The sequence below is a fragment of the Plecotus auritus genome, assembly GCF_963455305.1.
Source record: "Plecotus auritus genome assembly, chromosome: 10".
In the NCBI taxonomy this organism is placed as follows: Eukaryota; Metazoa; Chordata; class Mammalia; order Chiroptera; family Vespertilionidae; genus Plecotus; species Plecotus auritus.
In genome coordinates, this window is record NC_137785.1 from 28,180,322 (window position 1) to 28,241,269 (window position 60,948).

The following is a 60,948-nucleotide window of genomic DNA, read 5'->3' on the forward strand; positions in this document are numbered from 1 at the left end:
AAAATCAATAAAATATATTTAAAAAAAAAAAAAGATGAAGGTTACTATGCTTCATTACCCACTGGTTTTATGTACATGAGTCAAATCATTGAATCTTGTGGGTCATTGTCAGGGAGGGAGTTATATTGACCCCTGAGGACTATAATCTTAATTTTCTGCCTAATAAAGTCAGTAAACCAGTTCATAAGGGCCTGGAAGAGGGCCAGGAGTAATCTTTAGAGGGTCCGAAGAATTCTGGACTCTCTATTCTGCCTGGGCTGCCTTAAGCCACGTGTGATGAAGACACGTCGGGATCCCATTGACCTTGGCTGCTGTGGGGGTGGTCAAGATGACAGTGTGTGGTTCTTTCCAGGTGGGAGTCAGTCCTTGGGTGGCAAATTTCTTTATCTAAACAGAGTAACCAGGGAGAAAGGGATGAACCAGATCAGAAGTTGGTACAGGCAAAGCATCTCGGACATGCTTCTGGACTGCTTTCTGGGTGGACTGTAAAGCTTGTAAGAACTTGAGTAAAGATTGGATATGGATTTCAGCTTTTCTAGATTGGGTAGATAGTACTTATCTCATAGAAGCTCTGTAAGCTTAGTGTGGTTCCATGTAAGCTGGTGAGGTGGGTAGGTCAGGGTCTGGAAGAGTCACTAGAATCTGGAGAGGGCCCCACTGGTTATAGGGCAGCCTCCTAGACCATTTCGTCTGTGGCCTTGGCAAGTATAGTGGCGGCTTCTACTGCCTGGAGGCAGGTGGGCTACCTAGACGCAACAGGGTTGAGTCTTTTGGATAAGTAGGCTACAGGCCTTTTCTAGGGGCCGAGACTTTGGGTGAGTACCCCTTTGGCTATGCCCCTTGTCTCACATATGTAGAGGTGTAAAGACCTAGTTATATCTGGTAGTGCTAGTTGGCCCATCGTCCTTGCTCTGGAGATTACTATGCTTCACAATTAGTATAAAAAGAAGAGGAGGGAATTTGTAGGAGACAGGCCTCTGTGATCCATCTTCAGCATAGTCAACTTTTAGAAAAGAAATAACATGTGCCCAGCTGGTTACTGAATTTCCCCAGGGCAAACAGGATGTAGGGAATGTGGGGAGAGGGTATGAGAACAAAGAACTCTGCAAATGACCAGTAGCACATTTTCCAGGAAGATCCACCTAGACAAAGGGAAGTGGAGACAACTAGAAAAGGCCTCAGCCCATTTTTTAAAAAATAACCCAATAGGAGACAATAAGACCTAGGCAAGCTACTGGAGAGACTGTTAACTCCATAGTACTCAGCCACTGAGAAACTGAAGGAGGAACTCTCATGCATAGGGTTAAATTGCCTGTGATCACTGCTCTCTGTTTGCCTGCCCACAGACACCCACTCTTGAGAACGTATTAAAGGTCTTGCTTTCGCCATGCTTCATGTCTCTGAGTCCGTTATTTGAACTTAGACAGGTGATCATGTTTCACATGTATGTTTTACCACAATTTTCTAAAAATCCCTTTCCCTGTAAAGCCTGCCCTGCCCCCATCCCATCTCAGGTTTTATTTGTCTCTATAGCCACTTACCATCTTCTCACATACCATGTGCTTTGTTGACTCATTTCACTTTTGTTTCTCTCCCATCACTAGAAGGGAAGCTTCTTGAGGACAAGCATCATTTTGTTCACTGCTGTGGCTCCAGTATCTAGGATATGGCTACACAGTAAATGTGTTTTAAAGACAATTCCATTATATCCCACAAAAATCTCCTTTTCTCTCTAGTTCTTCATCCTCTGGAACTGCTCTGGGGTCCTCTCACCAATCTCACCCAAAACTTAGCCCCTGAAACTCCACCCACTTGCCCCTTTCACTCCTCCTCTCCCTCTTTCTGTCATCTTTACTTTGGGGACCATAATAGCTCTGGTGTATCTTTCCTCCATCTTTAGGCATCTCTTGTCCATTCTTTTGACCTATTTTTTGTCCTTTCTCTCTCTCTCTCTTTTTTAAAAATCCTCACCCAAGAATATATTTTTATTGATTTTTAGAGAAATAGGAAAGAAGAGGAAGAGAGAAACATCTATGTGAGACAGAAACATAATCGGTTGCCTCCTGTATGCACCCCAACTGAGGACCAAACCCACAACCTGGGTATATACCCTGACTTGGAATCAAACCTGCAACCTTTTGGTGCATGAGACATTGCTCCAACCAAGTCACACAGGCCAGAGCTGTCCTTTCTCTTTTTGGTCTGCATTACAAAACATCCAGGAGTGGACTAGCAATCTCTGAGGACAGGGAGTTGGCAGTTCTGAGTGGACAAAAGCAAAGTTTTCTTTAGCAGGCTGGCAGAAAAGTCTGTGAACACTTGTCACAGAGTCTTTTTTTCCTGCCATGCTGTGGCTGTCTAAATTCAATGTGGTTCATGGGAACTTCTACAGAGGCAGGTCCACCACTCATTTGCTAAAAGAAACCATAATGGAGATAGGCCTCTAGGATCCAGGACCAGCCAGCTGGTGAATACTCTGTGCTTTAATGGAAAGGCATAAAGGCCTAGGACTGTCCTCCTTCACGGAGATAGTACCCTCTGTTCCACCTGTCGAAATGGAGCAGTTCTGCTGACAATTGCCGGCTATGGATATAGAGTGGATATACAGCCAATCTGGTCACTGGCTACATCCCAAAGACAAGCAAATAGAAAATCCTGTTAGCTACATGACACATTCAACTGAAAACTGTTGGGAGACCATCTACAGACAGGTGAACTCTTTTTTTTTTTTTTTTTCAAATTTTTTATTAAGGTATTATATGTGTACATATCTTACCATTGCCCCCCCCAGGTGAACTCTTTCTTGCTTCAAATATCTTATCATTCCCCTAACAAGTAACCCCTGGTACCAAAGAGATATCTGGCTAGTAACTTCTAGGCATAAGCTATAAACTGTACAACCAGACATGATACTTCTTTCCTGGTAACTGAACCCAGATGAGGCTTCTGAACCCACACTGGGGAGTTGATAAGGAACCCTAGACTTGTGGCCCATGATGACTCCCCAGTGATTAATGTACCTGGACAGGCAAACCCCAACTTAAACAGATAAAAAACCAAATGTAACCCTTGCCTGGGTAGCTCAGTTTGTTAGAGAGTTGTCCTGATACACCAAGGTTTTGGGTTCAATCTCTGGTCAGAGTACATACAAGAAGCAACCAATTACTACATAAATAAGTGGAAGAACAAAAACAAATCAATGTTTCTCTCTCTCTCTCTACCCCCCTTCCAGTTTCTCTCTCAAATCAATAAAAAAAGAAACGTAAGAACAAATATTAATTGTAAAGAATAAATTAAAGAATATATTATAAACTCTAAAAAAAAAACAAAACCTGGCCCTAACTGGTTTGGCTCAGTGGACAGAGCGTCGGCCTGCAGACTCAAGGGTCCCAGGTTCGATTCCGGTCAAGGTCATGTACCTTGGTTGCGGGCACATACCCAGTAGGGAGTGTGCAGAAGGCAGCTGATAGATGTTTCTCTTTCATCGATGTTTCTATCTCTCTATCACTCTCCCTTCCTCTCTGTATAAAATCAATAAAAATATATTTTAAAATAAAAAAAAAACAACCCTGCATCTAAGAAAGGGGTAGATTCATAACAAGGAAATGTAGAGAGATCCCATTTGCAATGACTGGATCTAGGGACTCAAATGGGCTATCTCAAGTCTCACCTATAGCCTCAGCTACTTCACTCTCTTTATAGGCCTCATTCTCTCCAATCACAACTGGATTTTTCCTCAGGGTGGGAAAGGTGCCAGCAGCACTTTTGATTTATCCTTCTACTCCATGATCCCAAAGGCAGATTGCAGAGGGCGCAGGCTGGGCTGAGGGACAGCCCCCACCCCTGTGCACGAATTTTGTGCACTGGGCCTCTAATATATATATATATATATATATATATATATATATATATATATATATATATATATTTAAAAAGAACGAACTCTGTGATTATGAAATCTTATTGCATGTGTAACGAGTAAAACCCAGTTAACAAGTCATATGAGAAGAAATAGTTTCCTAAGACAGATCTTTAGTTCAGAAACAAAGTTTACCAAAATTCAGAGATAAATGTTTATTCAAACATTCCACAAGGAAGTATATTCTATAGAAGACATCCTAATATTAGCCCAATACCTATTTGTAGACCAGATCATTCAAAGCTGCATGAATGACTTAGCCTCAGTAGGATGAACTCACCTTCCTAATTACAGTGCAGCAATTATATGGTATTGAGCAACAGTCCAAGCACTTCAAAGGCCAGGGTAAGTATGGAAGCAACCAAGCTTTTAAAAAAAGTTTAGAAGTTTAGTTGCTGCCAAACTGCCTAATTTGTAAAAAGAAAGTAATTATTTGTTCTGATATTAAGGAAGCCTAGATATGAAAACCAAAAAGATCAATTTCTATCTCTAGACTGCTAAGTAATTATTCCTATTTTACAGGCAAGGCAACCAGCAGATGTTCCAAAAGCAGCTTGCCTAAAGCCCTTCAGCTAATAGTGAGCAAGGACTCCTCCTTGCTGAGGAACAGAGGGTGGAATTCTTAGGATGAGAGTGGAACAGATGCACTCTCTGCTCCTCTCCCTTTATTGCAGCCCACGCTGAAAGGGTGGCACTTCCTCACCTCCTGAGGCTCACTTTGCTCATAAATCTTGAACTGGATATAGAACAAATGGCACCCAGTATAGGGTGGCTGTGCAGAGACCTACAACATGCCCTGACTCAAATCCGGAGTTCACCATGAGATTGCCTCTCAGATGGTTAAGGTAAGCCACGCCGAAACCTCCTGATGAACATTAGAGAGCTGAGGAAGTACAAATTAGTAAACAGAAGTTGCAGATAGAATAAAGAATAAAGATAGCTGTAATAGAAATGGCTGCGAGGAAAGTGAAGCTGATACCCTGGTGGGAGATGAAGGAAGTAGGGCCTGAGAGCCAGGTTAGATCCAGTGAGCCAACTCTCTTACAGAGCCTTGTCCAGGGCATGGGGCACCCGAATCTTTAAACTAAATCCCTATTGCAAGGCCACAGGAGCCTCTTCTCTGGGACACTGCAGGAATTGGACTGAAGCAGTGAGGGGTTCAGTCACAATCCACCTTTCACCTGAGGCCTGGAAGTCACCGTCCATTCTTGGTCAGGGCACATGCTTGGATTTCAGGGTCAATGAAAACAGCCAGTTTTCAAAGCACATTTGTTAAATAAATGTGTTTGAATAAGTGAATCAATAGTCTTGTTTTCCCAGGACCTAATTTCCCACGGCATCCTAGGAATAACTCCTGGATATGAACATCTTCTGCCTTCCTGGTTCGCAAGTTGCTTTCACATACTTTAATTGCCTTTTATCTTTACAATAACCCTGTGAGAAACCCAAGGTTGATATTAGCCTCACTTGGAAAATAATTATCATCCCCATTTTACTGATGAGAAAATTGAGGCTTAGAGAAGTTAATAACATGCTCAAAGTCATACGCTGAGGACAGAAGCCAGCGTTCTTTCACCAGAGGCTGGCCCCCTGCTTACAAGTGAATCACAGGCAAAGAGGTTGGAACACAATAGCAACTTCATTTCAAACAATATTGATAGGATTACATCTTATACTCTTCCTAGACACATTCAAGTGTGTCAGTGTCTTTGAATCACAAATCCTCTGAACTGGGTGATGAGGGAACAGGCATGAGGGTGGCGGGGTTGGTTCTTTCCTGCCAGGAAGGCTTTGCACAAGCTTTAATAGGGTGCAAGAAACCACTCCTGTAAATTTGGTTAGTCATTAGACTGGTCTGGGGAGAGAGTAGGGGCAGGATGGCAAAATGTGGGCAGGACAATTTAACCAGGAAAAGAAAAAATGATGGAGGAGGAAAACTGGGGAGAATGGATTGACTGGGAAGGAAAATTGTAAGAGTACAGGAGAAACAAAAGGAAAGGCAGTTCAGTTGCATAAATCAGCTGTAGCCCTGGGCTTAGTGGCTGCTTTCTCCACCAACAAACCACATATAAGAGCCTCTGCAAAAGCAGTGGTTGCCAAAGAGCCATGTTCCAATAATCAATGCACTTAATTAAAAAAAAAAGTCCCCAAACCTTCCAAGTTTCAGGGGGGAGGAAGGGGAAGGATGTACTAGTTATATATGTTACTTTATAACACTTAAGGTGTAATGGTGTATGATCCAGAAACCAGTGAGACCAGCTCTGAAACTCTGTGCCATCACTTCTTAGATATGACTTTGGACAGGTTACTTTAATTTTGTCAGTCCTTATCTGTAAAATAGATATTAAAAGTATTTGCTGCCCAGCCTGCACCGTGGCTCAGTGGTTGAGCATCAACCTATGAACCAGGTCACCACATTTCCTGGGTTGCAGCTCCATCCCAGTGTGGGGCATGCAGGAGGCAGCCAATCAAGGATTCTCTCTCATCATTGATGTTTCTTTCTCTCCCTCTCCTTTCCTCTCTGAAATCAATAAAAATATATTTTTTCAAAAGTATTTGCTTCTCAGAATTGTATTAAATCAGAGGGTATTAAATGGTACCAGGCACTAGTTAGCACTCAGGAAAATGGTTGTTATGATTCATACTCAGGAATTCAGGGACTACAGAAAAGCACATCCTAACCCTACCACTGTAATACATTCACCTTAGTCTTTGCTTTTCCTACTCAACAAGCTTTACAGCTCTCAGCAATCATTAGTCTTAGAACTAACATTCATGCCCAGAGCTAAGGTGGGCCAGGAAAGGGGTGGGTTGGGTGAGGTCAGGAAGAAGGTGGCCAAGGGCAGGACCCCCCAGGGTGAACAGTTTGAGCCGGGGATTAAACAAGACTTCTGACTGTCCAAGAGCAGCCTGTGGACTCTATGTCCGGGCGGTGATCCTGCCCACCAAAGCTGGAAATGACTTTCTGAATTGAGTCAGCGTGCCTCCAGAATATAACTAACTAGCTGAGAAATTGTTGTCTACTCAAAATTAAGCATCTTGTAGGGCGAGTTTCCACACTTGTGTCGGCGCCGGGGTTACTGTGTGACCATCCTTCTCCACGTTCTTCATCTTAACGCAGGCCCGTCCGCGTGAAGGGCCTTCTCCGCGCTCCTCGCGCTAAGATGCGCCCGAGCAGGGATCGGACCCCGCTGACTGCTCACGTTCCCCTCGGTTCTCTCGCTCCACTCGGTGACCCGGAGCCTGCTGCAGCCAATCCCTCCCCACCAGCGGCCTGGCGCCGAGTCGCTATACTCCCCTCCAGGGCCCGCCAGGCTGCAGTTATACTAGGGGCACTCTCAGCCGCCGCACCTCAATAAACCTGTAGGAAGTCCCAGTTGGACCGGTGCCAAGACGCTGCGCGACCCGGAAGCCAGGTACGGGGGACGAAGCCTTGGAAGCCCCAACCGCGCAGGCGCCTCGAGGAGTCTCCGACCGAGCCGGCGCCGCTTCCGGGCCGACATGGCGGCCGCGTGGCTGCTGCTGCGAGCCCTCAGGCAGGGCCAGGGTCCGGGTCCCGGGCGGCTGTGGCGCCCTTGCTTGGGCTGGGGCCCAAGTCTCTACGTCGGGGTCGGGAGGAGGTGGCCGTACTTCGTCTACAGGACTCCGATGGGTGTCGCCGAGGCTGGAGGCCGAGTCCTGCAGGTAACCCGGGTCGCGTACATGCCGCTCCCGCCGGGGCTGGGAGGAGGTAGCGCATCGTACAGGCCCTGGCTTGGGTTCTTCCAGCCCGTACTTAGCGTGTTGATATTTTCTGCCTGTATTCCTTGCGTTTTAAAATCGAAGACAATAAGAGTTTCATCATTTTCTAGCAGAGAAGTATTTTACATTTGGCTCATAGCTCATAGTAGCTGGCCACAGTCCTCAGCAAAATACCAGGTAGCTGTATTTTACTTTTGTCGTGTAGCAGCCTCAAACGGTATCGATACAAATTCATAGAGCACCTTCGATTTGACTGCTGTGTTCCAGGCCCTGCTAAGGTTGACATTTCATCCTGAAAGCAAACCCTAAGTCCTGGTGCATTTTTGGCAGATTTCCCCCCCCCCCCCCACACTCATATTCAACCCTCACATTTTAGGTCGAAATGTATTATTATTTTTACATAATTTGAGGACCAATTTTCATTATAGTCCTATTCTAGATTACTGACCACGTTCCTGAACCTGAGGGCAATTATAGATAGCTACCCCCCTTTTTTTTCATTCTATTGGGAAGGAACATAACTTATTATAGTAAGTCTGACCCTTCTGTAAAATAAGGGCTGAAATAAACAATTTACACATACTTGTGAAATCTAAGAAAATTCTCTCACCAATGGCTATAATAGTAATAAACTAAGTAAGCTGGTTTAAACAGTCTTTGGGGCTGACATTGAAGAATGATGATTTTCGTGTGTTCTATATTTAACACACTGATGTTGCTTATTTATTAGGTCCAGTCCACACTCTGTGGCCCTCTTTTATATGACCTCTTCTTGTCACTGAGTCAAGAATAGTAGTATTAATTAAATGGGACAATAATTGTATAGACTAGGAATTTTCATTCTATTGCTAAAGGAAATTGCATGTAATGTGCTCCTCATCGAAGAGCATTGAGCAGGGTGTTACTTTTCTTCATAGCAGCAACAGAGCAGGAATGAGCTAAGGAAAAAAAATTAAAAATAAGTGACCCTGGCTGGGTAGCTTAGTTGGTTAGAGCATCTTCTGGATACGCCAAGGATTTGGGTTTGATCTCTGGCCTGGGCATGTACAAGAAGTAACCAATGAATTCCTCAATAAGTGAAGGCTGCCTTGTATTTGAAACATGCTTTCTATCATGCATTGACTGTATGCATTTTGTTACGCACATTTCATTTGTTTAATAAGGTGTGTAAGACACCGTTCTAGATGAAACTCTGTGTGCCACACTTTGCACTACTCATAACATAATGATAACCTCAAGACTAGGAGATAGAGTTAAATTTCCATTTTATGAAGAACCAAATTATTAGTTATGCTTTTTAAAAAAATTACCAGTTTACATAATTAATCAGGGTGCATTTTTAAGTTCTAACTTTTTTTGTTGATTGTATAATGCATCATTTGAAAATACCAAGGAAATAATCCTTTTGTTTTTAATGATGCATGAGTGGAAGTAATGCTAGTTGGCAGTATTTGATTATGAGGCATCGATAAAGAATTGTGTTTAAAAAAAATAGTAAGTGAAACAACACACAGATGTTTCGCTCTTTCTTTTTCTTTTTCTTTGTCTCATATCAATCAATCAATCAACCAATAAAATAAATAATAGAATAAATAAAGAAATTGCCAACATAGATACAGAAAAAAATAAGTTGGCCTTAAGAATATGGAACAGCCCTGCCGAAACCGGTTTGGCTCAGTGGATAGAGCGTCAGCCTGCGGACTGAAGGGTCCCAGGTTCGATTCCGGTCAAGGGCACGTGCCTTGGTTGCGGGCACATCCCCGGTGGGAGGTGTGCAGGAGGCAGCTGATCGATGTTTCTCTCTCATCGATGTTTCTGGCTCTCTATCCCTCTCCTTTCCTCTCTGTAAAATATCAATAAAAATATATTTAAAAAAAAAAAAAAAGAATATGGAACAGCCCTAACCGGTTTGGCTCAGTGGATAGAGCGTCTGCCTGCGGACTCAAGGGTCTCAGAGGGTTCGACTCCGGTCAAGGGCATGTACCTTGGTTGCAGGAACATCCCCAGTAGGGGGTGTGCAGGAGGCAGCTGATCGATGTTTCTCTCTCATCGATGTTTCTAACTCTCTATCCCTTCCTTCTTCTCTGTTAAAAAAATCAATAAAATATATTAGAAGCAAAACAAAACAAAAAAACAACATAAGAAAAAAAAAAAAAAAAAGAATATGGAACAGCCCTAGCTGGTTTGGCTCAGTGGATAGAGTGTCGGCCTGAGGATTGAAGGGTCCCTGGTTCGATTCCAGTCAAGGGCATGTGCCTTGGTTGCAGGTACATCCCCAGTAGGGGGTGTGCAGGAGGCAGCTGATCGATGTTTCTCTCTCTTCGATGTTTCTAACGCTCTATCCCTCTTCCTTCCTCTCTGAAAAATCACTAAAATATATATATATATATATATATATATATTTTTTTTTAAATATATTTTATTGATATTTTACAGAGAGGAAGGGAGAGGGATAGAGAGCTAGAAACATCAATGAGAGAGAAACATCGATCACACCCCCCACTGGGGATGTGCCCGCAACCAAGGCACATGCCCTTGACTGGAATTGAACCCGGGACCCTTCAGTCCGCAGGCCGACGCTCTATCCACTGAGCCAAACCAGTTTCGGCCAATAAAATATATTTTTTTTAAAAAAGAATATGGAACATATTCAAGTGGGAGAATGCTCATCTTGAAAACAGAACTTTGGGAATGTAGATTGGTACACTACTGTAGTACATGGAAGACTGATCCTGGTTGTCATTCTTTTTTTTTTTTTTTTTTTTCAGAGTTTCCAATTGCGACTGCTAACCCCTACCTTTGAAGGGACCCATGGATTGTTATTGAAACAGCATCTTGTACAGAATCCAGTGAGGCTCTGGAAGCTTTTAGGTGTGTATCTATTGAAAGACAAGTGACAGGCAAAACCTGTGCCATTTGTGAGTAAATTAAGGGTAATGTTGCTGGTTTGACATTGATAGAAAAACGAAATCACTAATAGGACCTTTGGCTACTATATATCATGAGTCCTTAGATGCTTTGAAATGAAGTTTACAAAAAGGCTGGTTATCTAAGATCAGAACAAGCCATTTTTGCTTATTTTGAATCATTTGTGTTTTTTTAAATTCTGGTGTAGAGCAATAATTGGGCTGCTTGAAAAGTTTTGTCATGTTCTCATGTTCTCTAGCCAGCTCCAAGAATGTTTGTAAGGATCTACAGAGTGGCTCATGTGTTTTATAACCAGAAGGTAACTAAAACTAGCCTGGAAATAATTTGCTCTCACTATAGAGTTGCACTGTTTAGTGAGACTCTGTGACATACTGCTGTCTTTCTTGACCTTAGGTCAAAGGACCTTAAGGAGTGACTTCTGTAATTTTACTCCCTCCTTTATCCAGTTGGACTAGGGAAAAATTAAAATCTTTTGACTCTAAGTGTATGTCAAATAGCCTGGTGTCGACACATGGTGAGAAAGCTGTGACTTGGGGCAGTTTGCACATCTGGTATCTGTGTTTTTTCATTTAAATCTACACATGTACTCAGTGGCACACCCTTCACCCTTCAACAGCCTGATCTGTGTCAAGTGGCCATTAAGGTAGTTTCACTTGTGATCTGTTAATGCTGTGAAGAAAAGTACAACTCGGTCATAGTTTTGAGAATCTTTCCCCCCCATTTTTCACAGATTTGTTAAGACCTTGGATAAGATAGGCCTTTTGTGTGAGGAGTGTTATATAGTTCTATTTTGGTGATGATGACAGTTGGCTCGCTGCCTTATTGCATGTGCCAAAGCCACTTGTGTCCTTTATTTGTTAATTTAAGTGACTGTATATATTAAAGGGATTATTCTTCAACAAATTCCTGACACATTCTCAAATTTACATTCATAGCTAATTTTCACTTCCTCACATTTATTTATTTATTTATTTATTTTGAATTTTTTCTTTTTTTTTTTTTTAAATATATTTTATTGATATTTTACAGAGAGGAAGGGAGAGGGACAGAGAGCTAGAAACATCGATGCGAGAGAAACATCGATCAGCTGCCTCCTGCACACCTCCCACTGGGGATTTGCCCGCAACCAATGTATATGCCCTTGACCGGAATCGAACCGGGACCCCTCAGTCCGCAGGCCGACGCTCTATCCACTGAGCCAAACCAGTTTCGGCCACTTCCTCACATTTAAATCACAAAGATATTTCATAAGTTGAAGTAGTTTATTATTCTATAACCAGAGGCCCGGTACCTGAAATTTGTGCACGGGTAGGGCCCCTAGGCCTGGCCAGAGATCAGGGCCGATCTGTGGGGTGATCGGGGGTGGGGGGACCCACTGGCACCCGCCTTGGTGGGCCTGGCACTGCCTGCTTGCCAGCCCTCTCCCCCCCCCCCCACCAGTTGCCTTCCTCTGTGGGGCAACCGGCAGGGCAATTAGGGGGCTCTCGCTGGCGCCTGCCTTGGCTGGCCTGGGGCCTGTGGGCTGGGGGCAGCTCCTGCGTTGAGCGCCTGCCCCCTGGTGGTCAGTGTGCATCATAGCGACTGGTCATTCCACTGTTCAGGCGATTGAAAATTAGGCTTTTATTATATAGGATTTGTAAGTATTATACTAAGAATGATAGAAGGAAATGCTTTATCTCAAACTTCTACATCTTATAGGTTTTGGATAGTTTCTATTTTGATTTGGTTATTTGAAAACATACTCTTCTCCTAAGTGTTCCACTATAGTTGCAGATCTTGATTGTTAAACACTTTCCCTATTCCTGTAGGTGGCACTTACTATTTTAACACCTCAAGGAAGAAGCAGAAGACTAAGGACCATGATAAATCCAAGGGGAGGACCCCTGAAGATGATGAAGGTAGCTCTATTGGATGTTCTGGAATGATGCCTGGCTTTGTTGCCTTCACAAGCACATTCTAGCCAAAGCAACAGGAAACCTATCTTAATTTTTTCCATTGATTCTTTTATTTTTATTTTTATAGAGAGTGGAAGGAAGGGAGAGAGAAAGGGCAGGGGGAGAGAGAGATCAATTGTTTGCCTCCTGCATGTGCCCCAACAAGGGCAGGGGATCAAACCTGCAACCCAGATATGTGCCCTTGAGCAGGAATCGAAACTGCAACGGTGAGGGCAGATACTCTAAACACTGAGCATACTGGTCAGGGCAGAAAACCTATCTTAAAAGTAGAGCAAGCCCAGGCACCTGTGCTCCTCTCCCCGTGAGTACACCTATCCCCAATCTCTAATTCTGTTGCTGGATCCTTCCTGTCTGTCCTTTTAGAGATGCTTTCATCAGCACCTGTCTCGTGAACTCTTCAGAATGCCTAAAGACAGGGAGCATTTTTGTTCTTTGCATGGAAAAAGTGAACCTTAGATCTCCCCCATAATCAAGAGTTCTGGGGCACAAGGAAGGCACTAGGACTCCTTGGCTAAACTCACTCCCATACACACCTGGTTAGTATTGCCACAGCCTCCAGGCTTGAGAAGTAGCCCCCAGAGGAGAGGAGGTGCAGTGTAAGGAGAACATAGGAAATCACTGTTCTGTAAGAGGACCACTGTGATCCTGCCTCAGCCTCCAGTCCCAGTTCACAGTGAACTCACTTGCAAATGTTAAGTCTCATCTCTACTCTGAAATTGGGACTGGATGATCATGTAAAGGGTGAGGGAAATAAAAATGTAAGTTTGAACTGAGTTTACCTCTAAGGAGCTGATGATAATGAGAATGATTGGGCAGCTTGTGCTAAGGGTGCAGCCGTGTGTGTGTGTGTGTGTGTGTGTGTGTGTGTGTGTGTGTGTGTGTGAGATGATAATGAGAATGATTGGGCAGCTTGTGCTAAGGGTGCAGCCGTGTGTGTGTGTGTGTGTGTGTGTGTGTGTGTGTGTGGTGTGATGGTGTGTACGTCCATACGTACACACCAGTCTGGTTTTTATTTGAAAAGAAGTGAACTTTTGTGAAGAAAACAGAACAGGTGTTTATTGGAGTCCAAATCCTAACTGTCCTTTTATTGTTTTTAGACATTCTGCAAAACTGTCTTATTTAACACCAAGCTGTATCTTTTGAAAATTGTAGATCTGTTTCACACTGTAGAACAGATGGTTGTGAGTCACAGAGTTACTTTTTTAAACCCCTTCACATGGGGTGTGGTGGGGCATTATGTGCAGAGCATTGAGGAACAACAGTTGATTTGTGCATTGCAGCCACCCAGTCAGGAACAGGGGATTTACAAGTTCAGTGTCTTAAATGTATCGAAAATAGACATTATGATCATATAAAGCCTCTAAAGGAGAGATGTTGGCATGAAACTCATTCAGGTCAGTGTGTTGTGGTTAGTTTGATGACTGTCAGCATTATTTATTAGAAAACAAGATTGAAAATAAAATATTTGAAATAGATGGTTTCTAAATAATTAGTGCTCACCTGAGAACATAAATTTGTTTTCCAGAATAATTTGTAGCCTCTATTTAGCTGCCTTTTGTGAGTATGGACTTTAAATATTAGGTTTATTACTATAATCTATTATAACAAGATATGAAATATCAGATTTACCATCATGTTTTCAAAATGATTACTAGGACAGCCTTCTTAGTAGGTTTCATTTGTGTGTGTTTTTTTCAACTTTTGAATTCTTTATTTATTCTACTGTTCTCTGTTTTGTCACTTGAGTTTTAAGCTGATTTAAAATGCTTTTGAATTCCTCTAAACTCATGTTGGAGAGGAAGATGGTGTGTTTGTGGGTGATACCTCTAGGCAGTGCAGAGAGGAGCAGGTGCACAGTGAGTTCCACCTGTGCTCTTGTCCTTGGAGAAGTGACTACATGTGTAACTTACTGTGGACCTCCCACCTCAGGCTTTGGGCTGAGCCCTGCATTTGTCCTGGGTCCTCTCTGGGCCTCCCCTGAGTGGATGAGCACCTTTGTGCATGAAGGAACACATGGATTGTGGGGAGAACAAATAAGTGTCTGAAGTTTTGGCTGCTGAGATAGATCTGCTTGGGCAAAACGTGAAAGATTGCTTGCATTTCTCAGTGGGCATCATTAGCAACAGGTCTGGTAAAATCTAGTTGGAATGTTGGGGAAGATGAGCCACACTGCACAGGTGAGCTCCACAGGATTAGTTCTAGGGCCTCTTTTTGTAAACAGAAGTGCCGGATGGTTGTAAGGACTGGGATAAGTGGGCCATGACCATGGAGAGCACCACATATTTAAAATACAGCACCTTTCCCTCCACCTCAGCAGAGGAGGGGACTTATCTGATTAGGGGACTTGGGCAGAAGACTGTGTGGTCTGGCCTTTGATGGGTCACTAAAATCCAGGCCAACTGTAGAACTTTGTTTCCCAGCTTTGCTCTGGGCCAGAGAGAAGTGACCCCTGCACGTGCTTTTCATTCCTCCCCAAAAGTTTCTCCCTCATTCCTTCCTTCCTGGAGTGTTACTCTGTCCACCATCTGCTGAGATTGACTCACCTCTCCTGAGGTTTCCTCATGACTCTAGATCTGGGGCTGAGTCTTCTGTCTTTTTCCATTCCCAAGAACTGAACTTGAAGCTGTCTATATCCTAAGTGGGGTATTAATAAGTGAGTAATGTGCCCTAGCTGGTTTGGCTCAATGGATAGAGCATCGGCCTGCGGACTGAAGGGTCCCAGTTTCTATTCCAGTCAAGGGCACATGCCCATGTTGCAGGCTCGATCACCAGTGGGGAGTGTGCAGGAGGCAGCTGATCAATGATTCTCTCATCATTGATGTTTCTGTCTCTCCCTCTCCCTTCCTCTCTGAAATCAATTAAAAAAATAATAAAAAAAATAACTGAGTAATGCAATATGGTGGTGAAGGGCGGGGAGGGCGTTATCTGATGGATCTGAGAAAGAATTGTTCTTTAAGATTAGAATTAAGTAGTTCCCAGAATTAAGTGGATCCCAGTATATGTTTAATGACTAAACAATATATCTTGCACTTTAAATATTTATTTATTTATTTATTTGTTTGTTTGTTTATTTATTTATTTATTTTTAGAGTAAAAAAGAGAGAGACAGAGAGAGAAAAAATCTATGTGAGAGAGGTACATCCATTGGCTGCCTCCAGTACATGTCCTGACTGGGGACCAAACCCACAATCTAGGCATGTGCCCTGACTGAAAATTGAGCCAGGGACCTTTCAGTGTATAGGATGATGCTCCAGTCAACTGGCCAGGGCTGTCTTGCACTTTTCAAATGTAATTATGATGAATGACATATAACTTAATTGTATGTTACTCATTATGATAAATATCAAGTGTAACATAGTGGTTGAGGGGAGGGCACATGGGGTCTTCAGAGACATCAGAAAGGTATTATTTCCTTTAATTTATTATTATTAAATATATTTTTATTGATGTCAGAGAGAAAGGAAAGGGAAAGAGAGATAGAAACATGAATGATGAGAGAGGATCATGGATCTGCTGCCTCAAGCCCGCAACCTGGGCATGTGCTATTGACTGGAATCGAACCTGGGACCCTTCAGTCCACAGGCCAACACTCTATCCACTGAGCCAAACGAGCTAGTGCTAATTTATTATTATTATTTAATATATTTTATTGATTTTTTACAGAGAGGAAGGGAGAGGGATAGAGGGTTAGAAACATCGATCAGCTGTCTCCTGCACACCCCCTACTGGGGATGGTCCCGCAACCAAGGTACATGCCCTTGACCGGAATTGAACCCGGGACCCTTCAGTCCGAAGGCCAACGCTCTATCCACTGAGCCAAACCAGCTAGGGCTAATTATTTATTATTTTTTTAAAAATAATTTTTTTATTTCAGAGAGGAAGGGAGAGGGATAGAAAGAAATGTCAGTGATGAGAGAGAATCATAGATAAGCTGTCTCCTGCTCTCTCTCTAAGCTCACAACCCAGGCATGTGCTCTGACCAGAGTCTAACCATGGCCTCCTGGTTCATAGGTTAACACTCAACCACTGAGCCACATTGGCCAGGCAGGAAAGGTATTATTTCTTAAGGTAGGTGGTGGTAAAACATATTTGTTTTATTGTTATTAATACTTACACATGTGTCATAAATACTCTGTTGATGATGTTTAGTTTCTAATCAAACCTGGTACCTGAAGTACCTGACTTCATTATGGCTTTGGTCAGATATGTTTTCAGTGAAGGAGTTTACTGTGGAGCTGCACTTTGTGGTGGTCCTGGGAGGTTTTGTTTTTTAATGTTTTTATTGATATTAGAGAGTGAGGGGGGGGAGAGAGAGACAGACAGACCGACAGACATTGTTCAGTTGTCTCCTGACCGGAGCTCAAGCCTTCAACTTGGGTATGTGCCCTAACTGGGAATCAAATTGGCTTTCCTTCGGTGTATGAGATAATGCTTAACCAACTGAGCCATATGGCCAGGGCCTGGAAAGCTTTTTTATTTTAAAAATGGTTTCATATTATCTAAGCTGGTGGGACCTCTGAATGGAATGTTGGTGACTTTGAAAGTCTTGTGATTAGCGTTTGTCTCAAATCACTTTGTTGAAAAATAGGCCAAAATGTAGGATCTTATGGGAGATGAGACACTACTGTCTTAGTGTTGAGCTTTTCTGATGAAAGGATATAAAGCATAGAGGGTGGGCTTGGCCTGTGGCCTGCGTCTAACACTTCTGATCCCTGCTCACAGAAGAGAGGAAACGCAAGGAGAGGGAGGACCAGATGTACCGTGAAAGGCTGCGCACATTGTTCATCATCGCCGTCGTCATGAGCCTGCTGAATGCATTTAGCACCAGCGGGGGCAACATTTCCTGGAATGACTTTGTCAACGAGATGCTGGCCAAAGGCGAGGTGCAGCGGGTCCAGGTGGTACCTGAGAGCGACGTGGTGGAAGTGTACCTGCACCCGGGAGCTGTGGTATTCGGGCGACCTGTGAGTGATGACAAGGGCACGAGCGTGGAAAGACCTGGAGACGAGTGTGTATCCTCCTTTTCACTCACTCCCTGCCCACCCTCATTTTTCTGGTTGTCATATTTTTATGTTTTCTTAAAAGAAGATGTGAGTATCTTTATTTAAAGGAGGATTTCTTGGAGGTTTTTGAGTGGTGGCCCACTAAGAAGGAGCTTGAAATGGGTAGAGGCTGTGTTGTCTTCAGATAGAAGCTAGTGGGGTCCACAGATGCCATGATGTCTGTACACTGAAAGGAAGAGTTAGAAGTAGTGACAGGGTGGTCATTGTGGTGACTCCCTGGTACTAGGGAATAAGGGGAGAGGAGCCAGCTGCAGTCCTGAGCTTTTTTTTTTTTTTAAATATGTTTTATTGATTTTTTACAGAGCGGAAGGGAGAGGGATAGAGAGCTAGAAACATCGATCAGCTGCCTCCTGCACACCTCCCACTGGAGATGTGCCCGCAACCAAGGTACATGCCCTTGACCGGAATCGAACCCGGGACCCTTCAGTCCGCAGGCCGACGCTCTATCCACTGAGCCAAACCGGTTTCGGCAGTCCTGAGCCTTTGTTCATTCTGTTTAGGTGCATGGTGTGGTGCTGGCCAGAGGTTAGCAGACAGGGTAGCTTGTGGCAAATGGAGGTGATATGAGGTGACTAGTGGTTGGCGAAGCAGAAATCTCTTGGGGGTTTAGGGTGGGGGCAAGAAACTTAACAGTACTGCCCTAGCCGGTTTGGCTCAGTGTATAGAGCGTCAGCCTGTGGACTAAAGGGTCCCAGGTTCGATTTCGGCCAAGGGCACATGCCCAGGTTGCAGGCTTGATCCCCCCTAGTAGGGGGCATGCAGGAGGCAGCTAATTAATGATTCTCTCTCATCATTGATGTTTCTATCTATCTATCTCTCTCCCACTCTGAAATCAATAAAATATATATATATATATATATATATATATATATGAAACTAACAGTACTGTGAGAGGGTGGCTAAAAGACTAGAGTCTGCAAGGGCTGGTCCTCCAACAGGAGCAAGAAAGAAAGGGAACAAGGAACCTTTTTCATTTCCTGACTCAGGCATCCCCCTCGCCTCAGGAAAGAACCCCAGCATAGTCAACTGGAGAGCAGTGCCCTAACCAAAGGAGAGGTGGCAGACATTGCAGAGGGGTCAGGAGTGTGGGATTTCATGCCAGGTATGAGGTTAAGACATCAAAGATTGGGGGAGACACACCCTAGTGTCAGTGGCCTAGTTGTCTGGCACTGCTGGAAAATGAGGTGAGGTGTATGGAAACGGCCCCAAAAGTTTGACTGGGTGAAAACGAATCACTCTCCAATCTCTGATTCCCTTCTTTTCATTCTCCGGTAGCCACAGCACCATAGTTTGGCCCAAGAAAGGTAACATTGACATCAGAATTTTTTTTTCTTTTGTGTTTTTTCACCCAGGACTTTATTTTTTTATTTTTTAAATATATATATATATATATTTTTTTTTTTTTTTAAATATATTTTATTGATATTTCACAGAGAGGAAGGGAGAGGGACAGAGAGCTAGAAACATCGATGAGAGAGAAACATCGACCAGCTGCCTCCTGCACACCTCCCACTGGGGATGTGCCCGCAACCAAGGTACATGCCCTTGACCGGAATCGAACCCGGGACCTTTCAGTCCGCAGGCCGACGCTCTATCCACTGAGCCAAACCGGTTTCGGCTTTAAATATATTTTTATTGATTTCAGAGAGGAAGGGAGAAGGAGTATTCTCTCCCTCACATCATGCTCCCACAGCATGCCCCAAGTGCACTACATTGTCTACTCTGGTTTTTGAATATGGTTGAGATGTCAGTGGAGTGCTTATCCTGCCCTAAAATGCTTGGCTGTGAGTACAGCACAACCCAATGACTCTTAGATCAGATATCCAGCATAGTGTTTGCAGCTGGTTGTCAACTTATAAGGGCTTGTAATTTAGTTGGGTTGATAGGATCAACATTTAGTCTGCTGAAAGTAAAAGTTAAATTCCAGCACACTTCAGAAATGAATGGTGATGACCTCATTGGGTAGCTCAGTTGGTTAAAACATTATCCCAATATGCCAAGGTTGGGGGTTCGATCCCCGGTCAGGGCACATGCAAGAATCAACCAGTGAATGCATAAATAAGTGGAACAACAAATCAATGTTTTTTTCTCTCTGTTTCTGTCTCTACAATAAAAAAATAAAAAAAAATGCGGTGATGATGGATGCTGCTTGTCTCTGAGTATGAGTGACCTGGGTGGCTCCAGAAGTGAAGAATGATTCAGGCCCAGGTGACCAGACAGTTTTAAAGAGGACATGGGAGTCGAATTGGCTTCTGGAATCATATGTTGTGCTCTTGGATCTTGGCATAGAAAGAGGGTCATTTCTACATTTTTTCCTTCAATTAAATTGTGACCCCATTTACATGGTTAAGCCCAGTTTGAGTGTTCAAAGCATTGAAGAAGTCCATATCAAACATATGGGGTCTATTACATTATTCAGCAACTGAGGCAAGTGGGTGTTCCAGCACATGTCATGGTCTCTGTATTGTGACTGGTTGGTCCTCTTGTCTGCCTCTCCATCTGGTCTATTACCCCACAAAGTGGAGCCCAGCCAACTGCCCTCATAGTGATAGTCACTCCACAAGAGATTTTTTGAGACTCTGAAGGTCCAGGGGTAAATCTAGTTGCTCAGTTTAGATTCCAGAGTGTGTTTAGAATCTGAGCTTGGAACAGTTTAACTTTGGAAAGCATGTGGAGCAGGATCTTAGGAAAATGATATGGGATCTATTCTCCCTCTAGCAGTGGTTCTCAACCTTTCTAATGCCACGACCCTTTAATACAGTTCCTCATGTTGTGGTGACCCCCAACCATAAAATTATTTTCGTTGCTACTTCATAACTGTAATTTTGCTACTGTTATGAATCGTAATGTAAATGTCTGTGTTTTCCGATGGTCTTAGGCTCTACAGCAGCGGTTCTCAACCTGTGGGTCGCGACCTGTAGAACCGCTAGCAGGGTAGCCTAAGACCATCGAAAAACATGGATATTTACATTACGATTCATAACAGTAGCAAAATTACAATTATGAAGTAGCAACGAAAATAATTTTATGGTTGGGGGTCACCACAACATGAGGAACTGTATTAAAGGGTCGCGGCATTAGAAAGGTTGAGAACCACTGCTCTAGAGGGTTGCACAGATATTTTTTCTGTGGAAGCTTCAGACTAGCTAGCCCAGGAGCGATCAATCCCTGTGAAGAGTTCAACTCGTTGAGAAGGGACTTGGGGACTCAGTATGGATTCCTAGACTGGTTTTTAGCTTCCTTTCTCAAAAGACTGTACCTGGAGGAGGCAATCTCTTCTATGTCCAGGAAAGGTTTACTGAGAACAAAGATACCCACTTAGTTGAATTTCATATTCAGTCAGTGGTTAAACACACACCTTCATATTTTGCCTTAGGTAGTGGACTGTGTCCCCAATCCACTACTGCAGAATTGTCACTGTGTCTCTGTGCTCTGCACACAGCTGTGTGGGGCAGGGTGCTGAGTTTAAAATGCAAATGCCTCTCTCCATTTTCTTAAACTGTTCCTATTTGTGAAAATACGAGAAAGCATATCTGTTAAAATTTTGATGTAATTGTGTTTGAGACAACTAAAATTTTTTAGATGTGGACGTAGTTTCTGAATGACATCTGTATGTTTGAGGAATCGGCATCACTCACAGGCCGTGTGCCTTCTGCCCCCAGAGGCTGGCTTTGATGTACCGAATGCAGGTCGCAAACATTGACAAATTTGAAGAGAAACTTCGAGCGGCTGAAGATGAGCTGAATATCGAAGGCAAGGACAGGATCCCGGTTTCTTATAAGCGTACAGGATTCTTTGGAAAGTATGTGTCAATTTTGTTGGTCCTTGAACTAAACCAGGCTTGGCTTTGTAATGCAAGAAACAAACTACAAGCAAAAATTTCAAACTGGCCTTCCTACAGTTAACTAGACCCCCGTGTGGGAGGATAAATAATGTATATAATCCTGAAAAATTTGGAAATGTGTGGAATTTGTCTTAGTCACTTGCTTTACTTGTCTGGTTGTATTTATGAATTTAGCACATTGTGGGGTTGCTGTCTTCTACAAATAGGAAAGTGGAATAGAAAGGGGAAAAACACAGATAACCAGCAGAAATTCTTGATTCAGTGTTGCAGAGAGAAATAGAGACTGTAGGCCATAGGCCAGCAGACTCTTTAGTGGGAGCAGATCAATCAGCACAGTCAGGGGGCTCTAACTATATGCTGGGACTAACAGTGGTTGAAGGCCATGTGCAGAGAGGTTTACTGTTGACTCATGGACATACTTTGTAATTATTCTAAGACTTAGTGACTGGCAAGCACATCTGTGAAATGATCTGTGCCTTTAAATTCTATAACCTACTGGCTCCTGAAGGCTCAGGGCTCTGTAGGAATAATAGGGGTACAAGGCAGATGGGTGGCTTCCCCTCTTCACGTGGAGGGTTGACATCCCAGGGTGTATTATTTATTCTAAGCTTATCCTGCCTTACCAAAATTAACAACCTACTTTTTTTTTTTAATATATTTTTATTGATTTCAGAGAGAGAAAGGGAGTGGGAGAAAGATAGAAACATCAATGATGAGAGAGAATCATCGATCGGCTGCCTCCTGCACGCCCCCTTCTGGGGATTGAGCCTACAACCTGGGCATGTGCCCCTGACTAGAATCGAACCCAGGATCCTTCAGTCGGCAGGCCGACGCCCTATCCTCTGACTTAATGTCCTGTTTTTGAAAACGAAATTTATCGAATGTGAAAACCTGCTCTTGTTGGTTTGTTAATTATCACAAGGCTCTAGATAATTGAGTGTGTGGCATCAGTTATTCTGGCTTCACACCAAGGTTATATATACTGTATCTAGAGTTTCTACAATCCATCTGACACTTTGGAAAAACTTTATGAAAGAGGGTAATTGTTGAGAACTGGACAAGGAAACTCATTTCACAACCATTTGTTCTACATGTTGCTCTCAGAGGGAGGGGTAGCTCTTTTCATCTTTGAAATGTCCGTGGTCCCTGGTCCCTGACTTTATAACGCGTGACTGTCAGCTGCCTGGCTGCCACTTCTGAGCCTGTAACTGCCTCTCTTTCTTGTACTAGTGCCCTCTACGCCTTGGGAATGACAGCGGTGGGCTTGGCCATCCTGTGGTATGTTTTTCGTTTGGCTGGAATGACAGGAAGGGAAGGAGGATTCAGTGCTTTTGTAAGTTGTACAAATCACATCTCATTGAACTTGCAGTCTTAGGATTTGTGTGTTTGTTCTGGCTGAATGCTTTTCCCATAAACAACAGAATAAGTGTACAGTGAAAATGAACCTGTTGCAGAGGCCAGCCTGGACCCATAATTTGGCAGTTCATCTTTCCTTCTGTTTGGCTGACTGGAGGGAGTACATAACCAGCTTTACCTAAGGGCCCTTTTCCTTGATTTGTTGGGTGGCTGAGACAAGGGAGTTTATAGGACAGCTTATTCTGCAGTTTTCAACATTAGCTGGGCATGACTGTTTTTGGTTTCCCTGCTAGCAACACTAAGAAATTTTAAAGGTTGTCTTTAAAAGAACATACATCATACACTTTAAAAATATTCTATTGTGGCATTCGTCATAATATGCACTTCCCACCCCCATCAGAGGGGCCAGGGAGTGGGGGCAAAGTCTGCATAAGGCATCTCCTGCTTCCTCCCTAGGATCTGTGACAAGGAGGGACCAGGAGGGGCCCTGTATCAGGGATGCAGAGTGTCATCTCCTAGTTTCCACTTAGACTCGGACCACATTCCTATGTCTGTAGCTCAAGACTTAACAGCCTTACTTTTAATGGCAGCCTTACTTTTTAATGGAGGTGTCTCATGTGGGGATATGCCATATTTTGCTCAACTAATTTGATAATTCTTGCACATTTATGGCTATTTATTTTTGTTGTTGTATTTAAAGAATACTGTGATGAATTCTATGCACATGCATCTTTTGAGTGCCTAATTATTTGCCTCGTGTGCCTAACTAAAAGTAGAATGGCTAGAGTTTACACACCTTTCTAAGATCTTTAGCTACCCTGCCAGATTGCTCTCTAGAAATTTACCTACTAACATTTATACCAAAACTCCCCAGAATTGAGCGTCATTATATTACTTTTAAAATTTTTAAATTGAATTTATTGGGGTGACATTGATTAATAAAATTATATAGGTTTCAGGTGTAAAATTCTATAATACATCATCAACATTTACATTACTTTTACAATCAGAAAAAAATTTACATGGTAGTGAGAAAGTCATATAGAATATAAAATAATGCAAAAGATTGTTAAGCCCTAGCCGGTTTGGCTCAGTGGATAGAGCATTGGCCTGCAGACCGAAGGGTCCTGGTTTGGATTCCAGTCAAGGGCATGTACCTTATGTACCTTGGTTGCAGGCCCCTCCCGGCCCTGGCCCTGGTCAGGGCGCATGCAAGAGACAACTAATCGATGTGTTTCTCTCACACCGATGTTTCTCTCTGTCTTTCCTCTCTCTTCCACTCTCTCTAAAAATCAATGGAAAAATGTCCTCAGGTGAGGATTAAAAAAAATAGACATTGTTAAATTACCTAATTTGTGTGTGTGAGTTCGGGTTTTATTTTATTTTTTAATATATTTTTATGGATTACAGAGAGGAAGGGAGAGGGAGAGAGAGATAGAAACATCAATGATGAGAGAGAATCATTGATCAGCTGCCTCCTGCATGCCCCACACTGGGGATCGAGCCCGCAACCCTTCACATGTGTCCTGACTGGGAATGGAACTGTGACCTCCTGGTTCACAGGTCGACGCTCAACTACTGAGCCATGCCTGGCTGGACTGGTTTTATTTTTTTAAGGCAAATTGCTAGATGCTAGAGGGCTTTCTTACAGTTAATGATGTAAAATAAACATTTCCCCTTGTATGTCTGAAATATGACCTTAACTGCCATCTGTCTGCATGGGTGGAGAGGGTGTGGGCTGGTCCTTCTGGGTGGTGGGAGGAGGGTTCCATGAGATCCTCCAGAAATGGGGTGGTGGGGACTAACGGGCGGGACAGGTGGAGCCAGCACTGAGGCACTCATCCTCCAGCTCTGGGAGTGCACAGCTCTCTGCCCTTTGTTCTTTCTACCCAGAATCAGCTTAGAATGGCTCGTTTCACCATTGTGGATGGCAAGATGGGGAAGGGAATCAGCTTCAAGGATGTGGCAGGGATGCATGAAGCCAAACTGGAGGTCAAAGAGTTTGTGGATTATCTGAAGGTAAGTACATGTTCTGAACAGGTGATGGTGAGAACTACATTGATCAGATGTGTGTGCTGCGTGGTGAGCTCTCTGTGCTGAGGTGGGGGACAACATGCACTACACAAGCTAAATGCACAGTTTTTTTTGTTTGTTTTTTTTTAAAATATATTTTATTGATATTTTTTACAGAGAGGAAGGGAGAGGGATAGAGAGAAACATCGATGAGAGAGAAACATCGATCAGCTGCCTCCTGCACACCTCCCACTGGGGAAGTGCCCGCAACCAAGGTACATGCCCTTGACCGGAATCGAACCCGGGACCCTTCAGTCCGCAGGCCGATGCTCTATCCACTGAGCCAAACCGGTTTCGGCTAAATGCACAGTTTTGATCAGCAGAAGGGCTGATAGCCAATCACTGATTATATCCAGAACTGGCTTTTTCCAGAACCATATGCACCATTGCTGATTCATGTCAATACATGAATTGACTTTCAAGGGGTTAATTTCTTGAAAATTATATTAGAAAAATCTGTGGTTAGTGTCACATTATCTACTGCTTTTCTAGAGTCCAGAGCGCTTCCTTCAGCTTGGTGCCAAAGTTCCAAAGGGTGCACTTTTGCTCGGACCTCCTGGCTGTGGAAAGACACTGCTGGCCAAGGCTGTGGCGACAGAGGCCCAGGTGCCCTTCTTGGCGATGGCTGGCCCGGAGTTTGTGGAGGTCATTGGAGGTAGGCATTGCTTGCAGGGCCTGCAGACAGGCTCGCCTGACCATTTGTGCATCATGGCCCGCCTTTCACACGTTCTCCCTTAGGTGACTGAATTAATGAGGAAATGGGGGGAATAGAGAAGGAAAAATGAAACCTGATTTATGGGAAACATTGTATTTATATATAGAATTGGGTGATGATGTTCTTTAAAGCTACTTCAACTTGTGGTTCAGGAGGGTGAGCATCCTCTAGGGTGACCTCCACTGGTTTTGTTTGCATGAGTGGATGCTTGCTGAGATTTCATCATCCTTACTGAGCACTTTTGGCCCCTGACCCAAGAGTAGGGTTCATCTGCCATTACCGGTCTACTTCCTGATCCTCTGTGTCCCTTCAGGCCTTGGCGCTGCCCGTGTGCGGAGCCTCTTCAAGGAGGCCCGCACCCGGGCCCCCTGCATCGTCTACATTGATGAGATTGACGCCGTGGGCAAGAAGCGCTCCACCACCATGTCTGGCTTCTCCAACACAGAGGAGGAGCAGACCCTCAACCAGCTTCTGGTGGAAATGGATGGTGAGCACTCTTCTCGGCTGCTTCTGTGAGGGGAGAAGGGTTTTCAACTCTTTCAAAATAGTTGTTTTCTAGGTGGATCATGCTGCTGATGTTTGTTATCCTAGAACCTTACACTTATGCTCATAGGCATTTTATTTTTATCCAATCATTGTTCTGTACTGTTTCTCCACCTCACCACCTGCCACAGGTGAGGGTGATCTCAGCACACAGAGAATCATTGTTTAGCAGATAAAAGCTAGAAGCAAGATCAGCTTAAAAACTGTTCATCATTGTGCTGTCCTCAAGAAACAAAGCTTTTAATTTTAAAAAGTCAAGGGAATAGTAAAGAAAAGCAACTAGGAATACAAGTGGCAGGTCAGGCCATGATGATGTTTTTCAGTCTTGAATGACCCAAGTTGATTGTGCTGTTGTGTGTGTCTATATACTATCCTGGTTGAAGGGTGACCCAGGTGGAGGATGGAGCAGGACAACTTGGAAACTGATGTGTCTGTTGCACTGCGGGAAGTTCTTTGTTTGCCACCCTTGAAAATGACCTCTGGACTGGCTTCCACACAGTTTCTTTTTCTTTCTTTTTTTTATTTTTTAATGGAAATGACCCAGTAAAGGTGGCATGGAATTATTTTCTTTTGAGCTACTTTGGTAAGATATTATTTTTGTGTTTGTGTGTGTAGATATGGTATGTTTATTTTTATTGTAGTGAAGGATATATATAACATAAAATTTACCATTTTAACCATTTTTCTATGTACAGGTCAGTGGCATTAAGTACATTCTAATTGTTGGTCAACCATCACCAGAACTTTCTCATCCTAAACTGAAACTGTCCCTGTTAAACACTAACTCACCATTCTCCTTTCCCAGTCCCTGGCGCCCATCCTTATACCTTCTGTCTGTGAATTCAACTATTCTAGGGACTTCATATAAATGGAATCATATAGTATTTATTCTGTTGTATTTGACTAATTTCACTGAGCAGAATTTCCTTCCTTTTAAAGACTGAATAATACTCCATTGTATAGATAGACTACATTTTGTTTATCCATTCATCTGTTGATGGACACGTGTGGCTGTTGTGAATAATGGGCATTCAAATATCTCTTCATGTCCTAGCTATGTAAGCTCCATTTTTAGCTTTCCTTTAATCAGAATTCTAGTTGTATTTTAGCTATTGTAGATGAGGGAGACACTTTTTTCTCAATGTAATTTTGGTTCTAAGAAAACTATTTGTGTATTTATTTTCCCTTTTAAAGTTTTCTTGCCATTTGGGATGTATATCTATTGTCTAGGATATGGATAGTTGAATTTGATTGTATGTGACTAAGGGCAAAACTTTTTTTTTTTTTTAATATATTTTATTGATATTTTACAGAGAGGAAGGGAGAGGGATAGAGAGCTAGAAACATCGATGAGAGAGAAACATCAATCAGCTGCCTCCTGCACACCCCCCACTGGGGATGTGCCCGCAACCACAGTACATGCCCTTGACCGGAATCGAACCTGGGACCCTTGAGTCCGCAGGCCAACGCTCTATCCACTGAGCCAAACCGGTTTCGGCAAAACTTTTTTTTTTTAACCTCTCGTTTTCAAGTAAAATAATCCCAGACTTATAAAAGCATTGTAAAGCAGTCAGAAGAGTTCCTTTATAACTTCCCCCAAGCTTTCGAAGGTTGACATGGCTGTGACCAGGCTGTAAGTGTCCACAAAGGTCACTTCTCAGCCCATGGATATTCCTTTTCTGGTCCAGGACAACATAGCACATTTAGTTGTCCTGTCTCTTTGGTCTCTTCCAGCGTGGGTCCAGTTCTCTGTCTTTTTTTATGTGTGACCATGACACTTTTGTAGACCAGTTTCATTTAAGGAATCTGTGCTGTGTCCTCAGATATAGGTTGAGTCATGCATTTTTGACAGGAACAACACAGCAGTCTTGGTATAATACATTGCAGGTGGCATTGCTATGCCTAATCCCTGGTGCTGAGATTCTGACTGAGATGGCCTCTGGCAGGCATGGCAAGGCCTTTCCACACACATTGTTGAGCAGGTCAGATGGACTGATGCATGTGGAAGCATTTTATAAGCTCTGCAAGCTCTCCAGTTTTAAAATTAAGGTATAGCCCTAACCGGTTTGGCTCAGTGGATAGAGCATTGGCATGCGGACTCAAGGGTCCTGGGTTTGATTCCAGTCAAGGGTATGTGCCTTGGTTGCGGGTACATCCCCAGTGGGGGGTGTGCAGGAGGCAGCTGATTGATGTTTCTCTCTCATTGATGTTTCTGGCTCTCTCTCCCTCTCCCTTCCTCTTTGTGAAAAAATCAATAGAATATATTTTAAAAATAAAAATTAAAAAAAATAAAATTAAGGTATAATTTCTAACAAAGCTTAGGAAAGGGCTGTGTTACACTGTAAGAATGGTCCCTCCTGGTGCCACCTGTAGACAGAAAACAAGATCGGAAGAGCTGCCTTCCACATAAAGAGCAAGCTTTCCTGAGAAGGAATTTTCTAAAGAACTCAGTGTCTTTTTATTTTTTTAAATATGTTTTTGTTTATTCTATTTTATTTTTGTTAATCTTTATCCTAGGATATTTTTCCCATTGTTTTTTTTTAGAGCGAGTGGAAGGGAGAGGGAGAGACAGAAAAACATTGATGTGTGAGAGACACATCAATTGGTACCTCCCACCTGTGGTCGGGGATCGAGCCTGCAACCCAGACATACGTCCTTGACCAGAATCACGACCCCTCAGTCTGTAGGCTGACGCTCCAACCAGTGAGCCAAACTTGCCAGGGCTGCTTTTGTTGCTTTTAGGGAAAGAGAGAAAAACATTGATTCAGAGAGAAACATCAATCAGCTGCCTACTGCATGCCCCCTACCAGGAATTGATCTGCAACCTGAGCATGTGCTCTGACTTGGGATTGAAGCGGCGACTGTTTCCTGCACAGGACGATGCCCAACAAACAGCAGCCAGGGCAAGACCTGGGTGTCTTTAGAGATGTTAGTAGAGTAAGTTGTTGAGAGACACACCCTCAAAGAGATAGGGGCTCTTCAAGAGTACTTTCCAGGCCAGGTTCCAGGGACCCCTACCCTGGAGTCCTGTATGCCAGACCCGCTCTGACTGTTCTTCCACCCAGTGCTTGGCTGTGGCGATTGAGATATGCTTTTCAAGTGAGGCACTATTTTATAATTTATGAATTTGTCCAGCTGGTGTTGTACAGTGGTTGAGTGTCGACCTATGAACCAGGAGGTCACGGTTCAATTCCCAGTTAGGGCATATGCCCTGGTTGCAGGCTCTATCCCAGTAGGAGCGTGCAGGAAGCAACTGATCAGTGATTCTCTCTCATCATTGATGTTTCTATCTCTTTCTCCCTCTCCCTTCCTCTCTGAAATCAATAAAAATATGTTTAAAAATATATATACTGTGCCAAAACCGGTTTGGCTCAGTGGATAGAGCGTCAGCCTGAGGACTGAAAGGTCCCGGGTTTGATTCCGGTCAAGGGCATGTACCTTGGTTGCGGGCACATCCTCAGTGGGAGGTGTGCAGGAGGCAGCTGATCGATGTTTCTCTCTCATCGATGTTTCTAACTCTAGCTCTCTACCCTCTCCCTTCCTCTCTGTGAAATATCAATAAAATATATTAAAAAAAAAAATATATATATATATATATATATACTAGTATGTATTAAAACGAATTTGCTCTCTGCCCTGGCTGGGTAACTCGGTTAGAGTGTTGTCCCGATATCCTAAGGTTGCTGGTGAGGGCACGTACAAGACTCAAACAATGAATGCATAAATAAGTGGAATGACAAATCGGTGTTCCTCTGCCTCTCTCTTTCCCTTTGTTTCCCTCTGTCCCTCCATTTCTGTCCCTCTCCCTCTGAAGGAACCTGAAAAACCCCTCCGGTTCTGTCCATTGATGGGCCAGGTGGGCAGATGGTGGAGATGGGCCAGTCCCGAGGGTACCGGAGCCTAAGGTCTGCTGTCAGCTGTGACAGACCAGGCTGGGACCCATTACTGTGCATGTGATGGCTCAACTTCTGGTTGTCTCTTTATTTTTTAAAAAACATAAATGATGAGAGAGAATCATTGATTGGCTGTTTCTTGCACACCCCCTACTGGGTATCGAGCCTGCAACCCGGGCATGTGCCCTTGACCAGCATCGAACCTGGGACTTTTCAGTCCGCAGGTTGATGCTCTATCCACTGAGCCAAACCAGCTAGGGCTGGTTGTCTCTTTAAAAGGATGAATAATCTTTGTGATACTGAGTGGACAAAGATGATTAGTTGGCTGTCCAAACCCAATTTCTCACTGCCCTGCTGGATGCAGTGATGTCCATGTTTGTCAGATGGCTGTCCAAGCCTTGGACCCCAGGCGTGCTCATGGACTGGAAGGGTGCTGTGGAGTTCACACCGGTCCTCTCCTCTGAGCCATGGTTTTCTGAGGTTACAATGATGTAATAGTTCATGATCTCACTTGTGGTTCTGAACCCTTCTGAGTGTGACAGAGCTTCATTCCTGGTGATTATGCAGGGACTCCCACTGACTCTCACTGTGACTGAGCACTCTGGGTCATGGGAATCACTACACATCTGTGTCTTTCTGTTTATATTGCTTTTTGCAATGAAGACAGAGACCACCTTTTTGGGCAGGCTTGAGCCCACCAGGAAGCATTTACCAGATGGCATCTTCCTTTGAGCTGAACCTCTCTGTGCTGCCATGAAAAGAGCTGCTTCCGCCCTAGGATTTACTCATGCCCAGAATCCCTGACTGAAGTCCTCTTGTTGGGCTAGGCCTGTAGCAAACAAGTCCCTGTGTGCATAGACACAACTGAGCATTCTCAGCCCTTCAGCTGTTTCTGAAGAGTCTTTGTTACTCCTTTCTATTCATTGAAGTACAGAGTGTGGAGCAGATGCTATGCCGGTAGTGGGAAAAGCTCACTGAGGAAGAGAAATCTTCATCTCATAGGTCAGGCACAGTACACCCTGCAGGACTGCAAGACTTATGTGGGAATGGCAACTGCATCTAAGAGCAATGGGCCCAACAGAGCGAACTGTAGGCTGTCACTGCTTTATAGTTGTTTATTTTTTAATATATTTTTATTGATTTCAGAGAGGAAGGGAGAGGGAGAGAGAAACATCAATGATGAGAGAGAATCATTGATCGGCTGCCTCCTACATGCCCCCTTCTGGGGATCAAGCCTACAACCCAGGCATGTGCCCTTGACTGGAATCGAACCTGGGACCCTTCAGTCCGCAATCTGATGCTCTATCCACTGAGCCGAACCAGCTAGGGCTCACCACTTTATAGTTTGATTGGTAGAAAGAAGGTTTTGCACTGAGTGCCCACTGCGTTTGTCCGAACTCTATTAGAAAGTATGGGAGAACATAAACTCTGATTCTGCTTGGAGTCATTGGAAAACCCCAGTTACTGTTCATGCGCCCTTTTTCATTTTGTTTTTCTTAATCCTCACCCGAGGATGTTTTTTCCATTGATTTTTAAAGAGAGTTGGAGGGATTGGGGGCCGGGGGGGGGAGAGAAACATCTATGTGAGAGAGACATAATGATTGGTTGAGTCCTGCAAGAGCCCCAACCAGGGCCCGGAATCAAACCTACAACCCAGGTATGTGTCCCCCCTTCCCCCCTTATTTTATGTTTTTATTGATTTTAGAGGGGGCGGAGAGAGAGGGGAGAGAGATATAGAAACATCAATGAGAGAGAAACATCATCGATCGACTGCCTCCTGTACAACTCCCACTGGGGATTGAGCCCACAACCTGGGCATGTGCCCTGACCAGGAATCGAACTGGTAACCTCTTGGTTCATAAGTCGATGCTCAACCACTTAGCCACACCCACCAGGGCTCGCCTTCTCCATGTTAACCTAGGGTTCCTTTTGCATTAATACTTGTATACGTTGTAAAGTTTTGGTCCTGGTTTATTTTCTGCTCATGGGTGTCTGGTTGCTCCAGCACTCTTTAAAACACTGCTTCCTCCACTGAATTGCTTTTGCACCTTCATCAGAGTTTAGCTGGCGTATTTAGGAATGTCTGTTCCTGGGCATTCTTGTCTGCATTGATCGCTAAGTCTACGTCTGTGCTATACCACAACATACAGCCTTCTTCACTGAGCTGCCCAGATGGAGGAGTCCTCCCACTTTGCTCTTGGCCAACAGTGTTGAAGTGTTTCTCCTTCCTTTGCCTTTTCCTATAACTTTTAGAATAAGCTTGTTCTTACCTACCAACTAGTCCTGCTGAGATTTTGATAGGAACACTCACCTAATTGGATAGTTAGAGTAAAAAATTGTGGCAACACCAGATGCTCGTGAAGATGTGAAGGAATTGCATCTTCTACACTGCCCGTGGGAATGTGAAATGTGTAGCCTCTCTGGGAAATAGTTTCTAAAAAAATTAAACATAGACTTACCATACAACACACCCCTGGTTGCTCTTCCTAGAGAAATGTTTACACAAAACACCTGTGCAGCAATGTTCATTTTTTTGTAATAGCTGAAAACTGAAAACAACCCAGATGTCCCTCAGTGGGTGTATAGTTAAACTCTGCTATGTCCTTATCATGGTTTCCATGCAGCAATCAAAAGAAACAAACTGGCCCTGTCCGGGTGGCTCAGTTGGTTGGAGCATCATCCTGTTCACCAAAAGGTTTCAGGTGGTGGATTTTTAAAATATATTTTTATTGCCCTAAGTGTATAGAGCATCGGCCTGTGGACTGATGGGTCCCGGGTTCGTTTCCGGTCAAGGGCATGTACCTCGGTTGCAGGCTTCTCCCTGGCCCCGGCCCTGGTCAGGGCTCATGCAGGAGGCAACCAATCGATGTGTTTCTCTCACAGCGATGTTTCTGTCTCTCTTCCAATCTCCCTAAAAATCAATGGAAAAATATCCTCAGGTGAGGGTTAACCAAAAAATATCCTATCTAATAAAAGAGTAAAATGCAAAGTGACCATTACTCCAACACACAAGATGGCCACCACCATGTGGTCAAAGATGGATGCCCCCATGTGGACACAAGATGGCTACCACAAGATGGCTGGCAGGGAAGGGCAGTTGTGGGTGATCAGGCCAGCAGTGGATCAGTTTTCAGCTATTACAAAATATGTAAATATCTGTGTTTTCCGATGGTCTTAGGCTCTACAGCAGCGGTTCTCAACCTGTGGGTCACGACCCACAGGTTGAAAACTGCTAGCAGGGTCGCATAAGACCATCGGAAAACACAGATATTTACATTACGATTCATAATAGTAGCAAAATTACAGTTATGAAGTAGCAACGAAAATAATTTTATGGTTGGGGGTCACCACAACATGAGGAACTGTATTAAAGGGTCGCGGCATTAGAAAGGTTGAGAACCACTGGGTTAGGGGGTGATCAGGCTGGCAGGCAGAAGCGGTTAGGGGAAATCAGGCAGGCAGGCAGGTGAGCAGTTGGAAGCCGGCAGTCCTGGATTGTGAGAGGGGTCCCAGATTGGAGGGGGTGCAGGCTGGGCTGAGGGACACGCACACCCCGCCCCCCATGCACGAATTTCATGCACTGGGCCTCTAGTATATATATATATATTTTTTTATTGGTTTCAGAAAGGAAGGGAGAGAGAGTTAGAAACATCAATGATGAGAGAGAATCATTGATCAGCTATCTCCTGCTGCTCCACACTGGGGATTGAGCCCGCAACCTGGGCATGTGCCCTGACCGGGATTCAAACCGTGACCTCCTGGTTCATAGGTCGATGCTCAACCACTGAGCCAAGCTGGATGGGCAGGGTTTCAGGTTTGATTCCCAGCCAGGGCACATACGTAGGCTGTGGTTCGATCTCTGGTTGGGGCATGTATGGGAAGCAACCAATCAATGTATCTCTAGCATATCAATGTTTTGATGTTTTTTCCTCTCTCTCTTTCTCTTTCTCTCTCTTCTTTCTTCTCTTTAAAAAAATAAATTACAAAAGAAACCTAACTGTCCTTATACAAAACTGCTTGGATGGATCTCAAGGAAAGTTTGCTGAATGAAAAAGCCAGCTTCTAAATGATACATATTGTAGGATTCAATTTATATGAGAATGTCAAAATGACAAAATTCTAGAGGTGGAGAACAGATTAGTGGTTACTAGGGGTCAGAAAGGTGGGAGATGAGGGGGTGTGACTGTAAAGGGAGGTCTTCATGATGGTGGAATCTACCTGAGTTAAAGTGGAGATTATAGGAATCTCATATAAAATTGCAGAGAATGAGGCGCACACAGAGAAACAAATGCATATAAGACAGTTGATGTTGAATAAGGCCTGTGGACTGTGCAATGTGGGTTTCCTGTTTTTGACATTGCTCTGTAGTTACTCAACATGCCACTGGGAAACTGGTGGAGGACTTCTCTACACTATTTTTGCAATTTGCTGTGTATCTGTGTATCTACAACTATGTCAAAATATAAAGTTTCTTTTAAAAAAATATTTTGGGGAGAGAAAGAGAGAGAGACATTGATTTGTTGTTTCACTTATTTATGCATTCATTGGTTGGTTCTTGTATGTGCCTAGACCGGGGACCGAACCTGCAATGTTCGCATATCAGGATGGTGCTCTAACCTACTGAGATACCCAGCCAGGGTCATCAAAATATAAAGTTTCAAAAACGGGACCCTAGGAGATCTACACCCTGAGGTCCATATGACCAGGCCCTGGAGTGAGGGGTCCGCTATGCAGGGAGGTCAAGGTAACTTGTGATGACAGAGCTTTATTTATTTATATATTTATTTAATTATGTTTTTATTGATTTTCAGAGAGAGAAAGGGAGAGGGAGAGCAAGATAGAAACATCAATGATGAGAGAATCATCAGTCGGCTGCCTCCTGCACGCCCCCTACTTGGGATTGAGCCCATAACCCATACATGTGCCCTGACTGGGAATTGAACTGTAACCTCCTGCTCAACCACGGAGCTACACCAGCTGGGTGATGGCAGAGCTTTGAGTGTCACTACTCCCATTTTTGCTTGGAGCTCACTGACATGGCATCCACCCTTGCCTTGCTGTTGTTTTTCTTCTACAGCCACTCTTCCTGCTATTTTTCAACATTTTGTTCCTGTGTGTATAACTTCAGAGTTCTGTATTTACAACCTTGACCTGTGGAAGGAACACATTTCAGAAATATGAGTGGTGAGCCCTGGCAGGTCTTCCCAACTAGCACTCTGGATTGAGTTGCATAGGGTCCCCCTGACCCTGAGGAGTCTCTCGGGGAGTGAAGCTGCATCTGGCCAGATTGCCTCCCTCCTGCCGCTTCTCATTTTCCATGTCAGCGTTTCACTTTTCCTTAAATGGGAGTGTGAGCAAATGGAGCAGAGAGGTTGGCTTGTCACATGTGTTGGGTTGTGCTTTTTTAAAATAGATTTTTATTGATTTTAGAGAGGAAGGAAGAGGGAGAGAGAGATAGAAACATCAGTGATGAGAGAGAACCAATTATTGGCTGCTTCCTGCTCACCCCCTGCTGGGGAGGTAGCCCACAACCTGGACATGTGCCCATGACCGGAATCAAACCCAGGACCCTTCAGTCCCCGGGCAGATGCTCTATCCACTGAGCCAAACCAGGTAGGACTTGCTCTTGTTTCTGAATTTGTTTCACAAGTTAGAGTGATTTTAAGACATCACCTTTGCCTCAGCGAAGTGTATACCTTTCTGCATTCTCCACTCTTGGCACATGAACAGGACTGGACTCATCGTGGCATCCTGGCTTGCCGCACTCCACAGCGCAGATGAGAGTGATGTCGCATATCTGGGAGATGTTTCTTTGAAGTTGTGGAGTGATTTTCTTGGGATGGCATGTGGTTTGGGCTGTCCTGGTAGCTGCTTTTCAGTGACATGGGTGTCAGCTCCTCAATTAGGTGGCTGCCTTCCCTGAGCTGCTACTTTTGGCTGGGTCCCTCACATTGTCATGGGATCCTGGAGCGGAGTGAACGACAATCTGCTGTGAGGTGGCAGTGCCTGCCATGCTCTCAGGGTTTAATTCTGCAATATTTCTTCTGAATTTTACTTTTGTTAAAAGACTTTATGGGTGGTTTAAAATTGTATCTGTCTATGTCAATTTATTAGAGTTTTTTCAAGTTGGGAAAAGTTAGGTCATGGCATCTTTATTTTTTAAACTTTGTATTATGGAACTTTTCAAACATCCACAAAAGCAAAAGTGTGCAGTGAGTCCCCATGTCTCAGGTCAGCTTCAGTCTTGCCTGTGCTTGTCCAGCCCTAGTCCATGCACACCTCCTTCTCTTTTCCTTCTTCCCAGAATATTTTTTTTAAAAAATATATTTGTATTGGTTTCAGAGAGGAAGGGGGAGAGAAATAGGAACATCATTGATGAGAGAGAATCATTGATCAGCTGCCTCCTGCACACATTACACTGGGGATTGAGCCTGAAACCCAGGCATGTGTCCTGACCACAATCGAACCGTGACCTCCTGGTTCATAGGTCGACACTCAACCACTGAGCCGTGCCAGGTGGGCCCCAGTGTGTTATTTTAAAGCCAACCCAAAGTTCTGAACCTTAAATGTTCTGAATGTATTTCTCTACTCTGAATGTATTTCTCTACATTCAGAGAAATATCATATAACTTAAATTAAAAATAAGTTATTCATACCATCCAATGAGGTTCAGAGTCCTCAGTTGCTTCATAAATGTGTTTTTGCAGTTGTAGATCTGGGCGATTCATTGGGACCGTTTCTGGACTTGCTTTTAAATTCTCATGTGAGAAACCTGGGGCAAAAAACCCAGACCAACTGTTAGAGGTAGAATATTCCAGAATTCCCTGTGGTGGTCACTTTGGCTCAAGGAAATGCAATGATGAAGCATTAGAGGAGGGCCCTTGCTCCTGGGGTCCACCCTGTTAGAAGTTCCCTCCGTGGATGCTTTCTGGACCTAGAGGATGGCTATGGACAGCAGAGCCCAGGTTCCCATCTGCGGTTCTGCCTCCGGGGAAGTAAATCTGGCAAGTTCTTGCTCTTGTGATGATTTTGGTAGAAAGCTCGCAGGGCAGGATCAATCCTGCTTATAGACCTCTCTCGTGGACCCTGGTAGGAAATCTGTCCAGTAGGACCTCAGGGGGAAGGCCACAGTGTTGGGAACCCCTACCATAAAGGCCACTGTCTGTCTCTCAGGAATGGGCACCACTGACCATGTTATCGTCCTGGCATCCACCAACCGAGCTGACATTTTGGACAATGCTCTGCTGAGGCCAGGCCGACTGGACCGACACGTCTTCATCGACCTCCCCACACTGCAGGTCAGTATGGCCTGAGGCTGCCCTCCTTGGTCAGATGCAGCTGCTGATTCCCTCTGGTGCTTGTCTCCAGATTTTTTTTGGCTCACCGCTCTTCTCATGGTTTTGCAGCTTGTTTTTTTTTTTGTTTTTTTTTACCCACATTGTTTTTCCCTTTATCCTTAAGTATCTGGGGTTGAATCGACATGTCTCAGTTGAGTTTTGTAGTATATTTTTTGGAGAACCTCAGAATTCTCATCCTGACCAGCTCATGTCCTTGGTGCCACCTGGTTGTGGAACATGAGCTCTGCAGCTGCCCTGAAAGCAGGTTGGGAAGGGGTGGGAGATCTGAACCTCTTGGCCCCACCAGCCTCCATATTAGGCCTCTGGTTGGATGTCCACCTCTGTGTAGCCAGGCCTTTGTGGTGGCCCCTGAGGGAGCAGGAATCCAGCATGCAGTGATAAAAGGATCACATGTGTGGTGGAGACCACCATGGGTAGGGACAAGGTTTGGAGGGTGAACCTAACTATTGGTTAGTTGGTTACTGTTTCTGTAGGTACACACAAGGGGGCACAGGGGTGTGGCTTATGGCACACCCAATGCTCATTGTGAATTTGTCTCTCAAACTACTACTCAGTCTAAGAAGTGGATTGAGTCTACCCTCTGACAGCTTCTAGAGGAGTGGCTGTCCATCTTCCTGACCGTAGGAAACGTTTACATCGTTTACATATGCATGAATCGAAGGCTCCACAAAATAACTGTGTTATTTTGATGTGCTTTATTTTCTATTCTGTTTCCTTTTTTCCCCTTTTCATTTTGTAAGGCTGCTTGCAGCGCTAAATTGGTTTCACAAACTATGGTTGTAATTAATGATGAAGAAATCCGGAGAGTGCCTCCCTGGTGGCTCCTCTCTGCGTGGCAGACGTGCTGACCCACACTTGTGTCCTTCTCCCCTGTCTTTGGTAGGAAAGGCGGGAAATTTTTGAGCAGCATCTGAAGAGCCTGAAGCTAACCCAGGCCAGCAGCTTTTACTCCCAGCGTCTGGCAGAGCTCACGCCAGGGTTCAGCGGTATGGGTGCCGGTTCTTATTGATCCTGAGGGAAGAGGGCAGGTGGTCTTTCCTGCATGTGTGAATGCAGGCTTCCCCCGGGTGCCCTCCATTCCCTCCTCTGGGCAGCACAGCCTGGTTGAGAGTGAGGTTGTGCACACAGAGCAGGCAGGAGATAGAAGAATTGCACAACACTTTACTTCTCCCCGAGTGGTGGAAAACCCAATAGTGGTTCTGTGTTTAGACTGCCCCATGTGTGTGTCCCCACTATGGGCAGTCCTAGAAGTTCCGCCTTTAGGGATCCCCACACAGGCTTTTCAGTTCCTGTCCAGCTCAGATCATGAGATTCCGCTGCTCCCACCAGCTGCTGCCATGGCTAGGCCTTGTCACTGCTCTCATCTCCCTCACCATCTCAGTTTTAATTTGTAGACACAGATATCACAAATCAAGAATTTTGGGGGAACATTTTGCTTCCCAGCATTTGTCATCAGTTTGGCTCAAATAAACTCATAAAATTTAAACTTAAAAGTTTTTTTTTCTATAAGGCTCTCATTTTAAAGGTCAATGTACTTTTTTCTTTTGAGTTTCTTAACTAGAATCTTTTGGATACTAGAGAGCCTTTAATTTCTTTTCTTTTTTTTTTTTTTTTTTAAGGCAGGAAGCCCTGTTAGTTATTTTGTTTGTTTGTTTTTTAATTGATTTTGGAGAGAGAGGAAGGGAGCAGGAGAGATAGAAACATCCATCAGCTGTCTCCTGCACTTCCCCTATTGGGGATTAAGCCCACAACCCAGGCATATACCCTGACTGGGATCGAACCAGTGACCTTTTGGTGCATAGGATGATGAGCCACACCAGCAGGACTGTTTGTTTTTAATCATCATCCAAAGATATGTTTTTATGAATTTTTAGAGAGAGAGGAAGGGGGAGAGACAGAGAAACATCGATGTAAGAGAGAAATAGCCATCAGTTGCCTCCAATATGCTCCCTGGACCAGGGATTGAATCCACAACCTTGGTATGTGTCCTGACCGGGAAACAAACCTGCAGCCTTTTGGTGTACAGGATGATGCTCCAACCCACTGAACAACCTGGCCAGGGCTAATTTTTTACCCATCAGTGCACATATGAATTACAGGGTGGAATAAAACACCAGATGGAACATGGAAGTGTGCTGATAACAGCTGTGTAATAAAGCAGTGGAGAAGGCAGAAAGACTGAAAGAGGTTGGAGTGGATGTGAAGAGGTGGTTCTTTGGGTCCAATAGAGCTGGAGCACTGGCTCACAGCCCTTATCATACCTTAACCTTTGACCCCTTTTCATTTATTTGTGCAATTCTCCTTTCCTTTCCTCCTCTCCATCCCTGAGGGAGCAGAACCAACACCCCTGCCATTCCCTGTTTTGCTGACAGGTGCTGACATCGCCAACATCTGTAATGAAGCTGCTCTGCATGCTGCACGAGAAGGGCACACATCTGTTCACACGTTTAACTTTGAGTACGCTGTGGAGCGCGTCATTGCAGGTATGAGGCACAAATGCCAAAAGCGAACTCAGGGTGGGTGGGGTGGAGGGAGTAGGTCAAGCTTAGATGTCACATGGTGGACCTTATCAGCAAGGAATTATTGGACAAGAGGAAAATACGTAAAGTATTTGTATTTTTTATAATTCAGGGCTTGACACTAGGACTTAAAATACTGCAAATTTGCATAACAGCAGACACTCTTTAAATCTATATATATAAAAGCCTAAGTGACTGTCCGACCGTTGGACCATTTGCCCAGTAGCTATGACACGCAATGACCATCAGGGGGCAGACGCTCCAACTAGTAGAGGAGGAAGCCCGATTCCTTGCAGAATCTGCCGTGGGTTAGGTTGCTGCTAGGGCACTGTCAGCCCTGAAGCTGCTTCACTCGCACCCCAGACCCAGAGAGGAGGGAGGAGGGAGCCTGATTCCTCACGGAATCGTATGTGGGTAGGTTGCTGCTGGGGGGAGGGCGGGAAGAGATTAACCAAAGATCGTATATGCATATAGAGGCCTGGTGCATGGATTTGTGCACCAGTGGGGTCCCTTGGCCTGGCCTGCGGGAATCACGCCCAAACTGGCTCTCCGAGGGACCCCACCGGTGCACGAATCCATGCACTGGGCCTCTAGTAGAAGTATAAAAGGATCTTGCAAACCCAAATGTGAGTGGGGCTCAGCCCATTAGCCATCATGTGGTGCCTGAGAGCCAACTGCAAATGGACAGGCCATTGTGCATGGTGTCAGGGGTCTGCACTGCTGCTGCCAAGGACAGAGGGAATGAATGTCTGCTGAGGGCTGTGCTCTACTAGTTAACTCTGTCTCCTATTCCTGTGCTGTGCTTGGGACATGAATGGGAGAGGTGTTTGGGTAGTGAGGGGCTGGGGTGCTTCTGTCAGTGCTTAACCATTGTTGCTCAAAGTGGGATTTATGGCCTTCTATGAGAAGAGTAGGACTGAAAATGAGAGAAAGCATCTAGAAGCTTTCATAACTCCATGTGGCAACATCCAGACATGAGTAGTACATCTTGTCCTTGAACAGGGTTGAGAACAAAAGCACTAGTCCAAGACACTGAAAGTTTGAAAAAGGGAAACTGGTCCTTCCTACAGATGTTTGAGAAGCACAGGCTCTGCATGTAGGTAGTGAGCCCTCTGTCGTAAGCTGTCCCTACAAGAAGCGTGTTCCCATCACCCTCAGTATGAGTTAAAATCTAGGACAAATGCCACCAGGTTCTCAGGCTGCAGCTTGGGAAAGAAGCAAACTTGTGTGAATAGAAGGAACTATAGTTGCTGTTTCTTAGTATAAATTTTGGTTTTGTATAAGCCATTTGTTTTTACGTGGAAATTGATAAACTTACAGTAATATTATCAAAGCAGGAAAGACCAAAGAAAATACTAATAGAATACTGTCCCCCATATCCTCCCTCCCCTGTATGCAGTACTTAGAACAAGAAGAGCTCTCTTGTCCTTACTTTGGTGTGGACTGCCTGAGCTGGAACACATTTGTGTTCAGGTAAAGCCCATCTTGTGGGGCTGTGATACCATATTTAGAGGCTCATATGATCAGCTCTGGTTGAAATGATTCGTCTGCCACAGCCAGTGCATCTTAGAAAGAATTTACAGCCTTATGGTAAATGTGGTGGATGATCCTAGTAGCATGATAAAATAAATATCCTGAACCTAGAGCTTGCATAAAATGGAAACTTAAGGATGTTTGGAAAACTTGGGACAGTGAATGAAATCTTAGCAACAATTTGAACAGGTGAATTGTAAGGTAAAGTTACCAAGACAAGAGATAGTCAACTACTAAGAGCAAAAGAACTGTAGAATCACAGGGACTGCAGTTATCCCTGCTAACTCTGGGAGAAAAGCCAACAAGAAACCTAGAATTTGGAGTGGAGCCCATACTAATCCTGTCAGCCCTGCAGCCCCACCCAGGAAGCCTGCAGGAGCTGTTTGTATTATTCCAACATTTATGGAAGTGGGAACAAACATACCCCCCTCCAACACCTCTCATACCTAATGAGTTTCCCTTTGAATTGGAGCAATAGTTATGGATGGGGTCAGTTTGGGGCAGAAATACAGAAGGTGACCATCCCATGAGGATCTTGCAACAACATGGTAAACAACTTAAGGCCAAGCAAGGAAGGTTCCTGCATGCTTACACAGGATTATTCGTGGGCCTAAACTCCTGGGCATTCTTTCAGGGACGGCCAAAAAGAGCAAGATCCTCTCAAAGGAAGAGCAGAAGGTGGTTGCATTTCATGAGTCAGGCCATGCTTTGGTTGGCTGGCTGCTGGAGCACACTGAGGCTGTGATGAAGGTAGGGTATCGGAGAGTGGGAGCCAGGAAGGGTCTGGGGTCTTGGAGACTGGGGACCCAACTGGCCCTTGAACAATGCTGACTGGGAGCCCCACTTGTTTGTGCTTGATGAAGAGAAAGCACAGCCTGAGGTTGACCTGGGTGGGAACAGGTGGAAGGTGATTGTGCAGGATCCCTCACCTTGGAATCATAGGGCAGGAAGAGGTCTGACCTCTAAACCAGTTGGGTCCAGTTGTGGGCATGACCATTTGAAATCCACATGACTATTTGGGGACTTCCCATCTACAGTTAGTTTTGGAATTAAGAACCATCAGGTTTACTATCAGCTCTAACATGTGGATCTAATGATTCCTAATCGTAAAAAGAAGTGAGTTGAGTACACTTTTTTAAAAACACTCCTAGACATTTGTGAGTTTGATGAAAATGTGATAGTTCCCCCAAAATGTGTGGATTTGTGACCATGAGATCCTTGAATGACCATTAAGGAAAATGTAAATGTTTGGGATTCAGGTGCCCAGTCTGTAAAGATGAGGGCATGGATTGTAATTGTACCCTTCACCAAAGCAAGTGGAGTCACTGGGAGTCTGTACAGGTGGTTTGGTTCCACCAGCAAGGAAAGAGCTGCATTGCAGTTCCCTAAGACCCAAACACGGTAACAATGTAGCAATTGCCAGCCTGGTATGTGAGTGATTAATGTTGGACAATCAGTGATATTAATTGTAGCAGTGTAGATTTTTTATTATTATTCTTTTTTATTGATTTGAGAGAGAGACATTGATTTGTTCCACTTATTTATGCGTTCATTGGTTGCTTTTTTTAAAATTGATTTCAGAGAGGAAGAGAGAGATAAATAGAAGCATCAATGATAGGAGAGAATCATTGATTAGCTACCTCCTGCACATCCCACACTGGGGATCGAGCCCACAACCGTGACCTCCTGGTTCATAGGTTGACAGTCAATCCCTGAGCCATGCCTGGCAGGTTCGTTGGTTGCTTCTTGTAAGTGCCCTGACCGGGGATCGAACCTGCAATCTTGACGTATTGGGATGATGCTCTAAGCAACTGAGGTACCCAGCCAGGGCCACAAAGTAGATTGTTAGTCTGGGAATCTGTGATTATGTCCTGCTGACCAGGCCAGTTCCTTTTATATGCTCATTAGAGGGCTGAATCTACTGTTTTGTGACAGAGATAAGTGGATGCAGCAGTCACTGAAGTAGGTGATCGGGGCTGGGTCCAGGGTGAGGCAGGGGGGACAGTTACCTATAGTGTGATATTTATGGGACACTAAAATATTCAGTAATCATGTTAAATATTTTAAGCCCGGCCGGCTTGGCTCAGTGGTTGACCATTGACATGAACCAGGAGGTCATGGTTTGATTTCCAGTCAGGGCACATGCCGGGGTTGCAGGCTCAATTCCTGGTATGGGGCATGCAGGAGGGAGCCCATCAGTGATTCTCTCTCACCATTGATGTTTCTACCTCTCTCCTCCCTTCCTATCTGAAATCAATAAAAATACATTTTTAAAAAAAGATAAATATTTTAATGCATTATCAACAAAATAAATATTAATGCAGAAAAATCCACAATGATGCAAATATCACTAAAATGAACTCTTCTCAGAATTTTTGCTTTATTAGATGGCTGAAAGTCATAAACTAGTCATAATGAGAAAAACTCCCTCGAGAGGCTCATACTTTGCTAGGGAAAGATAGGTTCTCATTGCTGTTTGGTTATTTCCAGCTTTTTAATTGTAGTTTACGTTAGAGTTGGATTTTAAGTTTCCCCTTTCAATTTTCCGGCTACTGCGAGGTGGTTCTCTTGCTGCTGTAACCCTCAGAAATGGCACCTGCAACCCAAGTCACTCCTTGCTGCTCAGGAACAGGCCTTGTCCTGTTGGATCTGTACACACACCTGGTGTTGGGCAGTGAGGAGGCTAAGGCAAGGTTACTTTCCATTTCTCTCATATAACCTCTTTGTCAGAGGGCCATGGTGCAGGGGCAGGGGTGTTCCTTGGTGGCCTTGGTCCCTTCACTTCCTGGTTGCTTCACCTAAGAGCTCCTGTCGTGGCGGTTCTTTACTTCATATATACCTAGTAATGTACAAGAAAGACACACCCACAGTGTGTGAGCCATTCTCTTTAATGATGGTAGCTTCTTTTTATAAAAATGGGGATAGTGCAGATTTGCTTAACAGCTTTGAAACCCTCTGATTACAGATCTCATATTTCTCACCTTCATCTTTAAAGCCCACATCTTGCCTGCTAACTCAGGCCACCTGACGTTCTGCAGGTCTCCATCGCACCTCGGACAAACGCTGCACTGGGCTTTGCTCAGATGCTCCCAAGAGACCAGTACCTCTTCACCAAGGAGCAGCTGTTTGAGAGGATGTGCATGGCCCTGGGTGGCCGTGTGTCGGAGGCCATCTCCTTCAATAAGGTCACTTCTGGTAAGGAGCTGACCCTGCAGGGCCTGGACTTCTTATAATGTTTTAACATCCATTATCCCTCTGCATGGGGGAGGGTAGGAGGGAGATTATATCTGATGAAAGGATTTGAATAGTAGGATGCAAATATCCTTTAAATTTCATTAAGTGTGTTTTTGTTTAAAACAATTTTTAAAAAATATGTTTTTATTGATTTCAGAGAAGAAGGGGGAGAGAGAGAGAGAAATATCAGTGATGAGAGAGAACTATTGATCTGCTGCGTCCTGCATACCCCACACTGGGGATCGAGCCCACAACCTAGGCATGTGCCCTGACTAGGAATCGAACCATGACTCCTCGGTTCATAGGTTGACACTCAACCAATGAGCCACACCGGCTGGGTTCATTAAGTGTTTTTTAAAGATGAGATATGGTGAAAGGAGATTTGAAACTAAGCAAGACATTTAAAATAATTCATTTGTTACAAAAACGTTTACATACATGTAGACTATAAATGCATTTACTTGGATAATTATTGGTAATCCAAGCAACTTCACTGTTCTCAAGCTATTATTTCACTGGGATGGCTAGAGAGCAGGCAGAAAACTTGCCCTGCTTGATCCCTGGCATTGGGGTTCAGTGTTGACAAGTGTGCCCCGTGTATACCTGGACTTGTGCTGGAGAATTGCTGATGAAGCAAATGCAAATATGCAACCCATGTAGTTTTTTACTTTATTTTATTTATTTATTTGAGGGGGATGGCAGAGAGAGAGATAGAGAGCGTGAGACATTAATTTGTTGTTCTACTTATTTATACATTGCATTTTATTCATTGGTTGATTTTTTTATGTGCCCCACCTGAGGATTAATCCCACAACCTTGGCATATCAAGATGATGCTCTAACCCAGTGGTCGGCAAACTCATTAGTCAACAGAGCCAGATATCAACAGTACGACAATTGAAATTTCTTTTGAGAGCCAAATTTTTTAAACTTAAACTTCTTCTAACGCCACTTCTTCAAAATAGACTCGCCCAGGCCGTGGGTATTTTGTGGAAGAGCCACACTCAAGGGGCCAAAGAGCTGCATGTGGCTCGCAAGCCGCAGTTTGCCGACTACTACTCTAACCAACTGAGCCACCTGGCCAGGATCTGAATAATTTTTTGGACAAAAGAGCATTTTAAAAAGTTTCCAGTCTCTCTCCTAAGGAACAGTAACAGGATACAGTTGTCCCTTGGAGACTCCACATCTGCTGTCTGGCCTAGGTGTTTGCCAGTGGGGTCCCCAGGATGCCCTGACTCTGCACTCCCAGGAAAGAAACCTTTTCTTGGCCCTATTCTCCAGGGGCGCAGGACGACCTGAGGAAGGTTACTCGTATTGCCTACTCCATGGTGAAGCAGTTTGGGATGGCACCGAGCATTGGGCCCATCTCCTTCCCTGAGGCTCAGGAGGGCCTTGCAGGCATTGGTCGGCGCCCCTTCAGCCAGGGCCTCCAACAGATGATGGATCACGTGAGTTCACAGCCCTTGCCGCTGCACCTTGTGCCAGCCTCTGCTCCATTCAGCCCCACTGTGTGGTAGAGGGCAAGTCATTGTATTCAGAGGAGGCCTCCCACCGTGCCCTGTCCCTGAGCCTTCACATTGGGGCTGTTTCTCCTGACCTCTGTTGTCTCTCTGAACTGCCTAGTGTGTGTTCTTGGATGAGGACCCCTGTGTGGCTCCTGATGAAATTGTAGATGATGGGAAACTGGGAATAATATCAAATAAATGCATCAAATGACAGAGCCAGTGCCAATTATCCCTGTGGCCAGCAGGGACATGCTTCATTGTCCAAAGCAGATTGGTCCAGGACAGTGTCCAGCCTGTCCTGGGGCAGCTCTAATTGGCCTGGTGCATGAGCATCTGAGGCAGCTGCGGGCATGGAGGACAGACACAGGGTCCTTGGCCTCTAGGAGGGGCGGGGGGGGGGGGCATCTACAGGTGGGAATGGCTGCTGTGGGCAGGCATCCTGAACTAGGACATTCCCAAGGTTGGGATGGGAACTGACCTTTCCTGGTAATTGTGAGAGAGAAAAGGCTGTGTTTTTGAACCTGCAGTTCTTTGGTGTACTTTGGTGTCAGAACCAGCCTATAGATGATGCTGTGAATAATGGTCAGCTGTTCTCATTACAGATCTCCTTTCTCATTCGCAGGAAGCTCAATTACTGGTGGCTAAGGCCTACAGGCACACTGAGAAGGTGCTGCAGGACAATCTGGACAAGCTGCAGGCGGTGAGACTTGGTGCAGTCTAACCTCCAGGCACCTGTCTGTCTCTTTAGAAGTCGTATGTATAGGTGCTGTTACTACGCTGTGCTGGCATAGCTTGTCACGCTTTTATGGAATACTAGTGGCCCGGTGCACAAATTCATGCACGTTGAAATTAATGAGAAGAAATATTTTAATATCACTATTTGTCCTTTCTCTATAATAGAAGTGTCAACCAAATTCACGATCAACAATGACAGATTGAAACACACATGTGTGATTGGCGCCAGCAAGAGCTTTATATGTATGGCACATGTGCGAGTCAACTTAGCCTTTTATAGATACAGAATAAACTTGCTTCATTAGGCCTGCTTTCTGATGTAGCTAAACTTTTTCCAGCCCAGTGAAGCACACCAACTTGTCTTTCAGGTAATTGTTAGCAACACAGCAGTAAATATCAACACGAAGCACATTATTATTGTAGATCACGCAGGGAGAACAAAGGGTAAAATATTTAACTGCAGCAGTGTTTGACTATATTCTGCACAGTGAGAAAATCTGAAGTCATTTTCAAGGTCACCATTTCTTCTTTTCAGTTGGGTCAAGTTTCTAAGCTTTCTAAATCTCCATTTTCTGGCTAATGAAAAAAAAATAGGATTCCATCGAGTCTCCTGTCTACCTACTCCAGGACTTCTGTGAGGATCAAATGAGATGAGGCACGGGAAAATGCTTCACAGACATTTGGCTACAGTGTAAAATGTTTCCACCTGACTATAAAGCAAGTGGTGTTCCTGGGCTGAAGAAACTGCAAGGAGGCTAGTCACTGGGGAGAGGAAGCCGGGCAATGCTACATGACATCATTACTCAGATGGTTGGACACTTAGCATATTAGCCTTTTATATATGTAGATTTCAAATAAACACAGAATATATATATTTTTTTAGAGAGACAGGTGTGGGAGGAGAGAGAGAAAGAAACATTGATTTGTTGTTCCACTTATTTATGCACTCATTGATTGATTCTTATATGTACCTTGACCAGGTATTTAACCCACAACCTTGGCTTATCAGGATGACACTCTAACCAACTGAGCCACCTGGCCAGGGCTCAAATGAACACAGAAATTTAGAAATCAACATACCAAATATGTGTTCCACCCAACTCAGCTGAAATATAATATTTTCCACTTTTTAGCATTTTATTATGAACATGTCAAGCCAATTCTTTCAAAATAGAAGAACATCATAAACCCTTATGTGTCCATTACCCAGCACCGGCAATTATTAATGTTTGGTCAATTTTGTTTAATCTTTTTCCAACTCAAACTTTTCCTGAAATTTTTAAAATAAAATTTTAAGTTTAGAATAGTTTTATTAGATTTACAGAAAAGTCACAAATGTTGTAGAGAGTTTTTTTATACTCCACACCCAGTTTTTCCTATTATTCACATCTTCCATTAATATGTTGCATTTTTCAGAACCTAGTGAGCCAGTATTGATATATTAACTAGATTTCCTTAGCCTTTTCCTAATGTCCTTTTCCTGCAGGGGCACCTCCACATTTACATTTAATCATCATGCCTCCTTGGGCTCCTCTTGGCTGGGACAATTCCTCACTTCTCTGTTGTTGATGGCCTGCCATGGCAGTGTTAGGAGATGGGTCTGATGTTCTCACAGTAAGACTAGGTTTTGGGTTTGGGATTATCTCTTGACTTCAGAGGTGAAGTTACTGTGTCCCTATACATGTGGGCAGCTCTTGGTTGATAGGCTGTTTCGTTAATGTGAGGCACTGCCAGCTTGGCAGTTGTGCGCATTGGGTCTTCCAAGTGTTGCCACTCACTAGCAGCACCAGCTTTCCCCAGAGTTGTGGTATTGTAGAATGCCAGGCCTTCCCGACATGCTGAGCCATAAACTTTTTTTAAAAAAATATATATTTTTGCTGATTTCAGAGAGGAAGGGAGAGGGAGAGAGAGATAGAAACATCAGTGATGAGAGAGAGAATCATTGACCAGCTGCCTCCTGCAAGCTCCCTACTGGGGATTGAGCCTGCAACCTGGGTTTGTGCCCTTGGCCAGAATCGAACTTGTGACCCTTCAGTCCGCAGGCCAATGCTCTATCCACTGAGCAAAACCGACTAGGGCCGAGCCATATACTAGTACTTGTTGACAACGTCCTTGGTGTCACACATGTGCATTGTCACTGCCACTGGGCAGGACCCAAGCTCCCTGTGATGGGCCGAGGATGTCCTGCCTCGGTTTGCACTATGATCGTGATAGACTCACTTCATCAGTGGGGTACAGAGCTTAGCAATATATTAGAGCAGTCACACAGATTAAGTGATCACCCAGTTTGGGGATGGCAGAAACCAGTCCGTCCAAGTGGTTGTGGCAGCATTCCTTGTAGTGGGACTGAGCAGCAGCAATTGAGTGATGGCACAGAACACTCCCAGGATTCATTCAGCATGTTTTCCATGATCATATCTAGAGAGACAGAGGCCCCCTTTCCAAACTGTGAGGTCCCCCAACTTATACCTCAGTGCCAGCATTCCTCTCAAGTTCCAGCGAGGATGTTCTGCATTTTAGTCCCCTGCCCCCATCCAGACACCCACACCTTGTTTGGTAAAGGAAATCAAAGGTTGCCCAAAATAAGCAGAGATTTGGAAGGGAAGCAGACAATTAATGAGGCTGCAGCTGGCAAATCATCTCCAAGGTTGAGACAGGGAGTGATTCTTTGCTTAAGCTGCCTGTGTGTGCTGCTTCCCTGGGAAAGTGGCCTGTCTGGGGGCATCCTACTCACAGATACCCCTTTCTGGGAGGGTGAGAGGCCCCCCTCTCAGTGCTCTGCTCTCAAAAGGCTCTTGTCTGTGTCCTTGTCCTCCAAGGTTAACACACTGTCCTTTGTTTCTCTTAGCTGGCAAATGCCCTGCTGGAAAAGGAAGTGATAAACTACGAGGACATCGAGGCCCTCATCGGCCCCCCACCTCACGGGCCCAAGAAGATGATTGCGCCTTTGAGGTGGAGAGATGCTGAGAGGGAGAAACAAGACACTGGGGAGGAGGAGGCGCCTCAGCAGCCCCCGCTTCGAGGGGAGGAGCCGTCTTAGCCCAAATAGCTGGACCTCATTAATTAATGGTGCCCGTGACCCAGGCAGTGTTCGTTACTTAGCTGTCCCCCAAGTTCCTTTTCACCGGAGATTTGAACCTCATCGCCCACCCTGGTCCCTGCTGAAGGTCTTTTAAGAGCTTTTGGTTTCTGTACCTGTGATTAGTAAAGACTGCAGAGGTGAATGATTTAGTTTTGCTTTTGTAGATTGTTTTTCCCCTGGGGAGGAGGGTTGTCAGTGCTTGTTACCGGTGCACCTGGAGGAGCTCCCAGGTTTATGACCCAGAAGTCGGGCTCATGCGGGGCTTGTGCAGGGGCTCTTCCAGCTCCTTCGACTTTTTCAGCACGCTAATCAGGATCTTGGATGAAAGGACACTGAGCCAATGTCCTCATCCGCACTCAATGGGCGTACAGAGTAGGGGACAGGCACCAGGCCCTAAAGGATTAAAACACTGCCACCTACTGCCTTGCTGACTGATGCATACAAGAACCTCTCCTCACTGGTCTGGTGGGGGATACCTGAGGACTGTTGATACTTTATGATAGAGAATCCAACTTTGTACCATGTGGTCAGCTCTAACCCAGAGAGGCTGTTGGGTTTGTCCTGGAACATAGGATTGTGTGTTTACAAGTTATAATTTCAGCAATTGAAGAGCCCCTTTTGTAGGAATCTGGGATAAGGGGCCAAGGAGAACTCACCACGCAAGACAGACAAGTGCACTCAGCTCCCATCTCCCTGGAGGTATGCAACATGCACTCAGGTGCTCCTACTTGCTGCCCTCATCACTTCCCCAATTATGGGTACTTCCTGACAGAATGGTGGTTCTGTTGCTGTTCCCACATGGTGCCGAGGAAATGCCCGCTGAGCTGTAGGTGGGCAAATATAGTTGTGATTACACACCTGAGGCGGGGGACACAAGCTTTTTCTTTAAAAAACTTTTCTTTTTTTTAATATATATATTTTTATTGATTTCAGAGAGGAAGGGAAAGATAGAAACATCAATGACAAGAGAAAATCATTGATTGGCTACCTCTTGCACGCCTCCCACTGGGGACCGAGACCACAACCCGGGCATGTGCCCTTGACCAGAACCTAACCCAGGACCCTTCAGTCCACAGGCCAACACTCTATCCACTGAGTCAAACCGGCTAGGGTGACACTTGCCTTTGCTCCAGTTTCCCAAATTCATTTCTAAAGATCTGCATATAGTTAGTCTAGAATTTGCCTGAGGGCAGTATCCTTTGTTACCTATAAAGGTGGATATGGACAAGCTCATCCCTTGTATTTTATCCATTAAAATGGCCCATGTCTGTATATCCTTTGGAAAATCATTTGTTGAGCCCAGAAGATGCTTAGTGAGAAACAGGATGTAAATGGCATGAATGGGCTGCCTTGCTATAGAAGGGGGCAGGTGTAGCTGGCTTCCCAGCACTTGCTGATATGAGTGGGTTCATGGCCCCTCAGCCGGAGGGCAGGGGGTGCTTTGTGCTATGATTAATAGTTGTTTGAAGACTTTGGCCCTCTGGTCAAATTATGTTACCTACCTATCATGAGATATGGCATTTGAGAAGAGTGCCAAGAATTAGACCTCCTCTACTATCTCACTTGGATGATGTTCACACCTCCTTTATTTCTTTTTTGTTAATTCTCACCCCAGGATATTTTTTTCTCATTGATTTTTAGAGAGAGTGGAAGGGGAGCCAAGTGGGTTAGGGAGAGAAAAACATTGATTGGTTACCTCCCAAATGAGCCCCAACCAGGGCTGGGGATTGAACCTATAACCCAGGTACGTGCCCTTGACTGGGAATCAAATCTGAGACCCTTCATTGTGTGGGATGATACTCTAACCACTGAGAGCACCGGCCAGGGCTCACGCCTCCTTTAAAGAGGATCCTAGCCTAGCCCTTGTTGCTCAGTGGTTGAGTGATGACCTATGAACCAGGTGGTCATGGTTCAGTTCCCAATCAGGGCACATGCCCGGGTTTCTGGCTCAATCTCAGATGGGGGTATGTAGGGGCTGGTGGATCAATGATTCTCCATCATTAAAAAGAGGATCCTAAAGGTGAAGAGGCTTCAACAGTACATGGTCCCTAGAGCAGTCAGACCAAACCAGGCAACCTGTGTGCTTGATGCTGGGAACGAAACTCTGACCCTCTGCCCTCCGCCCAGCAGAGACAGTATATCCTGGCCTGATTATAACTTCTGGAAGTCTGTCTAAGTTAGGCATGTGTTTAGCTCCTCATTGAGATAAACACATGTTCCCTAAATAAACACATACACAATTAGAGCCTCGGAAAATCATTAAATAAAAATAATAACTTGTAGTTCTTAAATCAATACAAATTATTCTTCACTCTGATCTATACTCATAAATGTGTTTTCTGTTTAAATTTTTTATTTTTTTGAGGTATAATTGACATATTAGTACATCAGTTTTAAGTGTACAATGTAATGATTCAATATTTGTATATATTGCAAAATGATTGGCACAGTAACTCAACATCAACACAGTTACAGTCTTTTTTTATAAACATTTTTTTATTGAATTCAAAGAGGAAGGGAGAGGGAGAGAGAGATAGAAACATCAATGATGAGAGAATCATCGATTGGCCGCCTCCTGCACGCCCCCTACTGGGGATCAAGCCCACAACCTGCGCATGTGCCCTTGACCAGAATCGAACCCAGGACCCTTCATTCTGCAGGCCGACGCTCTTATCCACTGAGCCAAACCGGGGCCAGAGTCTTTTTTCTTGTGATGAGAACTTATTGACTCTCAGCAACTTTCAAACAAAACATTTATGATTATGATAATGTACTTCCAGTTGTCTTTCACTGAAGTTAGTGTTTTCTCATATTACAGGAACCTTTGAGTTAACCTCTCTCTGGTCATGCAGGCCATGATTTTGGAAAGTTCATAGACTGAATGGTGATGAGTTTTGTGATGAAGCAGTGTAACATTATCCTGTGTTGTTTTTTTTAAAATATATTTTTTATTGATTTCAGAGAGAAAGGGAGAGGGAGAGAGAGAGAAACATCAATGATGAGAGACTATCATTGATCAGCTGCCTCCTGCACGCCCTACACTGGGGACTGAGCCCACAACCCGGGCCTGTGCCCTGACGGGGAATTGAACTGTGACCTCCTGGTTCATAGGTCGATGCTCAACCACTGAACTATGCCAGCTGGGCTATCCTGTTGTGGTTATTAGTTTATTGCTTTGCCTAATTTAGCCATCAGCCCAAATTGATATGACAAAATTAACATGCTAAGTTTTGCAAAATGCTATAGAGATAAGACTTTTTCCCCCACTGTCAAATCACTTTGCTGCTATGATACTAATTCTATTATTATTTTTTTACTTTTATTGCCCTAGCTGGTTTTGCTCAGTGGATAGAGCGTCGGCCTGCGGACTGGAGGGTCCCGGGTTTGATTCCAGTCAAGGGCACATGCCCAGGTTGCCGGCTCATCCCCAGTAGGGGGCGTGCAAGAGTCAGCCGACCTATGAATCTCTCTCATCGTTGATGTTTCTATTTCTCTCCCCCTTCCTCTCTGAAATCAATAAAAATATATTTAATAAATAAAAATGTATTTAAACTTTTATTGATTGTGCCCTTGACTGGAATCAAACCCTGGACCCTCCAGTCCGCAGGCCGACGCTCTATCCACTGAGCCAAACCAGCTACGTCTATGATACTAATTTTTTAAAAAATACGTTTTATTGATTTTTTACAGAGAGGGAGAGGGATAGAGTTAGAAACATCGATGAGAGAGAAACATTGATCAGCTGCCTCCTGCACACCTCCTACTGGGGATGTGCCCGCAACCAAGGTACGTGCCCTTGACCGGAATCGAACCTGGGACCCTTCAATCCGCAGGCTGACGCTCTATCTACTGAGCCAAACCGGTTTCGGCTATGATACTAATTTTAAAAATAAACCAAGACTGTGTGTCGGAAAGGGTTCCAGAAGCTATTGCTGACTGTCTTACATTAGATTTCTTTGAGGATGACCCTCAAAGCACCAGATGGAGGAGGCCAGTCAGGTGCAGGTATGCAATGAGCAGGCACTGCCATGAGTAATTGGGGTTCAGTCTTGCAAGGAAATACTGGGTGTGCAGGGTATACTCCCACACCTCCAAGGGTACATACCTAGGAATCTGGCCCCCTTAGTTGAATGCTGCTTCCAGGGGCATTAGCCCTTTTTTGTCCACAGGCTGTGCCAAGGGATGGGCTGTCACTACAGTTAAAGGTAAAACCCTTGAGCCAGCTAAGTCTTTGTATCAGAAGGATTCCTGCATGACAGTTCACTTCTTTAACCTTTCCCAGGGGGAAAGCTGAGCATGTTTTCAGCAAAACTTTCCTATCAGAACTTTTTTTGGCTCGATATTTTGCATACTTTTCAAAGAAGTATGGAGTATTCAAGTGTGATAAATTGGATTCTAGCCCGGCTCAGTGCTTGCCCTATGAAACAGGAAGTCACAGTTCAATTCCAGGTCAGGGCACATGCTGGGGTTGTGGGCTTGATCCTCAGTTGGGGGCATGCAGGAGGCAGCCAATGAATGATTCCCATCATTGATGTTCTGTCTCTCTCCCTCTCCCTTCGTCTCTGAAATCAATAAAAAATATTTAAAAATAAATAAAAATTGGATATGTTTAACTTGGTTATGTGCAGTAGAGTGAGGTCCTCAAATGATAACTTCACCTTATTAAACCACTATATTCTGAACAGTTTGCAACTTCAGACCTATAACCCCCATCCAGTGACCCTAACAGCTTCATAACCAGGTGCAGCTGGAGCTCAGGTGGAGGTGAGGGTTAGGGCAGATGAAGCTGCATGAGTCTCTGGGTCTGTCCAGAAGAGAAACTGGGAATGGAGATAGGAATATTTGAGATTACAAAGCAAGGGTATCTTGGTCCATGGTGAGCTCATTGAAAGGGGCCTGATAAATTTTAAGCACGGCTGCTATTGCCCTTATTCATTTTGAACACACATCTATTAAATGGCAGTCTGGGTTTGAACTTCCCATGTAGGTTCAGTGTATTTGTCTGAATAGATTGTTTGTGCCTCATCTGTTACACATGTTCTGTCTTCCTGATCATAACGTAATTCCTCAGTGAACCCCAAACCTGATTTTTCTAACACCCGAGGATATCCCAACAGAGAAGAAAACTTTATCAGCAACCTGTTTACTCAGTGCAGGGCACAGGCCTCCAAATTTCTCGTTTTGTGTCATGATATTTTAAAAATATTAGGTTTTGCTATGAGGAAGACTGGTAATTGGGGTGAGGGTGGGAAAGAAAGAGGGTTACTGGGATGTTAAGGCCTATAGATAGCAGTAGAGTGTTGAGTTCCCATACTTTTCCTGGAGAACAGGAGACGCGCAGGGCACAGGTTACAGATGTATGCCTGGCTACCTAATGTTTTTGATGTCTGTCTCTGTGAAGGAGGCAGTCGGCCACGTGGATTCCTGGTGCCACCACCTGCTGCCCTATTTCAGAGAACCGCCGAACAAAGGAAGTTGTACGATTAAATGCATGCGAAGTAGTGGCTGCCCCGCTTACAAAAGCTGCCTTAGGTGTTGAGGAAACGTAGCGAGTCCCGTAAGGGTGGAAGCTGGAAAGGCCCGGCGATGCCAGGAGTTCGCAGAACCCACGTAGTCGTGACTCTCTCCCAGCATGGGATATGTGCCCGACTCTCCAGGGGCCGCGAGGGCGACTGGGAGTGTGTGACATCAGTTCCGTATTCCAGGCTCTGATTGGTTAGGACGTGCCATCGCTTCTGATTGGCCGGGCCCACTGCCATCCCGGGGTACTTTGCGGCGCCGCTTTCTTTCCGCCGGTCGTTCTCCTTCAGAGAAGGTGGGTACGTGTAAAGCTACGGCTGGTTGGGGCCATCGGTTGCCATCGGGCTCCATCCGCTGTCATCGGCGTAGGGCCACGCCACAGACGGCGGCGACGGGCTGTAGCCCGCCTCTGGGCTCGCCGTCCGCCCGGAGCTCGGGCCCTGACTCGCTTTTCTCCGTAGGCCGCAGCCATGGCGCCCAGCCGAAATGGCATGATCCTAAAGCCCCACTTCCACAAGGACTGGCAGCGGCGCGTTGCCACGTGGTTTAACCAGCCGGCGCGGAAGATCCGCAGGTGAGTGGAGTTCTCAGCCAAGTGACGACGGTGTCCGATATCGCTGTAACCTTAGGGTGCAAGTGGACTTGAACTCTTTAACCATGTGATAACCGCGCCGCTCTTGCAGCTCCACGTTAGAGCCGACGTTGTAATGATGTGATTGAGGGCGAGCAGGTGGCGACTTTGGGCTTGGGGTCGCAGATGGGCGGCGTTGTCTGCGTTTCCACGTCCCCGCTGTGGTGCGGAATAGCAGACGCCTGAGTGGGAAGATCGGCCTTAGGGTGTGGTAACTGCTGCCTGGCTTCTGTCTGCTCAGACGCAAGGCCCGGCAAGCCAAAGCGCGCCGCATCGCCCCTCGCCCTGCGTCCGGACCCATCAGACCCATAGTGAGATGCCCCACCGTGAGGTACCACACCAAAGTGCGAGCCGGCAGGGGCTTCAGCTTGGAAGAGTTACGGGTGAGTATCCGAAAAAAACGCATTATAAGAGCCAAATAAGGTTTACCTCTTGGGCTCACAGTCAAATGATGACATTCTCCGGAATCGCTGTACTGCCTTGATGAAAGTACACTTGAACCCTTTTCCATCTGATGACTGAGCCCTTTCGTTAGGGTATGGAGATTAGAGACTCCTTGGGACTTCATTTGTGTCTGTTTCCGCGAGCAGGTGGCTGGCATCCACAAAAAGGTGGCCCGGACCATTGGGATCTCGGTGGATCCGAGGCGGCGGAACAAGTCCACCGAGTCCCTGCAGGCCAACGTGCAGCGGCTGAAGGAGTACCGCTCCAAGCTCATACTCTTCCCCAGGAAGCCTTCGGCCCCCAAGAAGGGAGACAGTTCTGTGAGTACAGCCCCCCAGGCTCCTGGTGGGGCGGTGAGGGTTATGGAGAGTCTCGGAGAGACTGCAGACTGGCAGGGTCGGGTGACTTGTTCAGGTGTAAGTGGTGTCTGTCCCTGGGTCCAGCTATGGTGAAAAGGAAAATATTTGCCTATAGCCCTTTTGTCCCCCAAAACTTGGTCTTCATGTTTGGGTGGTAAAGAATTGTTAATGAGAAGAAAGATCCTAAGAATTCCCGAATTAACCCATCAGAACTGCCAAGATTCACTCATGTCCCTCAAACACGAGCTTTTCTTTGTTTTGTGGTAATAGCAAAAGCTGTTTGTTGGGAAGCTTTTTTACATTGGAAATGGTTTGCTCTAAAATGCTTTATAAATAGCACAAATGTTTCTAAAGAAAGGTGTTTTGGTTTTTTCCCCATTTTTTTTGTTTGTTTTTTAGAGAGGAGGGAGGGAGGGAGGGGGAGAGAGACATCTATGTGAGGGAGACACATTGATTGGTTGCCTCCCACATGCTCCTGACCAACCTGCGTGGACCGATGCTTTTACCACTGACACACATCAACCCGGGCCATGGTTGATTCTTGTATGTGCCCTGACTGACGATTTAACCTGCAAACCTGGTGTGTCGGGGAGGACACTAACCAAACAAGCTATCTGGTCAGGATTCTAGAAAAAAGTTAACAGTGTCCACCCAAATGGGCTTCCAGGGAGGTGTGTTGGGGAGTCGCTTTATGCTCCAGTTGACAGTTTGCTCTGCCTGCATCTCGGGAACAGACATAGGTGCTCTTGCATGTGCCTGTATCTGTCATCTGTCAGATAGAACAGGAATTTGGTGACATGCCATTACTTGGCACAGTCACCCAGAGAGAGGTCTAGGGCTGGCTTGGAGCCCGTAGGGAAATGAGCTGAGCCCAGTTGATTCTCCCTTCTCATTCGTAAACAGGCTGAAGAACTCAAATTGGCCACACAGCTGACTGGACCAGTCATGCCCATACGGAATGTAAGTAAAGGTGTTGGGATGATGCTCAAGTGAATGTTTCTTGGGGTGGGGATTGGCTTACGGGAGTAAAAGGTGGCAAGAGCGTCCTGCATTCCCCCCCCTTTTATTTGTTGACAGTATTACAGATATCTCCCAATTTCTCATCCACCCCCTTGAGCATCCTGCATTCTTAACAGATGGACTCCTTGAAAAGGGAGGGCCTTGTCTTCTCTTTGAGGAAACTTTGGAGACCCATGTCTCCTTTTCATCCTTCCATATTGAGTTCATTTTCCCTCCTTGCTGTTTGGAAAGCTCATGGCATATTTGGTGATTTTTGTAAACTGCCCATCAAGTGACTGGCCCCTTAAGGTTCCTCTGGGAGAGAGGAGGTGGGCCCATGCCTTCCTTCGCTCAGATCTTTTATGTCCAAGCACAGCACACTACCCTTCCTTCATTTCTAAGGAGGTTGCTTCTGCCTCTGCTCTGAGTTTGGGTCCTTTTCTAGATCCAGAGGATATCTTCCTTGGTGGCCTCCCTCCAAGATCTCTCCGGGTTCTAACATTTGGGTTCTGAGCCTTGTCACAGGCCTTACTGTAGGCGAGACTTTGACCTCCTGTACTCCTTCTAGGTCTACAAGAAGGAGAAAGCCAGGGTCATCACAGAGGAGGAGAAGAACTTCAAGGCTTTTGCCAGTCTTCGAATGGCCCGTGCCAATGCCAGGCTCTTTGGCATCCGGGCAAAAAGAGCCAAAGAAGCTGCAGAACAGGATGTTGAAAAGAAAAAATAAAGTGCTGTTGGCAACTTGTGATAAATCTGTGGTCTCCCTGTATCAGTCTGTATAAGGGATGGGTGTGGGGCCTGTTTTTCCTTAGGGATCCTGGGGGCTGAGCAGGGGATGAGGGTGTTCTTGTAAGGCAGCCCAGATGCTGGGTTGCATCCTACTTCCTGTATTTTAGGATTACTATTTGATCAGTTGATTGAATAATTTTATCTGGCAAGATTACAAATCCTAATTTTCAAGTTGAGTTTCCTTCTTTTGCTGGTTAGACCAGAGTAGTTTCCAGTTATTTTAGCATCTCTGGGCTTCTCTGCACCTCTGCTGTGCTGACTTGTAGGTAGGCTTGCATGCTTTGGTGCAGAAGCTAATCCTCTGGCTGTCCCTGCTTGGCTGAGAAGTGGCAGGAAGTTCCACTGCTCACCCCAGAGGGAGGCTGGAGCCCAGCCAAGTGTTCCCTTTGTGGGCAACATGGTACCAAGAGAGTTTGGTTTCTCTACAAGTGAGATGCTCAGTTAAGGCCCCATTCTTATCCCTGGACTGTTTACTTTTAACATCTAAAATGTTAAAAGAGCCTTAACTGGTTTGGCTCAGTGGATAGAGCGTTGGCCTGCGGACTGAATGGTCCCAGGGTCGATTCCGGTCAAAGGCATGTACCTTGGTTGCGGGCACATCCCCAGTAGGGGGTGTGCAGGAGGCAGCTGATCGATGTTTCTAACTATCCCTCTCCCTTCCTCTGTAAAAAAAATAAAATATATATTTTTTTATTTTATTTTATTTTTTTTTTGGACAACAAAGTTTTTTATTAGTTATTTTTCACAACTTTGTCTTCATTCTTCCTTGCAGGTTTGTCATATAATTCTATTTACTTCTGATTTAGCATGTTGAGTTGACTCATAGTCAGAATGTAAATATGGCCTTCAAAAGAGCACATTTTCTATGTAGGTCACATTGTGAAAAGGCCTTTTGAAAAAGTGATGTTGCCAAAACCGGTTTGGCTCAGTGGATAGAGCGTCAGCCTGCGGACTGAAGGGTCCCGGGTTCGATTCCGGTCAAGGGCATGTAACTTGGTTGCGGGCACATCCCCAGTGGGAGGTGTGCAGGAGGCAGCTGATCGATGTTTCTCTCTCATCGATGTTTCTGACTATCCCTCTTCCTTCCTCTCTGTAAAAAAAACCAATAAAATAAAAAAAAAAAAAGTGATGTTATTAAAAACATGGCAATGATGATAAGCCTCATTGCTTTTGTGATAGATAAACTTGGACATGTTTGCCAGTATGGATTGACCTGACTAGGAGAGGAGATAGGCCCTATATTAGAGATTTATTGACATCTATATCATAGTCCAAGCTTTCAAAATTCACCCTTGTCACTGCTAGAAAACTCATTGCAATCAAAATAATTTCTAGTAAACTATTGAAAGCAGTTTACTTCTCAAAATTTTCTGCTAAAAATAGCATTTGAATCACCAGTCTTCCAGTTCTTCCCAAAGAATCTTGTACTCCTTAACCTCATTTCACCACCTGCTTCCCCTTTCACAGTTCTGTTACTCCCCATGGTTCATTTTTCTCTCCATTAAAAAAAAAATCATACATACTAAAGGACATACCTCGGCCTAGATACTCAACAATGAATCTCTAAAAATCGATGGTTAAAAATAAAATATATTTTAAATAAAATGTTAAAAGATGCTGATTTCAATGGAAGTTGTGTGGGACATAAAGGTCAGCTGAGGTGGAGGTATGGAAATTTGAGCCTAAGGTGTGTCCAACAATCCATATGTGGAGGAACTGCCTCTGAAGGGCCTGGTGGCACCTGTTCTGTGTTACTTTGGGGCCTGGTGAGGAGTTGGAATAACTTCTAGATGGCTCCGTTCTGTCAGGGCCCTGGCTGTGGTCTTCACAGGTTTGGAGCACAGGGTTATGCAAGGCATAGGCCCCCACTCCACTGCACTGGCACCTTCAAGTTCTGTCTTGGTGGCTAAAGGGAAAAAGCATCTGCCTCTCCTCAGACAGTGGCATCTACCTATAACATGTGCATGCCTGTCCACCTTCCACCCTTGTGCCACCAGCAATACACAGAAAAGAGTCTTAGCTCTCAGAACAGTCCTAGTGTGTGCAGTGCCAGTGAGACAAGTAAATGCTTAGCAAAGGCCCCGCCCCAGTGCAAGAATCTCGTCCACCCGGCCTCTAGTATACATATAATGGAATACTTTTCAGCCTTAAATAGGAAGAACATTCCAACAGATGCTACACCATGAACTGATCTTGAGGACAGCATGATAA

At 44.8% G+C, this 60,948-nt stretch overlaps 2 protein-coding genes across 3 annotated transcripts; both read left to right on the forward strand.

Moving 5' to 3' along the window:
• The first annotated feature begins 7,344 nt into the window (after positions 1 to 7,344).
• On the forward strand, positions 7,345 to 50,144 carry SPG7 (SPG7 matrix AAA peptidase subunit, paraplegin). Of its 2 annotated transcripts, XM_080643411.1 has the most exons (17): positions 7,345 to 7,603; positions 10,429 to 10,531; positions 12,397 to 12,486; positions 17,266 to 17,507; positions 21,269 to 21,408; positions 22,681 to 22,783; positions 24,700 to 24,825; positions 25,372 to 25,534; positions 25,908 to 26,081; positions 37,204 to 37,328; positions 38,272 to 38,374; positions 39,761 to 39,871; positions 42,075 to 42,190; positions 44,479 to 44,635; positions 45,955 to 46,121; positions 46,801 to 46,878; positions 49,762 to 50,144. In XM_080643411.1, exons 1-17 carry the CDS (start codon positions 7,421 to 7,423, stop codon positions 49,951 to 49,953), a joined length of 2,373 nt encoding a protein of 790 aa, XP_080499537.1. In that variant the 5' UTR covers positions 7,345 to 7,420; the 3' UTR covers positions 49,954 to 50,144. The 2 variants fall into 2 exon arrangements, with proteins under 2 accessions (XP_080499537.1, XP_080499538.1); XM_080643412.1 differs by lacking the exon at positions 12,397 to 12,486 and having other exon boundaries at positions 7,371 to 7,603.
• A 5,252-nt stretch (positions 50,145 to 55,396) lies between these two features.
• RPL13 (ribosomal protein L13) lies at positions 55,397 to 58,700 on the forward strand. The gene is made up of 6 exons (XM_080643413.1): positions 55,397 to 55,810; positions 55,977 to 56,089; positions 56,388 to 56,529; positions 56,737 to 56,910; positions 57,853 to 57,909; positions 58,517 to 58,700. The coding sequence occupies exons 2-6, from the start codon at positions 55,986 to 55,988 to the stop codon at positions 58,673 to 58,675; spliced, it is 636 nt and encodes a 211-aa protein (XP_080499539.1). The 5' UTR covers positions 55,397 to 55,810; positions 55,977 to 55,985; the 3' UTR covers positions 58,676 to 58,700.
• Positions 58,701 to 60,948: the final 2,248 nt, after the last annotated feature.

What these genes read in the sequence shown, in the direction of transcription:
- SPG7 (XM_080643411.1), top strand. Translation starts at nt 7,421, where the DNA reads ATGGCGGCCGCGTGGCTGCTGCTGCGAGCCCTCAGGCAGGGCCAGGGT. An exon ending in CTGTGGTATTCGGGCGACCT is followed by an intron (nt 17,508 to 21,268) that starts GTGAGTGATGAC and finishes TTCTGCCCCCAG; the next exon opens with AGGCTGGCTTTGATGTACCG. An exon ending in TCGACCTCCCCACACTGCAG is followed by an intron (nt 37,329 to 38,271) that starts GTCAGTATGGCC and finishes TGTCTTTGGTAG; the next exon opens with GAAAGGCGGGAAATTTTTGA.
- RPL13 (XM_080643413.1), top strand. Translation starts at nt 55,986, where the DNA reads ATGGCGCCCAGCCGAAATGGCATGATCCTAAAGCCCCACTTCCACAAG. An exon ending in TCAGCTTGGAAGAGTTACGG is followed by an intron (nt 56,530 to 56,736) that starts GTGAGTATCCGA and finishes TTCCGCGAGCAG; the next exon opens with GTGGCTGGCATCCACAAAAA. An exon ending in CCAAGAAGGGAGACAGTTCT is followed by an intron (nt 56,911 to 57,852) that starts GTGAGTACAGCC and finishes ATTCGTAAACAG; the next exon opens with GCTGAAGAACTCAAATTGGC.